This window comes from Pinus tabuliformis, chromosome 9 (genome assembly GCF_031772625.1).
Source record: "Pinus tabuliformis cultivar Carrire ecotype Pingquan chromosome 9, CPIR1, whole genome shotgun sequence".
Classification (NCBI taxonomy): Eukaryota; Viridiplantae; Streptophyta; class Pinopsida; order Pinales; family Pinaceae; genus Pinus; species Pinus tabuliformis.
This window is the reverse complement of record NC_142307.1, coordinates 267968714-268040802: the sequence shown is the minus strand read 5'-3', so window position 1 is coordinate 268040802 and position 72089 is coordinate 267968714.

Below are 72089 nucleotides of genomic sequence, written 5' to 3'. Positions count from 1 at the left end.
TCCATATTGATAAAGAAAATAGAACAAAGCTTGAGGCAAAGTCAAAGAAATGTACCTTTATTGGATATCGTGTTAATGATTTTGGATATCGCTTATATGATTACGAAAATCACAAAATAATTAGGAGTAGAGATGTAATATTCAATGAAAAGGTCTTGTATAAGAATCAGTTGCAGGAAATGGAAAACAAGGAATACGTAGTTCTTGATGAAATCACTGAAAAAGTAACGGTGCGTGAAAATAATAATAATCAACAACCACAACAACAACAACCACCACAACAACAACAGGCACCCCAAACACCTGAAAGTGGTGTTAGAAGATCTACCAGGATAAGTAGACCCCCTGAACGATACTCTCCTTCATTATATTATTTATTGTTGACCGATTCCGGTGAACCCGAATTTTATGAAGAAGTAATGCAGGTTGAAAGCAGGAAGAAGTGGGAGGTAGCCATGGAAGAAGAGATGGACTCCTTAATGCATAACCAGACTTGGGATTTAGTCAGGTTGCCTGTAGGAAAAACTACATTGAAGAATAAATGGGTTTACAGGCTGATGGAAGAAGATGGAGGAAAACAGAGGTATAAAGCTAGACTTGTGGTGAAGGGGTTTGCACAGAGGAAAGGTATTGATTTTGATGAAATATTTTCTCCTGTTGTTAAAATGACTTCAATCAGAACTATTTTAAGTCTTGTAGTAGCTGAAGATTTGCATCTTGAGCAGTTAGATGTAAAGACAACCTTTCTCCATGGGGATTTGGAGGAAGAGATATATATGCAGCAGCCACAAGGATATGAGGTGAAAGGGAAGGAGAAACTAGTGTGCAGGTTGAAGAAGAGCTTGTATGGCTTAAAACAGGATCCAAGGCAGTGGTATCTAAAATTTGACAAGTTTATGTCTGAACAAGGTTATACTAGATGTCACTCTGATCATTGTGTTTATTTGAAAAAGTAAAATGATGGAAGCTATATTATATTGTTATTGTATGTAGATGACATGCGTGTTGCAGGACCTAACATGCAGGAAATAAATGTGCTCAAAAGAAAATTGGCAAATTCATTTGCAATGAAGGATTTGGGAGTTGCAAAACAAATCCTTGGTATGAGAATAACTAGAGACAAGAAAAATCGTAAATTAACATTGTCTCAGAATGAGTACATACAAAAGGTGTTGAAAAGATATAACATGCACAATGCAAAACCGGTTAGTACACCTTTTGCTAGTCATTTCAAACTTAGCAAGGAAATGTGCCCAAAGACCCAAGAAGACATGGATTATATGTCTAAAGTTCCATATGCATCAGTAGTTGGAAGCTTAATGTATGTAATGGTCTGCACAAGGCCTGATATTGCACATGTAGTGGGAGTTGTAAGCAGGTACATGAACAATCCAGGAAAGGAACATTGGATGGCAGTGAAATGGATTCTCAGATATTTGAAAGGTAACACAAATCAAGCATTATGCTTTGGTGGTTCAAACATCTACCTACAAGGATATGTTGATGCAGATATGGCAGGTGATAGAGATAACAGGAGGAGCACTACAGGATATGTATTTACTATTGGAGGAACAACTGTCAGTTGGGTTTCAAAAATCCAAAGTGTTGTTGCACTTTCAACAATAGAAGCAGAGTATGTTGCTGCTACAGAGGCTAGTAAAGAAATGATTTGGTTACAAAGGTTTATGGGTGAATTGGTAAGGAGCATGATATGGGCACGTTATACAGTGATAGCCAAAGTGCTATTCATCTTGCAAAGAACTCAACATTTCATTCTAGGACTAAACACATACAGCTCAAGTACCATTTCATACGATCAGTGTTGGAAGATGGAGAGTTGAAGCTGGAAAAGATACACACTAGCCAAAATCCTGCAGATATGCTAACAAAAGTTGTAACCAGGGAGAAACTGAGAATATGCTCAGTTTCAATTGGTCTTCAAGGATGACGATGAAGATGAGAAACAGCCAGGTCCAAAGAGGAGTCATTGTCTAACAAATAGAGCAGCAGTGGAGTTGCTACAATCAGTCTCCAAGTGGGAGATTGTTGGATGTGGAGCCTGATTATCTTCTATATTTAAAGGTATTGCCACATTGGACCCCAGTTCGAAATCGTTGCTGCCCATAAAATATTCGCTGCAGGGGGGGTCCAGGGGGGGTGGTTGCGACCTTTGGGAGCCCCCCCCCCCCACCCTGGTGGTGGGGTTTTGGGGGCAATGCCCCCGAAGCTAAAAATAGCAGTAAAATTGCCTTGTAAAAGTATAGTAATTTCTAGTCAATTTGGGTCATTCATTAGGTGGATGATTTGACGGTAGAACTTATGTTTAGTTTAGGGTTTTTCCCCTAGAAGGCAACCCCTCTCTTTGTATGAGGGAATTGTATTTCAGGCTGTGTGATAGATGTGTATTCTGTGAGCGGGAAATAGAGAGGTGAGACTGTGAGAGAAAACAGAGGATATTACAGCGGATCTGTTGTAGGTTGCGTCTCTTCATTTTGCTGGATAATAGAAAGGAAGGATTGGCTATTTGGGGTGGATGTAGCCCAAACTGGGTGAACCACGTATATCTGTGTCTCTCTTGTTTTATGCATTTTCTGTGTTTATATTTCTGCAATATTTTATGTGTTTCGTTGCTCCATAATATATAATTTCTAACATTTGAGTGATCTAGAGCCCTAGTCACTCCTGTGAAAAGGAAATCAAGTGAATGTAACCCTCCAATCACTCTAATGACCCTCCCTGCCAGAGACTACTATCTAGATTACATATTTCGAAGCCTACGACCCTGAAATTCGAGCCACCTTTTCGGGGCCTAACTCTCAACCACTTCTGAGAACTTAATGAGACTTTCAGAAATGATAAATGACACTAGGACAAAGCCATTGACAGAAAAATTATAAAAGGACTTGACCTAAATAGATCTAACTATGACATCCATTCCATCGAACATGGTGAACATGAAATTTATAGGTCATGAATGCATATTTGAACATAGAGATCTAAAAATTATCTGAGAATCATCACGAAGGTCTAATTCCCTCCCACAATAGTTGCAATATTAGGTCATGCAGTCAATAACCATTCATTTACCAATCAAAATGAAATAAGATGCATAGCTTTAATCTGTCATAAAACCATGCTTATAACCAACATATGGCCAAAATAATAACAAGGAAAGAACAACCATCAAAGCCACCTCATACCAAGTACCTTTACTCAAAATATAAGAGGAAATTAGTTCTTATTACCATATGAAAAATCCAACCAAGTCAGGGATTTCCACATACCACCCAACCATAGATTCGGTTTAACCAAATATTTCTTTCATCCAATCATCCCCGTGCCATATTCTAAGCATGAATGTGTGATCTCATGTGATAAACCAATCCATAAACATCCAAGGGAATCTAGATGTTAAACCACCTCTACACTCACACTACCATGATCTCACCTAAATTGGTCTCGAGATCACAAAACCAAATCGAGATTGGATACCTCAAAATTCCTTTACCATCCCTAGAGGAATTTTCCTGTCTCCACCCACCTATTGAGGGCTTCGTAGAGAAAACCATCTCCACCCCCAACCATTGGGATTTTCTTGAGACCACCTCACCAAAATCCAAAACCTTTCAAAAATCCAAAGCTCAACCAAGAATGAATCCCATCACACCGTAACTATTTGGACTCAACAAGGTAAGGCTAAAACAACCATAAAACTAGGAAAAACCCATGCCAATGAAAACAAATGAACCAAATACACACATGAATGTACTATTCAGAAAAATACTGGGGGGAAGTGGGGCGCCGAATCAGTATTTAAAAATTTTCTTTTTCAAACTGTATACACTATTTTATAGAAGCCAATTAGCATATACCCGTGACTATAATGAATGAAACCAATGTATAGATAATAAACTTGTAAATATTTAACTGATTGTCTATTGATCTTAAACCAGAGTGTGATGATTTTACTAGGCAGTACATAGATGCAATAAGAACAAAATAAATCAACACACATAAGTAACACCCATTAACACCAAGATTTAAGGTGGAAACCCAATGCAGGAAAAAAACCACCTGTTTTTGTCATCTCTGTCTTCTTTTAATATAAATAAAAATTGTTTACGATCTTGTACTAGTGCGGAATCATACCAGTACGCAAGCACCCACCTACAGAAGGCTACAACCTTCTCTCATTCTCTAGCTTCTACTAGAAGGGAGATACAACCCGCTAACTCTTATGGTTGCTGATATGTTTACCAGTACACAGGCACTGGCCTACCGAAGGCTGCCACCTTCACTCTTCCTCCAGGGAACACATTTCATAAATTTTCAGACTGGATACTCCTGGTACACAACAAGACAATTTGTAGGCCACGTGTCATCAAATTCTCATACTGGACCCATCATTAACATTGAAGCTCAAAATAAATCATCACTACAATACAACAAATCAATGAAACCCATCAACTCTGAAGAAAATCACAATCAATAAATCTAAACAATTAGATCATTGTCACCAGAAAAAAGAGCTGAACCCAGAACTCTGTATCAACAACCAGAACCAAGTGCGACTTCAAAAATCATATGTCAGAATGTATACATGACTTAGAAGTATTGAACAAGCATGTATACACGCCTTCACCAAGGCGAACCAACGTATAGATCTGCAAATAATAACTTATAACTTCGCAACTATTCCAGACTTCAGATATACCTAGATCATAGCATATAAAGGATAAATCATGAATTAGCAATCAAATCTAGACTATCCATTATCATATCATACAATGATAAGTCATTTCAAGTCTCATGATCTTGATCCAATATTGTATCCAAGGTTGCACAAGATATTTTAGATCTATATCATAACCATAGCACATACAACCCAAAATACACTTCAGATACAAGTATTCATCAAAAACCCTTTCACATGCACACTTAGCCCTTTGATCTTCTTCTTCTTATATACTTAGATCCTTTTTCAATACCTCAGACCAAAACAACACTTAGAACCTATGGTATTCTTAGATGGGATCAAGTAACCGTTATTCCACTCAATATTGTGGGCTAATGCCATGGTATTGACCCTTGTAATTCTTTAACCTTAATTTCTCATCCCATACATGCTTTTCCTCTCGTGAAAGTGCGTGTATATGCATACGCTCCTTTTTTCTATGAACCCGCTTGTATACGCTACTTGGACTAGGTGAACTAGCATATACTTCTTAAAAATTTCTCTTTCTTCAGTTTCTAGAGTTTGACTATAATCCTTTATTGTTACCTCTGAATTGACCTATTGCACTGTCATACATCACTGTGAGTTGCCATCAAGGACAACACCTATACCATAATGTGATCTGCATTTAAACATGAATGCAAAAAATTACAGAAATACCCATATACACAGAGATGCAGCGGAAATAATACTTCATTTCATTAATGTAAAATACTGAAATGTGCTTACAAACAGAAATGGAAATAAACCAGCGAGGGCAATGGTAGCTTATCTCTGAGAAGAGATGTGGTGGCTACATGCCTCTGAACTATGTTACAATGAGGCTCAAAGGCCTCTTTATTGTTGAGAAGCAATGGAAAACCTTGAAAATCCAAAAACCTAACCCTAGGAGATGAAATGCCAAAATGTGGGCCCTGTTTGGGTAAATTCGTACATCAAATTCCCGGGGTCGTAACTTTGGCATACGATCTCTGTTTGACGTGAACAATACCTCATTAGAAATATCTATCCAAGGAATACAACTTTGGGATAAGCAACATCAGGCCATGGACCCATGTTTCTCCCAGTTTTCCTAAAAAGAGTTTTTTAGGGCCTTAAAACAACTCCGAAAGTTCAGGACTCAAAAAACTGCCAAAAATATTAAATTGTGCTACAATGAAGGAAATTGAAAAACTAAAAGAGAAAGTTATGGGGGTCCAAGTGGGATAGGAAAGTGGCCACTAACTTCCACCTAGATCATTCCTCCCCCCTTAGGAAGCAATGTTTCCCATTGCGTTGAGTCCCTCCATGAGATGAGGAAACTTCTGCTAAACTTGGTCCCTAGTGAGTTGTTTTACAACCTCTGTTGTGTCCAGTAATGGTGGGATGCATGGTCAAGGGTGGTCCACATTGAACACTCAATGAAAGTGAAGGTATGGGGGAATGTTGTGCTCCAAATCATTATTTCCCACAACCTTGGTAATGGTGTAAGGACCATATCAGAGTGGTCTGAGCTTTTGATGGGCTCTTGTAGGGCGATCTTTTTGCAAATGCAACTAGACTTTGTCACCCACCTGAAACTTATGTGGTACCTGATGCTGATCGTGTCACTGCTTGTACTTGGAATTTTCCAAAATGGAGTGGAGATAGATTGGCCCATTGGGTAGAGGTGCTCCAGAAGTAAAATTGGATGAATGATTGACCTAACAGTGCAACTATACCCCTATGGGTGAGGAGAAGATGTTCCTGTATTCTTTCATGACCGTATCCATCTGTTGATGCTACTATGTGGAGGAACCCTTCACTGGGGTCATGGATGTGGCTACAATCTTCCCCTTAATTTGAGGGAAAACCAGACAAAAAAATAAATTTCCTAGTTTGGGAGATGATCTTACTGCCTTTCTTAGCAGAGATCAAAGAAGTGGCAGTAGGTGGGGCTACTTCTGGTATCCTGTATAATGTATTACACAAAGGAATAATAACAGCATAAGGCCTTGACTCATACACAACATGTTTCCTCCAAAAGTATGGTTGGCCTAATAATACATCACAAACATCAAGCAGTGCAACATCGAACAATACCTCATCTGTGAAAGGCTTGATGCTGTAGGGAAGGTGGAACTACTAGCAGACTCAGAGATCTCGTCCTTGGTGAAGCCACCCGATGTTGGACGGTTGTGGGTGTGGTATGATTGGTAGTCCCAGCTGATTCACGACCTCTCTTGAAATGAGCTTCTTTTGGCTACCATTGTCGACAATGAATTGCAGCGATGAACAGTTCACCCACATTTGTGAGTGGAAAAGACGCTCCCTCTCTTTTGGATATTCAAGCTCAATCTTCTAGACCTTGGCAGTGGCAACAGTGGCGCTGGGCTCTGGATCAATGATTTTCTTCCCTTTGTCATTCCCCTTGTCGGGTTCTGACTACGGGTCAGAACATGCATCTAATTCTGAAGCCTTCAACTCAGCCAACAAGGACTATTGGTCCAGCACTCACTTTTGTTATGGGTGGGGCTCGTATGGAACTCACACCACTTTCCTGTGTCCTTCTTTCAATTCGTGGTGTTGTTATTTTCTTGTGGCTTCAACAAGTTTTCTTGGATCACCCCTTCTTACGCAGTAATTTGTCACTGTCTCCCTGTCAGTCTCCCTACTGTGTCATGAATTCAAAATAACCATGCTCATTCTCTCTAAACTGGCCAAATGACCCACTTTGCCAAAGTTTATTTCATCAGCGCGACTGTTATTAAAATAACCGTGCTGACTGGCAGCTGATAGTGTAACTGATGCGCTGCCAGCGCGGAAGCACACGGGTTTTCCGCGCTGGTCGAATTTCATAAGCCAGTGCATCCTATGCTTGTATTAAGTCGCGCTGACACAGCCTGCTCTGTTATTAAGATGCGATGTCAGCGCTCCAGTCCAGTTATGCACCCGCGCTGATCCTGTTTGGGCGAGTTTGTTCTAACAGCCAGCCTTCCAGATGACTCCAGACCTGGTTGTTGGCCTTGTGAATGTCGCCCTACCTTCTATGGCATGTCTGTTCATCATTTGAGCCACCTTCCTTGGAGATAAGCTCATCCTCCCACCATTCATGGGGACTCCTTATCCTATTTAAGCCTCTACCATTGCCATGAGCAGCTAGTTTTTGGGATAGTTTTTGATAGGGTGGAATTCATAGTGCTTAGAGTGCTGCTGCTAGTAGGTAGTTGGTGTGACAAGTGTGGATTTGCTAGAGAGCTTAAGGAAGGTTGTGAGTATTGCTTGTGTGAGAGAGAGTTTTTGTCTTGGGAGATCTACCTCCAAGGGTGAATGCTTAAGAGACTTGCTGGCTGGACCCTCTTGAGAAGGACTCAACGTCAGAACTTTGGTTGTACCTTTCTCTGTTATTGGTTAATAATAGATGACTACTATTATGGTTCCATTCTCATTTGTCTTTGTAATGGTTAATGTGAATTACATCCTTTCTGACTGATGTATAATTGCATTTATTAGATTTCATGCTTGTGTTTATATTTCTCTTCGTGTGTGCAGGTATCTATCTACGGGGATCGTGGAAGATCGTGACCGGCCAAAGCGAAGGAGCGAGAACGACATCTCTTCATCAAACAACAACGCTGGAATCCAAGTAGGTGTTCATTGCCTATATTTTATTTGCAATTACGAACTTGCATAGTAGCATTGATTGATTGTTGCTAGACCCATTCTGGGCTAGTAGGGATCGCCTCTATCCATAGAGGGGATTTACCTCTCCAACAATTTGGTGACTCCACTGGGGAGCTGGCCTTTGCCTCTTTTTGTTCATTCTTGTTTTTGAGTTTGATTGTTACTCTCTTTTCAAAGATTGGGGATTAGTTCTCTACTTTTAGACTTCCTGGTTCAGTCTGGGAGGTGTCTAAATTGTTTAAAGAGTTATTGCCTTGGTTTGGGAGCTTTTGGCTTGATTCTGCCTGTTTTTTGGCCTCAGCGCGGTTTATATCAAAACAGTCGCGCTGACAGCGCATAGCTGTTTCTTTGACTTCGTGGTCATCACGTAATTACGCCTAACAGTCGTGACGATCCTGGAAATCGGATCAGCGCGGAAAAGACGTGTATAGTCGCGATGTTAGCGCCACTTGGTATGCTTTTAACCTGCGCTGACCTTGGGTTGCTAGCTTAATTCCCGCGACGACTCCTAAAATCGGATCAACGTGGGTGGTCTGTGTAAAATTTGTGCTGACATCTCGGGTGGTCTGTGTAAAAATTGCACTGACATTGTGATCATCTCGGGTTCTCAGTGTGTAACTTGCGCTGATTCCTGAAAAGTTGTTTTTATAACTTTATCTCCTGAATTCATCAATCTTTCTTATCCCCTGTTGTTTCTTGTCCCTCAATTAGCTTGTTTTGATTACTTTTGGTTAGGGGCACTCTCTCTTTGATTTCATTCGAGTGAGTCTTGTGTTTTTTAGACCATGTGACCTAGCCCTTTAGAAGTTTCATCGAGAAACCATTTGCTTAGGTTACTTGTCTATTCAAGGTTCATCCACAACCCTCTTATTGATTTGCTTGAGGCTTTTTCACTGCTTGTTGCTGGTTGATTTTTAGTGTCGATTATTGAACCACTTTTTATGTTGATTCGATTTCTTCACTACCAAGCATAGATCACAATTGTTTGGATCGATCAGTTCACACTTGCTTGGTTGTTTAGGTGATTGTTATTGAACCAGTCTTCGTATTGTTTCGATTACTTCTCACTACCCGGACACGGATTACAGTTGTTTGGGGTCAACCGGTTCTTTTCACATTTGTCTGTTATTATTTCTCGAAAGTTTGTTTAGTGCACTTTGCCATTGAAAAGAAAACGAACAATCTCTTTTGCGTTCAATAGTTAATGGGAAAAAGAGCATTTCATTGATTTGTGTTCTCAAAAGAAAAAGTTTCATTTCTTTGCCATTAGCTGCATTAGATTGTTTGATTGATTGAGTTCATTTTGTTTGATTGAAAACTCTTAACCCTCTCATAGTTAGAATTCATCGAACGAAATGGTATTCTTTGGCATGTAGTTTGCATCTAGGTAATTGTGAGAGATCACACGATAGGGCCTGAAACCGAAACTTAATTCAAGATCAACCATAAAATGAACTGAATAAACCTAAAAACGCATTGGAACTTAATGCAAACATCTAGAGGTCTAGGCTAGAGACGTGTTCCGGCATCTTTAAACATAGTCACTGTTGTTTCACATTACGGTTGGGTGATTCCTCCTTCTGTGACTCGATAGTGGTCTAACACGGATTGTGCTCCCACGTACCGTCGCGTATATAGGGAGACCCCACTAGGCTTTTATCCTTGATCCATAGGAAGCCGAGTCTGCCGCCTTGCGAACCGTAACGCACCGAACACAGCATTCGGGAAGATTGACTGCAGTACGGAAAGTCCTTGGTTCTCATACGATTGCCAAGGTGTATAAGCAGTTTTACGGATTGCCTGGTAAACCCTTTGCCTAGAGTCTCCAGAGTAGTCACTTTTGATCCTTTTCGGACTCCTTAAAAGAAAAGGTGCCAGTGAGCGTCTTGTCACTTCGTGCTCATTAAACATTCGAAGGAGACTAGAGTCATCTTTTCGTCCTTTTCTCGACTCTTGAAACATGAAAAGGTCAAGTTTAGTTCCTGTGTCTTAAAAGTTTATTTGGCCACGATTAACGTTACCTGGTTAGATCTTTTGTGCGTTAGCTTGAGTAGGTTTCTTTTTGTTTTCCATGGAAACTTTTCCGAGGTTCACCAACCCAAGTTCCCCTCCTGACGGGAATCCTGGTCATTTCCCTCCTCTCGGGAATGTTGGTGCTCCTTATATGGCAACGTTATCACTTCCGGGGTTAACTGTCGAGTTGCCTGTTTGGTTGTTTTCAACCTCTTTGGTTCCTACCATATTGGCTGCTAGTCCATTAGTCCCTCCACCTGAACAACATCATGTTGATTCTAAGGTGGACCTCTCCCCTTCTACACCTACTTCTACGTCCTCATCTTCTACTTCGCCTGGTGAAAGTCTCGATTCGAGTAACCTGGTGGCTAAGAAGAAGAAGAAGACAACGAAGAAGAAGAAGGCTCCCAAGGGAGAGGCTAGAAGTATAACTCTTACTCCTTCGAGTTCCCCCAAAGTCGAGCCACCTTCTGCTCCTCCGCGGAAGGTTAAGTTTCCTTGTCGATTATGCAAGGAGGACCATCTTCTTCACGATTGTCCTGGAATTCCCAGGCTACTAGAAGTATGGTATCGTGATCCGGCCCGCCCCTCATCGTCCACTGAGGCTCACGGCGATGTTCTCCTATCGACTCACAAAGGTAAGGAGAAATGGAAGCTTCGAATCCCCTGTAGACTTTGTGAAGGCAATCATCCCCTTCACCTTTGTCCACTCATGGATAAAGCCTCTAGTGTCTTGGAAAGTCTCCCAGCTCCCTCACCCCAACTACCCGTTGGATATCGACGTCTCTCTGCAGCTGCAGGTTGTCCCCCTGCTGACAAAGAGATTGCTTCAGATTCTTCTCTTGTCCAGGTCCCTCTTCCCAAACCCGGCTGTCCCCAGCCTGTTCCAGACCAACCATTGGTCGGAAAGAGTGTCGACTCAAGTTCAGGCGAGCATCACGCCCATGTTCTTCTTGTCTCTTCAGATTCTCCTGAGTCCCGAAATGACTCTCCTAACCCAGCTGCTCCCGAAGGTTCTCCTTCGGTTCCTTTAGCACATGGGGGCAATCATACGATTCCCCCACCAAGTAGTCTGGTCGCTTCCTTTGATTGGAATCGCCTGATCGCCGGTCACCTTCCATCCCATATGCCTTTCCAGATCACAATACATGCCTGTGCTAAGGCAGTACCTGGCACTGTTTTGGATGAAGGGGCATCTGTCAGTCTTATGCCGTACACTACTTGGCAAGCTTTAGGTTCCCCGTAGCTTGGGCCAGTCACTCAGAATCTGTTGGCATTCGACGGAGGAGCCTGTCCATCTCTAGGAGTTCTCCCGAAGTTCCCTATTACTTTGGGAGGAAAAACCATCTATATAGACGTCTTGGTTACCCAAGGTGTTTTAGACTTTAGTCTTCTCCTTGGTCGCGACTATGCTTACGCCATGGGGGCTCTCGTTTCTTCGCTTTTCTGTGTGGTTTGCTTTCCACATGATGGAAGAATTGTGACTATCGATCAATTGTCGTTCGTTAGTCCCCCAATGCCTCCTACGTAGTTTTCGTCCCCTCCTAGTTTTTATCCACCAGTTGTATCTGCCCCACCGCGGATCAACTACGTGGCCACCTACCCCGTGCCTGTATCCAGTGATGACACCGTCGTACATAGTGTCCTGGGGGAATTAGGTCCTGACTTCCAAGATATGGTCCTTTTACCAGGAGTAACACTCTTGGAAGCACTGACTTCCTGTTCATTATGATGCAGTTCGGTCGGAGCATAGTTCACTTTCCTATGTCAAGCTCCCTAAAAAATGAAATTGGGTCTGGTTGGAGCATAGTTCCTTTCCGGTTTCAAGCTCCTTAAAAAATGAAACTAGGTTTGGTTGGAGCATAGTTCTTTTCCTATGTCAAGCTCCTTAAAAAATGAAACTAGGCTTGGTTGGAGCATAGTTCCTTTCTGGTGTTAAGCTCCTTAAAAAATGAAACTAGGTTTGGTGGAGCATAGTTCCTTTCCTATGTCAAGCTCCTTAAAAAATGAAACTAGGCTTGGTTGGAGCATAGTTCCTTTCCGGTGTCAAGATCCTTAAAAAATGAAACAAGGGTTATGAGGATAGTTCTTTTACTGTGTCAACCTCATTAAAAAATGAAACACCTCCCTTTCCAAATCGAGTCTTTTGATTAAGATCTCGTAAAATACAAGTCGAGTCTTTCATCGATCTCGAAAGTGAACCTTGATTCCATCCACTGTGTTGAATGCAATGAAGCTTGGGGGGCATGTACCTCGTTTCGCGTTATTATGCTGGGGGCATGCGAACTTATAACAAGCATAGTTTTTCGTTTCAAGCTTGTGTAAACATGAAACCGAATCCAAGCAGAGTTCTCCATGGTTCAAGCTTGTGTAAAAATGAACCCATACCCGATTTACATCTTGTGATTGCCATTTTTATCCGCTGAATTTTGTTAGATGAGCCTTGGTTGTTTCATTCCATTGCTACCATCTCTTTGTCCGATCATATGCTCTCACTTGGTTGTTTATCCTTTCCTGAGGAACTGCAGCGATGAGTGGTTTTATTAGCCTGCCTCTTGACCATTACATGTTTTGAGCAGTTCCACCATTGCCGAAACCAGTTGCTACCTTTTATACCACTCGTTCCTCTAGGACGAGTCACCTTTAAGCTCTTTTCTGACTCGTAAAATGTGAAAATATTGCCGAGTATTTTTCCCTTTTGACTCGTTAAAAAGAATAAAAATGGAGGTCTGCTTTCAGCTCTTTTCTGACCGTTTAATAGCCGAGTCCCCCTCTCGGCTCGTTAAAAGGAACGAGAGGCAGTCGCCTTTAAAGCTATTTTTTCGACCGTTTAAACTAAAAAGATTGTCAGGTTTTTGTCATTTCATTGGCTCCAAAATGACGTGCTTCTGACCGCTTTTCTACTTTTTCAGGTCGAAGTCACTACTTACGAAAAGTACTCCTTGATCATACTGGTCGGACGGTTCTTTCGAGCATTGTTTTATACTTTTTTGGTCTCGAGAGACACAACTTTATGAAAAAGGACCCCCCTGGAGTTTTCTTTTTCGCTGTCTTTTCAGACTCTCTAAACAGGAAAAGACGCCGAGTACTTCCTTTGTCAGACTCGTTAAAACTTAATGACATCGGACACCGTCGAAATGATGCTTTCCAAGCATATGCTATCCCCGTCAAGCTTGTCACCCAAAAATAATCGTGATACCTGCCAGAAATGGTGGGGAAAATGGAACTGTAATAATGGTCGTGTCGGCAATATGTCGCTCTTGAACATGGCACTAGTCTGCATTCGTGTCTGGGTGGGGATTTCTCATCTTGTTTTACACTAGCCTCTGTGGGTTTGGGTTATCTTATTTTGACCTCTCATCTGCTCATTGCCTTGTCACCATGACCTCTGCTCATTTGATGCCAGATACCGCCAAACCCGCTGTCGTGCCGCTGATATGTTCAAGAGAAGTTGACCTCTGCAAACTTACCACCTCCCTCTGATGTCTCACACAAAATATTCTATCCTTCTTTGCCTCATGTCGATGATGTGGGAAACATTATGGCCCACCTTCGATAAGGTTACTTCCTGTCGACTTCAGCTCATTATCCAGGAAAGTGACCTAGAGACTCCCTTCAGGTGCCTTAGAGCCTGCATGCCTCAATGGCAGGTTCTTCGTGTTCGACGCGAGGTTTTCATCATTGGCCACGGATCGAATGATTCTGCGGGTGTTCGACACCATCTCTTTGATTCACACGCCGCGGATTGTACCTATAAGTACCTTGAGGGCCATTGTCATTATTGGTGGTACCTCTCGCGTCTGTTAATAGTTTTCATTATTGGCTGGTAATCAGACGATGTTCATCCATGTTCGACTTCGGCTCATGTATTCACATGCTTGGACTTGTAATTTGTTCGGGTAGGGATGGAGCGAAGACCCTGGTTTTTGTCTGTTGCACACCAGGTTGCGATTTTGTGGATTATTATTACATGACTCATTGATGGATGGCTGCGCCCATACCTTAGTCTTTTGGATGGCTGCGACCATACCTTATTATCATCATGGTCTCTTCAGCTGGGTGGTTGCGTCCATACCACAGACCTTCTTCGTATGTCTTTTGGATGGCTGCGCCCATGCCTAGACTACATGTAATAGATTCTCAGAGATATCAGTTGTACATACGTGCAGGTTCTTCCTGGTGGTGTTCCAGTTCAGCGAGTATTGTAAAGCATTTCACCCCTCCGACTCTCTCAGGCTTCATGCTTTAGGGGGCATCTGTTACGCAGTAATTTGTCACTGTCTCCCTGTCAGTCTCCCTACTGTGTCATGAATTCAAAATAACCATGCTCATGCTCTCTAAACTGGCCAAATGACCCACTTTGCCAAAGTTTATTTCATCAGCGCGACTGTTATTAAAATAACCGCGCTGACTGGCAGCTGATAGTGTAACTGATGCGCTGCCAGCGCGGAAGCACACGGGTTTTCCGCGCTGGTCGAATTTCATAAGCCAGCGCATCCTATGCTTGTATTAAGTCGCGCTGACACAGCCTGCTTCGTTATTAAGATGCGATGTCAGCGCTCTAGTCCAGTTATGCACCCGCACTAATCCTGTTTGGGCGAGTTTGTTCTAACAGCCAACCTTCCAAATGACTCCAGACCTGGTTGTTGGCCTTGTGAATGTCGCCCTACCTTCTATGGCATGTCTTTTCGTCATTTGAGCCACCTTCCTTGGAGATAAGCTCATCCTCCCACCATTCATGGGGACTCCTTCTCCTATTTAAGCCTCTACCATTGCCATGAGCAACTAGTTTTTGGGATAGTTTTTGATAGGGTGGAATTCATAGTGCTTAGAGTGCTGCTACTAGTAGGTAGTTGGTGTGACAAGTGTGGATTTGCTAGAGAGCTTAAGGAAGGTTGTGAGTATTGCTTGTGTGAGAGAGAGTTTTTGTCTTGGGAGATCTACCTCCAAGGATGAATGCTTAAGAGACTTGCTGGCTGGACCCTCTTGAGAAGGACTCAACGTCAGAACTTTGGTTGTACCTTTCTCTGTTATTGATTAATAATAGATGACTACTATTATGGTTCCATTCTCATTTGTCTTTGTAATGGTTAATGTGAATTACATCCTTTCTGACTGATGTATAATTGCATTTATTAGATTTCACGCTTGTGTTTATATTTCTCTTCGTGTGTGCATGTATCTATCTACGGGGATCGTGGAAGACCGTGACCAGCCAAAGCGAAGGAGCGAGAATGACATCTCTTCATCAAACAACAACGCTGGAATCCAAGTAGGTGTTCATTGCCTATCTTTTATTTGCGATTAGGAACTTGCATAGTAGCATTGATTGATTGTTGCTAGACCCATTCTGGGCTAGTAGGGATCGCCTCTATCCGTAGAGGGGATTTACCTCTCCAACACCCCTCCTTGGCTTTGTCCTTTGTTCTTCGGATTCGTAGATCCAAAGTCTCGCTTCTTTTGTTTAAACTTCTACTCGATCTTGACAGCGTATCGATATGTCATGCCAAGCGAGGAGATGTTCAGGAACTCCATCTAATCCTGGATGTACATGTGTAGGTAGCCAAGGTATTTGAGTGCCAAAGGCAGCTCAGGATCCTTGATACCCAACTTTGTGCAAAAGGTATGAAAAATATTTTTGAACTTGGGCACATCTTGGTCCCTTCCCTGCCCCAGTGTGGTCCACTATATGTATTTGTCCTCATAGCTCTTGACAGGGTATTACTGCTCCTTGATGGCATCTTGGAATGAATTCCAAGTTGGTGTAGTTGAAAATAGTGAGCCCATACTTTCATCCTTCTGCTCGCAATATGTTTCCCACTAGTCTTTGATGTGGGGGGTTGTTTTGAGAAGTACAAAAGTGATATTTTTCCGACTGGAAAAATCATGAACAAAAAAATAACCCTCTAGCAGATTTAACCATTTATCTATGGCATCTACATCTATCTGACCCTCGAATATGGGGATTTCAAAGTTAACTTGTACCTTAAAGTGTGTGGCATTTCCAGAGTAGCTGCTAGAAGTAGTTGTACCGCCCCTAGGTAGCCGCTAAAGGATTTGGGAAAATTTTTCCATCATCTCGTTCCTTTGTGGCTCGAGGGCTTCTTCAAGCAAGATTTTGATATGATCTCTTGCCCCCTCATCTTTATTTTCATCTTCCATGTGAGGCCATCGGAATTTGAGAGGGTGGTCATGCAAAGGTTCGACCAGTTCAAGCCCTAACTCCTTATATCCTAGCCTTCTTGGGGACATGAAAAGAAAAACATAGAAATAGAAAACCGCTCTGATACCACTGATCCAGATTTAAATAGGTATGCAAAAAAATACAGAAATACCCATATACATAGAGATGAAGCGGAAATAATACTTCATTTCATTGATGTAAAATACTGAAATATGCTTACAAACAGAAATGGAAATAAACTAGTTAGGGCGATGGTAGCTTATCTCTGAGAAGAGATGTGGTGGCTACATGCCTTTGAACTATGTTACAATGAGGCTTGAAGGCCTATTTATTGTTGAGAAATAATTGAAAACCATAAGCATCCAAAAACCTAACCCTAGGAGATGAAACACCAAATTATGGGCCCTGTTTGGGTAAATTGGTACATCAATTTCTTGGGGTCGTAACTTTGGCATATGATCTCCATTTGATGCACACAATACCTCGTTAGAAAGATCTATCCAAGGACTACAAATTTGGAATCTGCAGCATTCGTCCATGTACCCATGCTTCTACCAGGTTTCCCAAAAATCATCGCTTAGGGACTCAAAACGACTTTGGAAGTTCAGGACCTGAACAACTGCCAAAAATAGTAAATTGTGCTACAATTAAGGAAACTAAAAAACTAAAAGAGATAGTTGTGGGGGTCCAAGTGGGATAGGTGGGTGGCCACCAACATCCACCTGGATGATAATGCCAACAATCTCCCCCTTTGGACTTGATGGCAACCATATTGGTGTTTATTACATCAAGCAGTTGAACCTTTAGATATATCAAACAACACGAAGATACTCTCCCCCTTTGACATCAAGGGAAAAGGGTGGACCAAGATATTCTTCCCCTTAGAGATGCACTATGCTACCCATGCTACCCGTGAGCACATGCAGAGTCTGTAGAGATATTTTTCAAAAGAATAACATGACTCTATAAGTCAACTATGTGAGTATGACCTTCCTATCACCAATGACTCATACATACATCAATCACCCAACCAAGTGGGGATATACCAAATGTTCATACATGACTGAAAAATTACAATTATTACATCATCCTTCCCATGCATAGTGGGGTTACAAATTCCATCATAGGTCTTTACATGACCTTTACATCAAATGATATTCATGACATCAAAGACCAAGGACTTAGACAAGACCATGATAGTTATCAGCAACTATCATACATCATATATGATTTGCACCATAAGCATTTGTTAGCAACATCAAGAATAACAACCTGTATATGTCCATCATCAAAAGAGTCATCTGAATCAAAACAACTATGTGGCTCAAGAAATATAAGTATCATCTGAGATTTCATCATAGGCCACCTATGTCTACAGCATAGTATCATTTTAGAAACATAAGCATCATTATGTACCAAGGTCTTCTAAAGAAAAACATAATGCCAACAATGCATTATTAGAAGCATAGCATATGCTCCCCCTGAACCTGTGCCAACTGTTCACTGTCATATCTGATCATTGCATATGTCAGTAAGAATCATCAAGGCATCATCATCAACCAGTTATTCATCAAGTCATCAACAACTTATGAGGGCCAAAAGCACTTCTACATATCATCAACAGACTGTAATCATCATCAATCAAAACAGAAAAGATAATTGATAATTGACTGAACCAAATTATTCCTCGTTTCCTAAGTCTGTCCCACTGTTTCTTCATCAAACTAACATATATGCAACTGTGCAGTTTTTAACTCGCATATATACATGACATGTCTTCATAATAACTGCATATTAGAATTGGAATACTGATGTTTCACACTTTCAGCTCCCCCTGAGTCTGTTCTATCTGTATACTGAGCTAGAACATCATTGCCATGATGGTTCTTCATCAAAGACTCTATTTTATTCTTGTCTCCAGTCATGTGTTAAGCACATCCACTATCATATTTTGAATGAGTAAAGAACAAGATCACACCTTATCTGATCTTCCTTTTCTTGATTCTTAGTGGATTCATCTTTTGCTGATTTTCTGATATAAACTGCTTATTTGATTGCTTACCATATTATCAACGGTGATCCATAGAATTATTCCTTCATTCTTTGTTTACATGCCCAAACTTGTTACAATCATAACATCTTATATGTTTCATATTCCTTCTATAGAAATCAATGGCTTTGTGACCAAACATATTGCAAGAAAAACAATATCCCTTAAAGTCCCTGGAAGCTAATGATCTTTCTGTGTGGCAATTATTAGCTTGAAACATTCTACTTCTACACTTGGCTACAACATGTCCAACATTATGAAAGATGTGACACTAAACACTATTTATCAGAGGAAAGAACTGATTATCACTTCCATAGTTAGGAGTAAATGATTTTATTTGATGACTTTCTTTCCTTGGTTGTTGATGGGGTTGATTTCTTATCTCCTTGTTGAGCATTTCAGATTTTGCATTAGAATTCCTTGCCTCAGTTTGTGAGCCAGATTCACCTTTAATAGTTTCATGAAAACCAAGACCAGTCTTTATAAGTGGAGAATGCTAAACTTTGATGATTTCATCTAAGGTTTCCGATCCTTTAGCAAATCTAAGATTCAGAGTTTTTGTCTTCTCAAGTTCTTTTATTAGACTTATTGCTTCACACTCTAATTTTTCATTGTGCTTGTCCTTTTCAGTGAGTTGATGTGTCACTATGTCTATGACTGTATCCTTTTCTTCCAAACAGATTTTGAGTTGAGTGATTTCTTTAAGGAAATCTTCTTCTTCTAAGGTATCATTTTCATATGCCATGAGTAGTTTAAAATCTTGATCATCTTCATCACTATTAGATAGGCCATCACTATCTTCATGAGTATAATAACTTCTTCTATTACCTTCTGTAGAAGTATTTCCTTTGTCATGGTTGTATTTATGAGGACATTTAGCAACATAATGACCAACTCTTCCACAATAAAAACATTTGAAGGGAAGCTTACCTTTGAATATTTTGGAACACCATTGAAGTTTCTTCACAAATTTTACCTCATCTTCTTCTAGTATATATCCTGGTTCTTTGAGATCTTCCTTTTCTTTTGCTTTTGCAAAAGATTTGAAAGTGGCTTCACTTATTTCTGATGGAACTCTCCTCATTTCAAAGGCATTGAAAATTCCATGAAGTTGAAAAATAGTAATAGATTGTAGATCCTGCTTTTCTTCAATGACAGATACTTTTGACTCAAGTTTAGAAGATAGAGATCTCAAAATTTTCTCAACTATAGTAGCCTCCTTTATTTTTTCACCCAGATTCCTCATATGATTGACAATCTCATCTACTCGTAAAAAATAACTAGCAATACTTTAATCATTATGCATCTTGAGAGTTGCATACTAGATTCTGAGAGTTAGGAGTTCAGCACGTTTTACTTAGGATTCTGCTTTGTAGCTCTAAATGATTTTGTCCCATATTTATTTAGCTATGTTGAACTGCATGACTTTGACGAATTTTGATTATAATAGACTTCCCAATAAAGCATTGACAACTTTGGCATTGGTTTCATATGATTTCTTTTCTGCTGGATCTGTGGGGACTGTTGCTGAATATTGGTATCCTGTTTCCACAATTGTCCAAACATCATCTCCAAGTGACTAAATATACGTTCTAGTTCTTGTCTTCCAATATGCTAAGCTATCTCCGTTGAAGATTGGTGGTCTGATCAATCCCATTCCTTCGTGATTTCTTATCTTGAGAGATCTTCCTTCAAGCAATCAAGCTTCTTATAAAGTATATGCTTTGATACCAATTCTTGGGAAAAATATTGAGAGGGTGGGGGGGCGGGGGGTGTGAATCAATATTTTAACTTTTCATTTTTCAAACTATTTTACAGAAGCCAACTAGCGTATATCCATGACTACAATGAAGGAAAATAGCGAATAGATAATAAACTTGTAAAACAGTTAATTCATTGTCTGTTGATCTTAAACCAGAGTGTGATTTTTTTACTAGGCAATAAACAGATGCAGTAAGCAGAATAAATCAACACACAAAAGTAGCACACATGAACACCACTATTTAAGGTGGAAACCCAATGTGGGAGAAAAACTACTTACTTCTATTGTCTCTGTCTTCTTTTAATATAAAGAAAAATTATTTACAGTCTTGTACTGATGCAGACTCACCCCAGTATGCAGGCACCCAACTGCAGAAGGCTACATCCTTCTCTCGTTCTACAACTTCTATTGTAAGGGAGATACAACACCCTAGCTCTTATACTAGCTGATCTATTTACCAGTATGTAGGCGTCGGCCTACAGAAGGCTACCACCTTCACTCTTCCTCTGAGGACCACGTTTCATAAATTTTCAGACTATATACTCCTGGTACACAACAACACAATTTGTAGGCCATGTTTCATTAAATTTTCATACTGGACCCATCAGTAACATTGAAGCTCAAAATCAATCATCACTGCAATACAACCAATCACTGAAACCCATTAAATCTAAAGAAAATCACAATCAATCAATATGAACAATCAGATCACTATCACTAGAACATAGAGCTAAACCCATAACTTAGTATCAACAACCAGAACCAACTGCAACTTCAAAAATCATATGTCACAATGTATACGGTACTTAGAAGTGTCGAAAAAACATGTATACATGCCTTCACCAAGGCGAACCAGCGTATACATCTGCAGATAATAACTTATAACTTTGTAGCTATTCCAGACTTCATATTTACCCAGATCTTAGCATATAAAGGATAAATCATGAATTAGCAATCAAATCTATACTATCCATTATCATATCATACAATGATAAGTCATTTTAGGTCTCATGATCCTGATCCAATATTATATCCAAGGGTGCACAAGATATTTCAGGTCTATATCATAATCATAGCCACTTTAGATAGAAGTATTCATCAAAAAACCTTTCACATGCACACTTAACCCTTTGATCTTCTCCTCCTTATATACTTCTAGCCTTTTTCAATACCTCAGACCAAAATAACATGTAGAACCTGTGGTATTTTTAGACGGGATCAAGTAACCATTACTCCGCTCAATATTGTGGGCTAATACCATGGTATGGACCCTTGGCATTCGTTAATCTTAATTTTTTATCCCAAACGCGTTTTTCCTCTTGTGAAAGTGCGTGCATACTATTGGCCGAATAAATCGATCTTGCGGACAAGGCCAATCTCCCTAGTATCAAAAGATATCTAGCAACAAGCAGGACAAGCAAATCTTCCTTTCTCTAAACATATTGTGATTCATTAATAAAAACTATAGAGGTGTTTAGACCCTACCTTAAGTCCAACTCTAGTTTGTAGCAGCCATCCTTCAACCATCCGAAAGAGTTTCCTTTTGAGAATCTGCAATCACAAACAAGAACACATCAAATAACACCTGCATAGCTAATATAATAAATCATATTCATTATGGTGATCAAGGAATCCATAAAATAAACCATAAAACACAGCTTATTGAGAAAAATAAACTTGTTTGTATTAACTTTGAAATAGAAGAAATTTACAACCTTTGGTGCCTTGATGTTGTACAAGCTCTTCCCATGATCCGAAATAGGAATCTCCTCTATTTTGACAAGCCTCACACTCTTCCAAATGAGATCAAAGAGGTATGTAATATTTCCTCACAAAAGCTAAATTAGGAAGACTAAGTTCCAGCAGCGTTTCACCTCAAAAATATTCAGCTTTCAACCTCCTCAGTAACCAGCCCAATGCTTCATTTTATAGTCCAAAGGAAGGAGGTTACAGGTCCACCTATGGAGGGATAGAGTCCTCCTTCAAAGGGATAAGCTCCTCACATCAAGGGGTTAGCTCCTTAAGGTATGGGATGCATGAACCTTAAAGGAGCGAACTTGCCACCTCAAGATTCCTTCCAGAAGCTTCTAGAAATGACTCAAAGTGAGTTTTTAAGAATATACTTACGCCTTTTTGACTTTTACAGGGGTCCGAACCCATTACACAGAGACAGAGCGGTCAGGTGCACAGGGGACATGACCTTTAGGGCAGGATTGCAGGTAATGCTAAGAGAAAGTGCAGAACTAGAGTTTTATAGACTTTGGAGGGCTTTCTATTATTTTCAAGGCTTGGTATGAAGACCTGAGGCTCAAGACTTGCAAAGGAGGAAATTATGAGTGATAATGGACTCACAAAGATTTCAGAATGTCATGGTGACAATTTTTGTTGAAAATGCAACAAGATGATGGAGCTTAGTGAAAGGAAGTCGCCTTCACTAAGTGGGCCCGCAGGCTATTTTTGGCGCAAAGTCTATTTTTAGACATATGGATCATGGTCTATGAGTTGCAGGATGCTATTTATGGATGATTGGTCATGTTGGTAAAAATAGATGGACTTCTATTTTTAGACATATGGGCGGAGTCTATTTTTAGACCGCCAGTCTAAAAATAGAACAGTCGAATATTATTAGCTCTTAATAATATTTGGACTATAAACATTATCTTATCCTCTTGCAGCACTTCAGTTCGAGCTATATCTATGGCACATGCAACTGCCAGAAGGAAATACACTTTTCCTATGGGTTAATTGAGCTATTGCATGATGGACTTCAGTTAGAACTCAAGTGATTGAGTTTGGTGGAGTTGATTGAGGAGTTGATGGAGTTGTGTTCAGTTTGACTTAGTTGAACTAGTTGTATTTAGTCTAACTGCAAAATACACTAGTGATGAGTGATGTGAATTAATTATTAATTAATTCACTAATTATTAACTCATAAATCAACTAAAGAATACATCAATTAACTTAGTGCATGGACAGTTCAGTGGAGACAAGTGTTAGAGGTGGTTGAAAGAAAGACTACTATCAGTTGTGACTATAGCTGTGCATGAGATTTGCAAAGTCATTGATTGAGATTGCCAATGAGGATTGCGTAGTACAAGCCAAGGGAAAATGAGCTTGGTTCAGATCTATTCTCAACTTGGATTGCGCAGTAGAGGCAGGCAAACAGTGGAGGAGATTTGAACCTGTGACTTGTTCAGATCTGAGCTAGTTTTTGTGTAGTAGGTGGAGATAATACTGAGTACTTATGAGGAGTATTGTACTATGTATTGTTACATTTTCTCTATCATTATAATATACAGATAGTTCGGGGTTTTCAGCTGTATGATTTCCCCATTACATACTGTGTTGATATGTGTGATTGATGTTTCAATGTGCGCATGCGATTGTTTCTTAATTCCGCAAATTGATGATCAATGTAGAGGAGGTTATGTATTATGCATGCATTCCGCAAATAGTGTATAATCGGGATAATCTTTGTGAATAAGTATTATATTATTCAAAATTTCTACATGGTATCAGAGCAAAGTTGATCATCAGATTTATTATTCAGAAAGTGATTACATTTTATTTCTTCAGGCAGAGTCTGTAATCGGGCCAGGTAGCCTCTGGATTCATCCTTCTTTTGGAAGGTGAGATATCTGGTAAATGCCCATACAGTCAATATCTGTACGAGAAATACTTTGTTCTCGCAAATTTTAGATCAGAAGAGGTTGAGTTTTGAGCTGGTGGAATTCGAATTTGCAGCAGTGTTTTCTTGGTGTCGAAGTTGAAATGTCTTTCAACAGATTGCGATTGGAGTATGCCCTTGAAGGTAGCTCAAATTATATTGCATGGAAAGACAGAATGGAGGCATTGTTAGATGACAATGGGTTGAAGGAGTTCATAGAGGTTGAGGGCCCAAAGCCTACTGATGCTGCTCACTTTGAGGCTTGGCAAAAGAAGATAGCAAAGTGTCGAAGGATTTTGTTAGAGGGCGTGAAGGATCACATTGTATCCAACCTGCATGGAAAGGCTTCTCCATACTTGATGTGGAAAGCATTGACATATTTATTCCAAAGAAAGAGCGACCAGAGGAAGTTGGCGCTCAAGGATAAACTCAGAAACATTAAGTGTGAGAAAGGAGACAGTATACCCAAGTATCTCACGAAGTTCACCCAATGCCGGGATGAGATGGGAAGTGTGGGGGTGACTGTCGATGATGAGACTTGGTGAGCTTGGCTCTCCTTGGTCTTCCAAAGAGTTGACATTCCTATCAGGACTTTGTCAATGGTCGGGAGAAATTGCCAGGATGGGAGAGACTTTGGTCTGATCTTGTGCAAGAGGATATCAGGCAGAATACCAAGGACGAATCTTCATCAAAGGCATCTGATGAAGAAAATTGCGTTTTGGCTGCCAAAGAAAAGAAGGGGAAGGAGAAGGTTTCTCTTTCTGAATCCAGTTCTTCCAATTATGGGAAGAAGGTTGGCAAATCAAAAGTGCGATGCTTTCGTTGTCATGAGGTGGGCCATTATGCTACAAATTGTCCACAGAGGAAATCCAAGAAGGGATCCGGGGAAGGATCTGAAGGTGAGGCACTTGCTTCACAGTTTGAGTTGGATTTCACACTCTTTGCATGCATGGTTTCATCCATGGTGGGAAGTGGTTGGTTTCTTGACAGTGGAGCTTCTTTCCACATGACTGGTGACAAGAGTTTGTTCAGTACTTTGGAGGAGAAAGATCTCTAGATACTCATAGTGATGGGTAATGATGAGAAGTATAGTGTCTCAGGTGTAGGCACGGTTATTTTTCAGAGGGAGCATGGAGCTCGCCTTACCTTGACCGATGTCAAGTATATACTAGGACTCAAGAGAAACTTGGTGTCGATCGCGATGCTGGAAGACATAGGCTATGATGTAGTCTTCAGTAAGGGAAAGGTTTTCCTTAGACACATCATCACTAGACAGGTGAAGCAGATTGGTTCATGGGTCAAATACATGTATGCTCTTGAGGTTCAAGATGCATGTAAAGCCTTGAGTAACGAGGTAACTGATGGGGACTTGGTGGTTGAGAGGGAGCGTATATTACCTCTCAACATGTAGAGCCAGAATAAGTCTTAGACGATTGTGTAGGAGCCACGATTTGTGCAGTAGCTTCAGGAGGTTGTGGAGCAGCCACAACAAGGGAAGCTGAGAGGAGATCGAGTAGAGACATCTACTCATGCAGAGACCTCCAGTAGGGGGGAACTTCAAACCAGGTGGGCTGAGGGATCACATGCAGCCATACCTCCAGGTAGGAGGCGGGGCGATGTAGAATGATCATCCCAAGGAGGAGGGGCAGGATCCTTGAGGTACCCAACCTCTTGGATGAGCCCTTGCTACAGGAGCCCTGATGTGGAGTAGCAGGAACTGACTGATTGGGTAGAGACAGATGTGGATGGAGCGATAGAGAGAGCGACAGTGCAGGGAATTCCAGGACATCACATAGCTAGTAGGCTGTAGCAATGTGAGAGGCACAAGTGTTTTTCACAGTGCTAGGTGGCATAGAGAGGTGTGCAATGGTGCGAGATGCATGGAGATGTTGCAGTAGCGCAAATGTCAAAGAGGGAGCACTTTTCAACAGCAGGTAGAGCTTCAGCATCAGAGTATGTTCCTAGCCCAATAGAGTGGTTAGTTGGGAGTGTTTTTGTTCCAAGTGTTGATGGAGCAAGTGGACCGGGCAAATGTGTTGCATGCAGAACATTCCAGAGTTGCAGGATAGGGGTTGTAGATAATCCATATCTTGTTGAGATGGAGTGTTGAAAATGCAACAAGATGATGGAGCCTAGTGAAAAGAAGTCGCCTTCACTAAGTGGGCCCGCAGGCTATTTTTGGCGCAAAGTCTATTTTTAGACTATGTCTATTTTTAGACTATGTCTATTTTTAGACATATGGATCATGGTCTATGAGTTGTAGGATGCTATTTATGGATGATTGGTCATGTTGGTAAAAATAGATGGACTTCTATTTTTAGACATATGGGCAGAGTCTATTTTTAGACTGCCAGTCTAAAAATAGAACAGTCAAATATTATTAGCTCTTAATAATATTTGGACTATAAAAATTATCTTATCCTCTTGCAACACTTCAGTTCGAGCTACAGATGTGGCACATGCAACTCCCAGAAGGAAATATGCTTCTCCTATGGGTTAGTTGAGCTATTGCATGATGGACTTCAGTTAGAACTCAAGTGATTGAGTTTGGTGGAGTTGATTGAGGAGTTGATGGAGTTGTGTTCAGTTTGACTTAGTTGAACTAGTTGTATTTAGTCTAACTACCAAATACACTAGTGATGAGTGATGTGAATTAATTATTAATTAATTCACTAATTATTAACTCATAAATCAACTAAATAACACATTAGTTAACTCAGTGCATGGACAGTTCAGTGGAGACAAGTGTTAGAGGTGGGTGAAAGAGTGAGACTACTATCAATTGTGACTATAACTATGCATGAGATTTGCACAATCATTGATTGAGATTGCCAATGAGGATTGCGCAGTACAAGCCAAGGGAAAATGAGCTTGGATCAGATCTATTCTCAACTTGGATTGTGCAGTAGAGGCAAGCAAACAGTGGAAGAGATTTGAACCTGTGACTTGTTCAGATCTGAGCTAGTTTGTGTGTAGCAGGTGGAGATGGTACTGAGTACTTGTGAGGAGTATTGTACTATGTATTGTTACATTTTCTCTATCACTATAATATACAGATAGTTCAGGGTTTTCAGCTATATGATTTCCCCATTACATACTGTGTTGATATGTGTGATTAATGTTTCAATGTGCGCATGCGATTGTTTCTTAATTCCATAAATTGATGATCAACGTAGAGGAGGTTATGTATTATGCATGCATTCTGAAAATAGTGTATAATCAAGATAATATCTGTGAATAAGTGTTATATTATTCAAAATTTCTACAGTTTTTATGCAACAGATTTCCCCTTAAAGTGCGAAGTCTATAATAGATGAAGATAGAACTTGTCATCTAAGAAGAGTGAAGTACTTTACCATTTCAAAGATCATCCTATGGACACCCCAGTCAGAACCTGTAAAAACATTCAATGCAAAATATATATATGTGAACATATCATTGTTGAGGTAGGCATTCCCATACTTAGATACTGACTAGAAAACTAACTAAACTGTTCTGATAGGGGAATGATTTTGTAATACATCATGAGTGTAGACATATGTAGACACAGTATGGACACAGCCATCTGTTTATGAATAGTCCACTGTATAATGAATAACAAAATTCCTCGCAGCCTAGATGGTGGAAACCAGATCTAGGGTCTTGATTTCTGCTTCGCGAACTAGTACGATTCTATCCATGTGAATGAATGTGTCGAAGTCAAACATGGTAGAAACCACTTGATTACCAGTCAATGATGTGAACTATTAACAAGTGTGAGAGAAACCAACAGTAATGTCAATGGCTCTTGAAGTACTCAGTACAATCCATGAAATGTGAATAAATGAGATGATGTCGAACATGTCATAGAATCATTTGATTGAAGGTCAATGATGCAACCTGTCGTCGAAGGCGAGAAACCTGCCATTAAGGCATGCAAATTCCAAGGTACTGACGATTTCTAGATCATCTTTCTAGATAATGAGCTGAAGTTGATAGAAAGCAATCTGTCATAGGCAAGCCCACAACACGAAATCATAGATCAAGTTTGAAGAAATATAATTGGCAAGGACTAACTCAGGGATGGTCAAAATGGATGACAGATATTTTGCAGATGAATGGTTTATTTGAACTGACCTCTTGAACACATAATGACACTGTAGATGGTTTGGTGACAATTGACCCAAAGCTAATACCCAGAAACTGACTGAAGAATTTCAATATGGTTTGATTAACTGTTAGGCAAAGGATTTCCCAACCCAGGTGAACAAAAAGTGTCGTGTTCAAGAGTGGTTAACTTCTTTTCTAAAACACAAAGTGTAACAAACAGTTTCATTTTCCTCTCTTTTCGCCCATCATTTTTGGCAAGTACCTCTTTATTTTTGACAAGCTTGAGGAGGATAACATTTGCTTGGTTATAAGCTCATCCTTCGGATGAGTCCAACTTAGTGTAAAATTCGAACCCTAAGAAGGAGTGGTTCGTTCCTATTTAAAATTGAACAGGTCCTTTACTGTTAAATTTTAACGAGTCCAATAGAGGAAAAACTCGGTGTTTTTCAATTTTAGGGAGTCATAAGAAAAACTTAAGAAAAATCCATGGATGTCCTTTTTCATAAATTTGTGTCTCCCAAGCCCAAAAATGTATAAAATAATACTTGAGAGAACCGCTTGACCATTACGATCAAGGAGTAATTTTCATAATTAGTGGCCCTGATCTGAAAAAGTAAAAAAGTGATCAAAGACACGTCGTTTTATAACCAATATCGAACTTGAAGCGAGAAAATTATGGCGATCTTTTCATGTTTATACAGTCAGAAAAGAGTTGTAAGTGGACCATCCTTTTAACACCATTTTAACGAGTTTAAAAAAGAAAAAACTCGGCAATCTTTTCATATTTTACGAGTCGGAAAAGAGCTTAAAGAGGACTCCAATGTTTTTTGTTGAAAATGATTAATTTTCCCTGAAAAATCCAATATTCTGCACGAAAACTCAAAACATTAATCATACCTGTTTAAGATAAATAAAAATGCATCAAAGGGTTCCCTTTTTAAAGTAAAAAATAAATAAATTAAAATTTCATTTATTCAAAAAGCTTATAAAAAGGACTTTTGTAAATTCATTTTTACCGTTTGACTTCAGAGTGAGAAGAGAGAACCTTTGGGTAAGAAACTTCCTGTGAAGATTGTGGAAAATCCGTCTATTGGAATCGAAAACTGCCAACTCCAGGTAATCCACATCATCCTTATCTTGCATTTCAACCATTTTCATTTCGTTTTAGGGCTTTAAATTTGATTTTTTAAGGAGAATTTGTTTTAGAAAAACACTCGCGGGGGTCTGCAGGTGCAACATGCGGCCCCTGTAGACCCTGATTTTTTCCTACAAAGGAAAAAGTCATGGGTCCGCACCTATAGCTTACGACAAGTACAGACCTACACATTATCCCTAACCAACAGGTGCGGACCCCGCGAAATAGGTTTTAAAATTTGAAATTTCTCCATTTCAGCCCAAAATTTTTGAACTAAATTGTTCTAATATGTCTTTTGTGCAATGTAGGACATAAAAAATGCTTATTTGGTGGGAACGTGAGCACGAGGATGTGGACCTAGCCGCAATAAATCATCAACCAACATTGGATGCATTGAGAGCATGTATACTATTTAAATTATGGGCCATACCCGGCATGAGGGCCCAAGTAGACTTCTTGCAATGGCTGGTGGACAGGTGGAACATACAGGACCAGTGTTTCATGATTGGTGGCCACCGGCTCGAAATTGAGCTACAGGACATATATTTTTTTACTGGTTTTCCCAAGAGAGGCAAACGATTATCTCTTTTTGGGACTAGGCCAGGTGGTCAGTCTATCGTTAATCTCTGATTGGAGTTTTTCAATGATCAAATAGTGGACAAACGGATCGATATTAAAACTATCACCTCTCCTGAAATTAAGGTTATCACATTCACTATCACTAAACGATGCGGGAGTGCAACATTGCATGTAGCTACCGGATCCCAGATGCAAATAACAGTAGACTGTTATCGAGGTACCATCTTCAATTGGTGCGAAGCTGTGTTGGCAAATGTAAAAGGCCAACTAACTAGAGCAAAGAACGGACAACTAAAAAACTTTGTATATGGTTTCCTGGTTGTGAGCTTTGGTCTAGAGAGGGTCCCGATGTTGGTCCCATAGCAGCTTTCTGTTGAGGCTGGACTTCCTCGAGAGCCTAGGATAATGCGTTGGGTTGCAGTGATGGCTCGTCATCCTAAGGAGGGTTCAGAGGTTGTTCGATTTCCGCCTGAGTATTTTCGTTGGTTGGGGAACCAACTTTTTGTGATTCAGGATTTTCCATATGCTGGGATGGATTATCGTGGTGACCCAGACATGACTCTTCCACCAGGAGAGTAGTGGGATGATTTAGGTAAAATCATTCTCAACATTTTCTAAGTTTTAACTAATAATTTTTGTTTTTGTTTTTAAATCGTCCAAAACTGATAATAAAATTTTCAAATGCAGATGTGGGTCCACGGTGACCAGTCGCTCTCTAGCCCTATGAGAGGAGACACCCAGCTGTAGCAGTACTGGCCCCATAGGACCAATCTACAGAGACCCTGACCGAATTGGAGAATCATCTAGAGCATTTGACAACAGATATTCCAGAGACTGGCATAGATGATATTCCACTTAGGTTACAACCATATGTGATTGGGGTCCCAGGACATTTTAGGAGGTTCCTTTGTAGGGTGGCCCGAGAAGTGGTTTCTTATCGTGATCATTACCAGGGATAGGATGATCTTTTTTTTAGACTCACACGACATTTTATGTCTTTTTGTATTATCATTTTTGACAATCATAGGTTTTTTTCAACCTATGATCAAAGACGATGTATATTTGACACACTTCTATGCTATGATATATCACTATTATTGGTTATCTTGTATAACATGTTATGGAATGTTTTAAATTTACTTTTTTAATTATTGTAAATGTCTATTTAACATCCGAGAAGCAATTGCATCTGCTGATAAATTTAAATATCTTGGAATATGCTGATATTCAATGTAGTTAAATTCACGTTCCAAGAGACGAACTCTCAAAAATTTAATATTAATAATACTGGATTTCTAATGGCATAAACTCTATTAAGCTATAATACAATGAGTTCAGAATCTAACCTAACAATCAAACTCCGAATCCCAAATGAGATGGATTCAGATAATAATTCAATCACTGCACTATACTCTGGAATGTTTTTCGTTGTTTGACCGAGGCCTACCCCATGCATAGATACTAACTCATCAGAGGGGGAATAGATAACCCAAGCTGCGGAAGAAATGTTCCATGTATTATGACAAGCACCATCAGCAAAACCAATTATATTTGAAGAGACGTCGACATCTGCAATATCAAGAGTAAAATCAAGATAAGCAGGAAAAATGATACAAGAACTCTCTAAAATAGGCACACATTTCTAATCTAAAACACACCAACTAGAAATAAACTAATCTAACAAAAATCTCCACACCAAGGTTTAAGCATAAAATCTCTTTAGATAAATCCCATTTCTGGGTTTACCCAAAGAGACACCGTCAAAATCTACCAATTCATAGACCCCTTTTGCCAACTTTCGCTTAACAATATAAGGACCATGCCACATACGTACAAATTTTCCAACCCCTAGCTTATCGTTTGCTTGATCGTATAGTAAGACTAGGTCTCCTTCCGAAAAATTATGAGGTGTAACATTTCGATCGTACTGATCTTTTATTCATTTTGCATGAGTCTTGATTGCTAATGCAACATTGTGTCGATTCTCATCTAGCTTATCTAAATACAACAAACGTTTCTCCTCTTCGGAAGTGGCTAGGAGTAATTCTATGGCTATTTGCAATGACGGGATTTCGCATTCAATGGGTAACACTGCTTCCAAACCGTAGACCAGTTGAAAAGGAGTGAAACTAGTTGATGTTTTTACTGAGGTTCGATATGCCCAAAGTGCTGAAAATAACATGTTATTCCAATTTGACCTATGAATACCAATGATTCATTGGATCATAGTGACTAGAACTTTATTGATAGCTTCAACCAGAGCATTAGCCTGTGGGTAATATGGAGTAGAACTATTGTGATGCAGGCCAAGTTGATCTGTGAGTTCAGTCATCATGATGTTTTGAAAATGACTTCCATGATAAGTAATAATCGCTTGAGGAACACCGAATCTAGTAATTATATGATTGAAAATGAAAATTGCAGCAGTTTTTCCATCTATCGAAAATGTAGGTGCTAGCACTTGAAATTTCACCTCAGGCTGAAAAGGCAAATCTCAAAGCTACATCAAACCATTCAGCCTCGTAGCTAGCCCTACGGGGCAGGAGAAGGCTCTCTCCGGTCAATCTCGGTAGATCTTCAATGGGATGAGATGACCAAACAAGGTAAACACTGATATTAGGCTAGTAAACTGATTTGAAAGGTTGATTTGGGGGTTTTTGGGGTTTTTGGTGGCAAATTGAGGAGCTGCAATTTAGGGTGTGGGGATTGGACACAGTTTCTGCAGGGGGGTCTTTGGGGCAAGGTAGGAGCCTGTATTGATGCCTTTAACTGAAATGAATGGTGAGGAATTGAAAGATGAGGAGCTAAAGAGAGCAAACAATCACTTTGAATTCTCTTTAGACAGAAGAAAACATTGAAATTAAACAAAATTAAAAGCAGAGCATGGCTAGCATGAATTCATACTTTAACACTTCATGTGTTTAATGTGCAGTAGTAAGAAAGGAAATGAATCACATAACAAAGCTTACAAGAACATGAAGAAACACACCATCAACACATGAGTCCACAAGAATCCCAAAGATGACTGCAAAACCCTGGTCTTCCTTAGCCAAAAATTGCAGAGATACAAGTGATAATACAATGATAGCTTCTCCCTCAAGAGTCCAACCATGAAAATGAGCAAGAAATTACATAATATAGATGATCTAACCTATTTCCCTGCCTCCATGGGTCGAGCTCACTATCCTAGGAGCTGTTTGAACCACTTCTAAACTAAGCACTAGAAAATAGGCAGTCAAAACAACTTGCCTCTATAAACTTGGAAACCAGTTCATATAGTCAATTTTTACCCTTTACATGAAAGAAACTTCTAGAAGAGTTAAACAAGAGTAAAAGTATCCAAAAAGTGTCATAATTACATCCAAGAGGACCACCATCCACCTCAAAAAGTCAAACTGGAGCCAAACTGCGTTTTCTGGGCTGAACTAGTCAAATCTGGCACAATTTCCTCAACGGGTCGCGCACATTTCCTCAACGGGTTGCGCACTGTGGAGCTCTGTTTGGAGGCCTTCCCGGTGTCAGAATAAGGTGCAGGATAGCTCGTTGGAAAGGTCTCTGAGTCTACTTTCCAACCCAACTAGAATGTTTGGATTTGGAGGTCATTTGCTTAGTCAAAAGTCAATTCTCCCAAGACTGCTTCTGCAACTCAAAAAAGGGGCAGAAAGTCAAATTTTGCCTGTATTTTGACCTTTTGGAGGCCCAAAACTCCATAAAAAACTCAAGTCCATCCATAGGCATGTGTAACTTTGCATGATAAATCTAGAAATGTTGAGTTTTTGCAAAACGGAGCAACGATGACAAAGGGTCTCACCGGGGGTGAGACCCATTGAGAAGCCAAAACCTGTAAATTTCCCAAAAATACCAAAATTACCCAAAATTCTCAAAAAATTTTGGGATTTGTGCTGTAGATGATGCTAGTGAGTGCCATGATCCTTGAGGGATGCCTCAGCCAAGATACGGAGTGGATTTGGCCTTTTTCTCCGTTTTAGTGCCTCGGTCAACCTCCTTTGAAAAACTTTCATTTTAGCCTTGCAGACATGCATCCTTGCCCAATAGTGATTTTTCATGTTTCTCAGCAGATTCTTCTCTTGGTTGGCCTTAGCCAACAACCTCTCTAAATGTGCATTGACCTGGATAAGCATAGACTCATGGTCAGCAAGCAAAGGATCACCGGGCCTTCTTCGGTTTAGGACTCGGTCACTACGAATCCTCCATAGCTCATCAAGAACTTTCTCCTCCTCTAGCTGTTTGTTCCACTGCTCCAGGTAGGTGATGGTCCATTGGGCACCCTCAAGTCTCCTCTGCAAAACATCATTCTCGGCCCTGAGATGCTGAATGATCTCCTTTGCCTCTTGGCTAGGAGAACTGGCCTCGAGATCAATCACTGGATCCTCATGAATCATGGGCTCTTTGCCCCTCTGCAGTACCTGTGCTGATGAAGAAAATGAGGCCCCTTCCACCTGATGTGGAGATAACACTCGCTGATCTGAAGATGAAGGCGAGACCCCTTCCACCTGCTGTGGAGATAGTACTCGCCTAGCTGCTGTAAATAAGGCCCTTGGGCCTTTCTGATAAGTGACCAGAGGAGTGGAGCTGACATGTTGGGTGATGGGAGCATCAGGCTGCTGAGATGGTCCTCCCTCCTCATGAATGGCCTCCTGATGTGGCTGAGGTGGCACTGTGAAAAACTCACAGGAGATGAACTCCTCCCATGAGATGCCTTGCTGAGTCAACTGATGTGAGACTATGAGCTGAATCAAACCATAATGGCAAAGGCTCCTGTACTGCTGAGCCGGGGTCTTCCTCTGCAACATGGGCACCATCCTCTGAATGTTATGAAACAAGAAGACCAGGAGGTTCATCATCCTTACTCGGGTGAAATGCATCAAAAGGTGAATGTGATATGAATACACCTGTGAAAATCTGCCCTCACAGGTAAAGTAATGCATAATAAGTCTCATGAGGGGAGCATACTCGCTCCAGAGAAATCTGAATGGGAAAACACCCGTCAACAGTCTCACAAATGATGGCTGGACATAGGGCTCAAAGTGAAGAAAATCAAGTAATCTGCCCTTAGGCCACACCTCACCCACATTTGGTATCCCTGTAGCCTGTGAGATCACCTCAGGTGTCAATGTGAAGTTCACCCCTGCAAGAGTGACATGTCCGTCATGGAGGTGTAAGACAAACAAGCGGGCCAACTCTCTATGATGCTGAATATGAGAGATCCTCTCACAAAACTGATAGCAAGACATGTACTGGAAGCAATTCACTGCCAAAGGACATGCCTGTAATTCTGCCAAAGAAGTAGGGTCCTCCCGCTTATGATGTCCTCCCTTACCTCCTCTACGAGGCCTCCTCTGTTCCTCAACCTCTGTAGATGATGAATGGTCATCACTTTGCTCATAAGTTTCGGTTTCTGACATGGTTTTGGAGCAAAGTGGACAAACTGAACTGCTGTCTCTGCCTGCAAAAAGTGCTGAAATCTATGTTGTTTCAAGGGGAACCAAACATGAGGGAAATGTTAGGGGAGGGAATTTTTTAACAAGGAATGGGAATATATAAGATAACAGGGAATTTTTAAGGGAAATTTTGCAAATCATATTCATAAAGGAACACATATTTGTGATAGGGAAATCATTTGCAAAGAGTATTACATATGGGAAAAAACATGCATACAAGTGAACATGAGCACATATGCATACATGTATCAATAGGGAAATAGGGAAACCATATACAAAATTTGCTGATATATTCACCAACATTTGCTACTGTTTTCACATGAATCTTTTCTTTGTTTTTTACATGTATATGGTAGAGGGAAATTAGGGTTTTGTATGCTTTGGGAGAGGGGTAGGGTTTACATTTTAGTGATTTAGGGATGGGAATGGGATTTGTATGTCATTTATAAAATAATCATGGGAAAAGGAAATGTACATATGAATGTGGACAAAAGGAAAGGGAAAGGAAATCAACCGAAGGGAAAAAACAACTTGAAACATCATAAACCCTAACACAATTTGGGCATGAACATTGCAGCCATATACATCCATTCATTCGCAAGTTTTGAGGTTAAAATCATAGCATGAAGACTTGCATCCATCACCAATCTCAAAAACCATGCATAAAGAGCCTACCTCGACCGATTGATATGAGTTGAAGGGAGATGGAGAAATTTGTTTGAAGTTTGGAGGCAAACAGCTCAACGGGTCGCGCAGGCCTCCCAACGGGTTGCACCTGTAGTAATTCTGCACTGTAGAGGGGTCCTGGACGGGTCGCGCACCGCCCAACAGGTCGCGCACCACCTTCAACGGGTCGCGCACCACCTTGATGCCCGAAATCACTGCGATTTTGCTCCTTTCGCCTATCACTCTCTCAAAACTCTCTTCCAAGCATTGGGATGCATAATGAGAGTAAAAGGAGGGAAGTTGAACCTTTTATAAACTTCATTTGAAAAGATTTCATCCATAAACCCACTTTATAAAGTTTATTTTTGACACTTTTTAAAACACTGATTTTTTGGTTTCCTTTATCCTGAATTTGACTTTTTGAGTGCTTTGACTTGATTCTTTTTGCAGGTAGATCATCTGAAGGACTGTGGCAAGGGGACCAGGGTTATTGCTACCTTTTTGAAGACTTTTTGGAATTTCATTCTTTTTACAAAAATTTAACATGACCTTGGCTTTAAAAACAGAGTTTTTAAATCCAAGGTTAGAAATGAACTGTACATGATGAAAATATCAAAGAAACATGTTTACAAACCTCCCTCTGGCTTGCTGGGCACTCAAGGACTTTCAAAGACATGACCTTGCTGAGACAAATGATCAAAACCCTAGACCTAGGACCTTTGACCTTAAGACAAAACAAGACAAGCTTGAAAAGCTCAATGACTGATATGACCTGATCCAGCAAAGCCAAGAGGGGTATAAGTAGACCAGCTCCTCCATCAGGGTTATGGCATGCCTAACGGGATGCAAACTTTGACACTGATGAGACACCTACTAATGCAAATGCAAAGAGCTTTGATCACTGATGGAGGGCTTTCAAGACCGACACTAACATTGGCTCCAATGGGGATGGTAGCTCCTTGGAGGTACCAAGAACCTCAGACCTCTGGGAGAGCAGACCAGTGCTTTTGTCATTGGGCAATGGAGTCAACTTATTCATATGTAACCAAATTGAACACAATTTTATTTGACTCGAACAATTGACTGAAATTCAAGACTATCTTGGACACTAACTCACTAATTCTATACAGAAAATGAACTGACATAACACAACTTGTAAAACTCACACCAACTGATCACCATTTTCAGAATTATAGCCTTCACCACGGGCCCCAAACTGAAGATGGAAATCAGCTTCACACTTGCTGCAGAAAGAAAATGAAATGGTATTTACAATGAGAGTGATTAGAGCAGAAAATGCTCACGCATAATACCTTTTGAGCAGCCGGCCATTCACCGACCCACCAAGGCATTCATCACCATTCATTTCTTTGAGAAGGAAAGCATTTGGACCACGGTATGCTGCAATTTTGTAAGGACCCTTCCATAAGTTGTCGAATTTTCCATGCTTCCCTTTATCTTCATTGCGGGCATCCCACCGTAACACAACATCATCAATCTGAAACTCATCTGCTTTGGCCTTTTTGTCATAGATTTTCTTTATGCGTTCCTGCAACTTAAGGGAATTCTGGTGAACCTCTTCTCGTGTCTGCTGTAAATGAATCATTTGACTGATCCTTCGTTGCATAGGATCCTCCTCACCACTAGCTTCTTGAAACAACTTGGTTACTGGGACACTAAGTGAAGTAGGAAACACTGCATCTACTCCGTAAACAATTTCAAAAGGTGACATACCAATTGACTTATTTTGACTTACCCGATCAGCCCATAGTGCATTTATTAACTTCTTATGCCAGCTCTTCTTGTTTATTTCCAGCAATTTCTTTATAATGTTCACTAGAGATTTGTTCGAAGATTCAGCCAGCCCATTACCTTGCGGATGATAAGCAGTTAAATGCCCCAAGCTGATGTTATATTTATAGCAAAAATCAACCAACTTCTTTGATTTGAATTCAGTTGCATTGTCAGTAATCAACTTTTGTGGACAGCCAAAACGTGACAAGATATTATTTTCAAGAAAAGAAATAATTACCAAATCTGTGGCCTGCCGGGTGGGAATGGCTTCAATCCATTTTGTGAAGTAATCTGTAGCCGTCAAGATCCATCGATCTGCTCGGAATATGCTGGGTGGATTTCGCCAATAAAATCCAAGCCCCACTGCTGGAATGGTGCGGTGATTTCCACCGGCTTGAGAGGCAATGACTGTAATTTCTGTTTTCCTTGAAAAATTTGACACTCATGACAGCTCTTTACCTCTTTATACACATCAGAAAATAAAGAAGTCCAATAGAAACTGGCTCTCAAGATCTTATTAGCCGTGGTCTTCCAAAATAAGTGACCTCCACAGTCACCTTTATGGAAATCATCTACTGTTGTTTTAGCTTCCTCTTCGACTAAACAGTTCAGCAAGATGCCACCAGGATCCTTCCAATAAAGTGCAGATTTGATAATGCAAAATTTGGCAGCCTTTAGCTTCAATGTTCTAGCTTTATTTCTAGGCATTCCAGGAGGTGCAGATAAGTTTTGAAGCACGTACACTATATCAGCATACCAAGGAGAAGACACAAAGATATCGGACACCTGTAGAACTGAATTTTCTTCATCTTCATCGGACAAGGCAGCAATCAGATTTATATCAAGGACATGAAGGTTTGCTTCAGCCATCAACTTAGCTAGACCTTGACCCTTAATCAACTTGGTAGGCTTAATTTCAACATCATATTCCAAGAGTGCAGCGATCCACTTACCCCTTCTTCCTTCCGGTTCCGTTTGTACTAAAACATCCTTCACAGCTACATTGGGAACATATGCTAAAACATGAGAATTCAATATGTAAACTCGAAAATCTTTCAATGCCTTGATCAGGGCCAATGCTTGCTTCTCAATGATATTATAATTCAGCGCTCCGTCCCTTATGATGCGGCTGAAAAAAGCTATGGGCCTCTCAACTCCGTCTCTCTTTTGCATTAACACAGCTGCCAATGTATGCTCGGAAGCAAATGAAAACAAAATGAAATCCTGTGTATAATCTGGGCTGATCAAAGTTGGAGCTGAAGATAAGATTACCTTTATCAAATTAAAAGATTTCACTGCCTCTTCGGTCCATTTGACATCGCTGTCCTTCTTGAGCATATTGGTTATCTCTCTGAGATGTTCAGCAAGATTGGGAATGAAACGACGCAGAAAATTCAACTTACCATTAAAGGACTGAATTTCTTTCTTGCTACGGGGCTGTTCCAATTGCTGAATTGCTTCCACTCGTGCAGGGTCTATACGAATGCCATCTTTAGAAATGATATGGCCCAGCAGCTTGCCTTCACTCATAGCAAAAAGACTCTTCTTCGGATTCAATGAGATACCATATTTTCTGCATTTTTCAAACACCTTAGTCAAATGAAACAAATGCTCTTCATCAGATTTAGAAAACACGGTCAAATCATCAAGATAAACAACTAAAAAGACATCCTTCTCATTTGCAAAGGCCATGTCCATTGCTCGCTGAAATGTGGCACCTGCATTCTTCAACCCAAACGGCATCTTGGCATAATGAAATGTACCCCATGGAGTAGTAAATGCTGTCTTGTCACGGTCATCTTCGTGCACCAAAATCTAATTATATCCGGAGTAACCATCAAGCAATGACATCCTAGATGCCCCCACAACCCGCTGCAATATGTGGTCCATCTTGGGCAGCGGATAATTGTCCTTTAATGACACTTTGTTCAGATTTCTAAAGTCTATACACAAGCGAATCTCACCGGTTTTCTTCCTCATGGGCACCAAGTTTGAGATCCAATCTGAAAACCGGATTGGCACTATGATTCCGGACTTATACAACCTGTTGACTTCCTTCTCAATCAATGGCAGCAATTTAGGATTAATTCTTCTCAACTTTTGCTGGAAAGGCTTTTGATTTGGCTTTATAGGAATGGTATGCTGAATAATGCTTGTATCATAAGTTTTCAAATCTGAATAATCCCATGCAAAAACATTAGAATACAGAGACAATAATCTGATATACTCTTGCTTTACCTTAGGCGGCAATGCCTTTGAAAGTTTCACCATCTTTGGATTTTCAGCTGTCCCAAGATTCACATCTTCAACTCCTTCAGCTGTTGGCCTCAAAGTTGGCTTGCGGGCCACATCATCCTGATCAAACAATTCCTCCAAAGGAATCAATCCTTTTGGAATGTGATTGTCCTTGAGCTGTAATACATCCATCTGATTCACTCCTTCAGCTTCCGTATCTATTGAGATGTCTTCGAACTTACCCTTAACTTGCAGAAAATCTTCAATTTCTTCGTCATCTTGGAACACTTGCCAACACCTTTGGTTATCTGGAACTGTAGGACGATGCTTCACGTATATCTCAAACTTATTGCTGGAATTCATAGGTATTTTCAGATTACTTGCTGCCTTAGCCAATGCATCCGCAACACCATTTTGAATCCAGGGCACACATGTCAAAGTATGTTCAGAAAATCTTTTCAAGATATCTAAAACAACATTTCTATAAGCTCTCATGCGAGGATGTTTGGCCTGAAATTCACCTTTCACTTGCTTGATAACTAATTCGGAGTCGCCATATACCGCTATCTTCTTTTCCTTTAACTTCCGAAGGATTTTCAAACCAGCAATAAGAGCTTCATATTCCGCCTCATTATTCGAACAATCAAATGCCAATTTATAAGAACATACCCTTACCTTGCTTGGAACTTGATCTTGGGCTGAGAATGGGCTTCGGATCCACACACCTATACCAGCACCATCGCTGCCCACTGCACCATCAAAATCCATGGTCCAAAGACCCTCTTCATCATCTTCTAAGTGCTGAAAATCTGATTTTGATTCATGTTCTGCTTGCTGCCCATTTATTTCTGCAATTGGCCTTATGACAGCAGACCTTTCTTCACTTTCCTTTCTCAAAACTTCCCTGAAATTTTCTGAAATGTCTGGTATATCTTCTACTTGAACTAACTGACTATCTACCTCATTGAAATTTTCCGCAAACAAAACAAAAGATTCTAAATCTGTTTGTACATAATTTACAGGATGATTAACGGGCTTTTCCTTACTAGTGATCATGTATTTCATCTTCTGTTCCCGATATAACTTCCTCATTTGACCGAAAACTGGAATTGTAGCATATGAAAAATCAAGCTGAATTGTACCTTTGAGTTTGGCTCCCCATGACCTCGACAACAACATGCCAAACCGCGGAGGAATATCCGCCACCACCACATCCATCAAAACATTCTTCGCTGGAATTTGATCTAGACTCACCACTAAGTCTTTAATCAAACCAATACATCTTACCCGGCTGGAATCAAACGAATACAAATCATGATACTTTCTTGTGATGTCAAGTCCCAGCTTCTCCATGATTGTTTTTGGCATCAAATTATGTGAAGCTCCCGAGTCAAACATGGCATTGTGCAACACAAACTCATGCAAACGCAAACTGATATAAAATGGAGGAATATCACTCTCGGGAGACTCACCATTCAAAGCTGGCCCAAAGATTAACTCCGGCTGATCATCTTGTACATTCACCATGTCTAGCATTGGATCAACATTCAGCAACTTAGAAATTTGTCCTAGATAAGTGGCGTTTTTCATGACCTCCGTTAAAGGAATAGATATCTTCAACTTTGCAATCTCATTCTCCAAACTGAAAACTGGAAACTTCTCACCTTCCTTTGCCGGATTATCTCTTTTCTCAGCTTTATCCTTTGGTGCATTTGATGGCTGATCTATCTTAGCTGCCGGTGATGTTTGAGTTGATGATGGACCGGCTATATCTTTACCCTTTGAGGAAACCGAATCATTCTTTGCTGCAATGTCTTTCTTCTTCTGCACGGGATTTATAGGAATAGCCCGGCTTCTCAATTGCCTTTGCTGTCCTTGCTGAGCTGATAATGCATTCAAGTACCCTCTTTGATATTCTTCAGATTCTTCTTCAAGTATCATATCATTTGACAAAATATAATGCTCATCTTGGGGAAAGACAGAATTACTCACCAACTCATCTTCTTCCGTGATATATGTAGGCATATCATCAGGGGTGAAAAAATGATTTTCCTCACCAACATTATCACCCTCATCTTCAGACTCTTGACTAACAAAATTCTGCTGAAAAGGTGGTTTCATTTGCTGCTGAGGTGTTGTGTCTTGTGCCTTTGTTTCGCGCTGCTTGATCCTGTATTGTTGCTGCTGTTGACCTCTGAAATTAGGATTACGAATCTGAGGCTCCGGCTTATCAAGGGTGATCTTTTCAAGTGTCCTCTTTATCTGTTCAACATCACGATGTAACTGATTTGAAGTGGATGCTTCCTCCTTAATTGTGACTCGCTTTTCTGCCTTCATCCGTGCTCTTTTATCATTTAAATTTGCCTCAACGCTGACAGCAATTTTCTGCATCTCTTCCAATGTAGGTGGATCTCTGTCTCTCAATGAATAAGCCATCTCCGGATCAAAACCATCCGGGAACTTGAGAAGTGCTGATTTTCTAGATGGCCTCAAATCATCGGGAATAGCATTATAAACTGTATTGAATCTGATTATGTAATCTTGAACAGACTCACCCGGATTACGCTTGAGGTTGTTGTATTTGGCATTGATTTGAAGCAGATCCTTTCTGATTTCCCACCGATCTAAGAATTGATTCTGAAGTGCCTCCAAAGTAGTGATGCTATTGGCTGTCAACCCTCTGAACCATTTTCTAACTTCTCCTGCAAATGTTTGCACGAATAACCGCATGGTAACATCTTCTTCATCTAACTCATATAGATCAAAAAATGTGGTCATCTTATCGATATGTTGCTGAGCTGTAATACTTTGTGGAGTACCATCAAACATGGGAATTTTACTTTGGTAATCAGCTGGCATATCATGAAGATTTGCAGGTAAAACCAATGGGGCAAACCGGGCAGCCATTGCTCTAGGTGGGGGAGTAGGATGTGTATGAAGTGGAGGAGCTGTGATAGCAGGGATTATTATAAGAGGAGGTGTAGTTTGTGGAGTTGGAGGAGTGGGAGGTGTGGGAGACGAAGGAGGAGAACCGGCTGCTGATTCAGGATAGGTGATTATAGGTGAAACTGCAACATAAGGAGGGTAAGACTCTTCGTGAGCCGTGATAGTAGATCCAATGTGATCAGAGATACTCTCAACAAAATCAGCAAGGGTAGTAGCTTGAACACTTGACTGAAGATGTCTTAAAATGAAATTTTCAACCAATTTATTATGTCTCTCAAACTCAATAACAGCTGCAAAATCAGGGTCAAGAACTAGAGAATCGAGCGCACTTTCAGACTTAGCTTTAAACAGAGACAACTCAAAGCTTTCGTCAAAATCTAAATCTTCAAGATAATCAAAAATAGCTGGGCATGAATGAGATCTGGAAATGGGTCTAGGATCTGTAGCCAGCTTGTTTTCTCAAAATGACTAGGAAAGAGAAAGCATTCAGCCTGTGAAAACTCTCAACCTATCATCCACAGCTCAGAGTTAACAAATACGCGGGGATAAGATGTCAAAGAAGTGCTATGCTCACAAGCTCACGGAGATTGACTGAAGCAGCGTTTATCTACTTGCGCTGATGTAAAACAAGATCGTTTTCGAAGGCTACCTGGCGTAACTTCAGGCTCCGTCTAAGACTTATGAAATAACACGTCTATGAACAAGAAATTAGATGTTCTCCCCAGTATGGTCGCCAGTATGTTAGCACTTGAAATTTCACCTCAGGCTGAAAAGGTAAATCTCAAAGCTACATCAAACCATTCAGCCTCGTAGCTAGCCCTACGGGGCAGGAGAAGGCTCTCTCCGGTCAATCTCGGTAGATCTTCAATGGGATGAGATGACCAAACAAGGTAAACACTGATATTAGGCTAGTAAACTGATTTGAAAGGTTGATTTGGGGGTTTTTGGGGTTTTTGGTGGCAAATTGAGGAGCTGCAATTTAGGGTGCGGGGATTGGACACAGTTTCTGCAGGGGGGTCTTTGGGGCAAGGTAGGAGCCTGTATTGATGCCTTTAACTGAAATGAATGGTGAGGAATTGAAATATGAGGAGCTAAAGAGAGAAAACAATCACTTTGAATTCTCTTTAGACTGAAGAAAACATTGAAATTAAACAAAATTAAAAGCAGAGCATGGCTAGCATGAATTCATACTTTAACACTTCATTTGTTTAATGTGCAGCAGTAAGAAAGGAAATGAATCACATAACAAAGATTACAAGAACATGAAGAAACACACCATCAACACATGAGTCCACAAGAATCCCAAAGATGACTGCAAAACCCTGGTCTTCCTTAGCCAAAAATTGCAGAGATACAAGTGATAATACAATGATAGCTTCTCCCTCAAGAGTCCAGCCATGAAAATGAGCAAGAAATTACATAATATAGATGATCTAACCTCTTTCCCTGCCTCCATGGGTCGAGCTCACTATCCTAGGAGCTGTTTGAACCACTTCTAAACTAAGCACTAGAAAATAGGCAGTCAAAACAACTTGCCTCTATAAACTTGGAAACCAGTTCATACAGTCAATTTTTACCCTTTACATGAAAGAAACTTCTAGAAGAGTTAAACAAGAGTAAAAGTATCCAAAAAGTGTCATAATTACATCCAAGAGGACCACCATCCACCTCAAAAAGTCAAACTGGAGCCAAACTGCGTTTTCTGGGCTGAACTGGTCAAATCTGGCACAATTTCCTCAACGGGTCGCGCACATTTCCTCAACGGGTCACGCACTTTGGAGCTCTGTTTGGAGGCCTTCCCGGTGTCAGAATGAGGTACAGGATAGCTCGTTGGAAAGGTATCTGAGTCTACTTTCCAACCCAACTAGAAGTTTTGGATTTGGAGGTCATTTGCCTAGTCAAAAGTCAATTCTCCCAAGACTGCTTCTGCAACTCAAAAAAGGGGCAGAAAGTCAAATTTTGCCTGTATTTTGACCTTTTGGAGGCCCAAAACTCCATAAAAACTCAAGTCCATCCATAGGCATGTGTAACTTTGCATGAAAAATCTAGAAATGTTGAGTTTTTGCAAAACGGAGCTACGATGACAAAGGGTCTCACCGGGGGTGAGACCCGTTGAGAAGCCAAAACCTGTAAATTTCCCAAAAATACCAAAATTACCCAAAATTCTCAAAATTTTTTGGGATTTGTGCTGTAGATGATGCTAGTGAGTGCCATGATCCTTGAGGGATGCCTCAGCCAAGATACGGAGTGGATTTGGCCTTTTTCTCCGTTTTAGTGCCTCGGTCAACCTCCTTTGAAAAACTTTCATTTTAGCCTTGCAGACATGCATCCTTGCCCAATAGTGATTTTTCATGTTTCTCAGCAGCTTCTTCTCTTGGTTGGCCTTAGCCAACAGCCTCTCTAAATGTGCATTGACCTGGATAAGCATAGACTCATGGTCAGCAGGCAAAGGATCACCGGGCCTTCTTCGGTTTAGGACTCGGTCACTACGAATCCTCCATAGCTCATCAAGAACTTTCTCCTCCTCTAGCTGTTTGTTCCGCTGCTCCAGGTAGGTGATGGTCCATTGGGCACCCTCAAGTCTCCTCTGCAAAACATCATTCTCGGCCCTAAGATGCTGAATGATCTCCTTTGCCTCTTGGCTAGGAGAACTGGCCTTGAGATCAATCACTGGATCCTCATGAATCATGGGCTCTTTGCCCCTCTGCAGTACCTGTGCTGATGAAGAAAACGAGGCCCCTTCCACCTGATGTGGATATAACACTCGCTGATCTGAAGATGAAGGCGATACCCCTTCCACCTGCTGTGGAGATAGTACTCGCCTAGCTACTGCAAATAAGGCCCTTGGGCCTTTCTGATAAGTGACCAGAGGAGTGGAGCTGACATGTCGGGTGATGGGAGCATCAGGCTGCTGAGATGGTCCTCCCTCGTCATGAATGGCCTCCTGATGTGGCTGAGGTGGCACTGTGAAAAACTCACAGGAGATGAACTCCTCCCATGAGATGCCCTGCTGAGTCAACTGATGTGAGACTATGAGCTGAATCAAACCATAATGGCAAAGGCTCCTGTACTGCTGAGCCAGGGTCTTCCTCTGCAACATGGGCACCATCCTCTGAATGTTATGAAACAAGAAGACCGGGAGGTTCATCATCCTTACTCGGGTGAAATGCATCAAAAGGCGAATGTGATATGAATACACCTGTGAAAATCTGCCCTCACAGGTAAAGTAATGCATAATAAGTCTCATGAGGGGAGCATACTCGCTCCGGAGAAATCTGAATGGGAAAACACCCGTCAACAGTCTCACAAATGATGGCCGGACATAGGGCTCAAAGTGAACAAAATCAAGTAATCTGTGCTTAGGCCACACCTCACCCACATTTGGTATCCCTGTAGCCTGTGAGATCACCTCAGGTGTCAATGTGAAGTTCACCCCTGCAAGAGTGACATGTCCATCATGGAGGTGTAAGACAAACAAGCGGGCCAACTCTCTATGATGCTGAATCTGAGAGATCCTCTCACAAAACTGATAGCAAGACATGTACTGGAAGCAATTCACTGCCAAAGGACATGCCTGTAATTCTGCCAAAGAAGTAGGCTCCTCCCGCTTATGATGTCCTCCCTTACCTCCTCTACGAGGCCTCCTCTGTTCCTCAACCTCTGTAGATGATGAATGGTCATCACTTTGCTCATAAGTTTTGGTTTCTGACATGGTTTTGGAGCAAAGTGGACAAACTGAACTGCTGTCTCTGCCTGCAAAAAGTGCTGAAATCTATGCTGTTTCAAGGGGAACGAACATGAGGGAAATGTTAGGGGAGGGAATTTTTTAACAAGGAATGGGAATATATAAGATAACAGGGAATTTTTAAGGGAAATTTTGCAAATCATATTCATAAAGGAACACATATTTGTGATAGGGAAATCATTTGCAAAGAGTATTACATATGGGAAAAAACATGCATACAAGTGAACATGAGCACATATGCATACATGTATCAATAGGGAAATAGGGAAACCATATACAAAATTTGCTGATATATTCACCAACATTTGCTACTGTTTTCACATGAATCTTTTCTTTGTTTTTTACATGTATATGGTAGAGGGAAATTAGGGTTTTGTATGCTTTGGGAGAGGGGTAGGGTTTACATTTTAGTGATTTAGGGATGGGAAGGGGATTTGTATGTCATTTATAAAATAATCATGGGAAAAGGAAATGTACATATGAGTGTGGGCAAAAGGAAAGGGAAAGGAAATCAACCGAAGGGAAAAAACAACTTGAAACATCATAAACCCTAACACAATTTGGGCATGAACATTGCAGCCATATAAATCCATTCATTTGCAAGTTTTGAGGTTAAAATCATAGCATGAAGACTTGCATCCATCACCAATCTCAAAAACCATGCATAAAGAGCCTACCTCGACCGATTGAGATGAGTTGAAGGGAGATGGAGAAATTTGTTTGAAGTTTGGAGGCAAACAGCTCAACGGGTCGCGCAGGCCTCCCAACGGGTCGCGCCCGTAGTAATTCTGCACTGTAGAGGGGTCCTGGACGGGTCGCGCACCGCCCAACAGGTCGCGCACCACCTTCAACGGGTCGCGCACCACCTTGATGCCCGAAATCACTGCGATTTTGCTCCTTTCACCTATCACTCTCTCAAAACTCTCTTCCAAGCATTGAGATGCATAATGAGAGTAAAAGGAGGGAAGTTGAACCTTTTATAAACTTCATTTGAAAAGATTTCATCCATAAACCCACTTTATAAAGTTTATTTTTGACACTTTTTAAAACACTGATTTTTTGGTTTCCTTTATCCTGAATTTGACTTTTTGAGTGCTTTGACTTGATTCTTTTTGCAGGTAGATCATCTGAAGGACTGTGGCAAGGGGACCAGGGTTATTGCTGCCTTTTTGAAGACTTTTTGGAATTTCATTCTTTTTACAAAAATTTAACATGACCTTGGCTTTAAAAACAGAGTTTTTAAATCCAAGGTTAGAAATGAACTGTACATGATGAAAATATCAAAGAAACATGTTTACAAACCTCCCTCTGGCTTGCTGGGCACTCAAGGACTTTCAAAGACATGACCTTGCTGAGACAAATGACCAAAACCCTAGACCTAGGACCTTTGACCTTAAGACAAAACAAGACAAGCTTGAAAAGCTCAATGACTGATATGACCTGATCCAGCAAAGCCAAGAGGGGTATAAGTAGACCAGCTCCTCCATCATGGTTATGGCATGCCTAACGGGATGCAAACTGTGACACTAATGAGACACCTACTAATGCAAATGCAAAGAGCTTTGATCACTGATGGAGGGCTTTCAAGACCGACACTAACAGTAGGCATCGCCTCAGCCCACTTAGTAAAATAATCTACCACAAGGATGATATACGCATGCCCCCTAGCCGAGTGAGGGTTACATGTAATAAATTCGATACCCCACTTTTCAAAAGGACCGACGAAAATTATAGGGTGGAGAGGAGTGGGTGGAGCACGCATCTTACGATCAAAAATTTGACAATTGTGGCATTTCCGCACTGCATAGATACAATCTTTGAATAAAGATGGCCAGAAATAATGAGCGCGCAATATCTTTTGGGCTGTGGCATACCCAAACATATGACCGCCGCATGCTCCAGAGTGACAGTCATTTAGAACCTTTTCAGCTTCTTCATGAGTTAGACAACGTTGGAAAATAGAATCCGCCCCATGACGATAGAGTGTATCACCAATAATATTGTATTGTTGGGATTGGAAATGTATTTTCCGTCATTGAGATTGTGAGATTTCAGGCCAAAAAGATTGGATTTGGAGATAAACAATGATATCTCCATACCATGGATCAAGAGTATTGATAAGAAACAAGGATTCGTCCGCAATGGGCTCTTCCACCACAGTTTTAGTATCAGTACGTGGGAAATCACACATCAGTTCCACAAAAACCAAAGATTTCTTTGCCTTGGATTTTTCAAATTCCAAGTCAAATTCCTACAGGATAACTATCCATTTGGAATACTTGCCCCCTAGCAATTGTTTGGTCAAAATATACGTCATAGGGTTACAGTCAGAAATTACCATGGTTTTGCGTAATAAGATGTAGTGACGAAATCTTTCGACAGCTTGAACAGCTACCAATGCCAATTTCTCCACATGCGAATATTTAAGCTCAGTCAGATCCAGAGTTCGACTAAGATAGTAAATCACATGTTCAATGTTGAATTCATCTTCCTGAAAACACATATTTCATTAAATTTGGAATTAAATAGTGGATTTAGAATTTTAAAATAACTAAAAAACTCAATTCTAGTGATGTCCTTGTAATAAAATTTTTCTAATTTTAGTGAAATATGTGTTTGAAATAAAACCATCCCAATGGTGGAATGAGAAGTGGCGAGGTACAAAAAGTAATCCTGGTTGTAGTTGGGAGGATGCAATAACGGTGCATGGGTCAACGCGTGTTTAAGTGCATCAAAATATTTGTCAGCTATCTCATCATAAAAGAATGGAGCATTTTGTTTCAACAACTTGGTAAAACCTTTCATTATCTCAGCGTAGTTAGGAATGAAATGATGTAAAAAGTTTGCTTTCCCTTGAAAAATTTAGAGTTGGTGAAGAGTCAAAGGAGGAGGTAATTTAACAATAGCTTCAACCTTCAAAGGATCAACATGAATGCCAGCTTTCGAAATGACAAATCCCAATAAATGACCCATTTCTATACAGAAAACACATTTGTGTGGATTCAGCCTAATTCGATAATGCCTACATCTCATAAAGATTGCTCGTAAATGAGTGAGATGATCGGCTCTACGTAATGAATGGGCAGGTAAATCATTGAGATAAGGCTGCACAATGTGCTTGATGTCATGAAATGCATAAGACATAGATCTTTGAAAAGTTGCTCCAGTGTTCTTCAATCCAAAAGGTAATTTTCAATAAGCAAATGTCCCCCATGGACAAATGAAAGCCAGTTTTGGTTGATCAGCAGGGAGTATGTTGATTTGATTGTAACTGGAAAAACCATCCATAACGGAGAACATTTCACTGCTAGCACAATCATCAATAATTTGATTGACATAGGGGGTTGGATAATTGTCTTTATGACAAGCTCGATTAATATCCCTATAATCGATACATATTCTTATTGTTCCTTGCTTTTTGTTAACAGGAACAATATTCAATACCCAATCCGTTAAGGGAATTAGATAAATGAAACCTGCTCGAAGTAATTTCTCAACTTCAGCTTTAATAGTAGCAGCTTTTCGCGGGTGTATCTGACGCAAACGTTGCTAGACAGGTTTAGCAGCCGGGTAAGTTTTAATTTCATGGACAAAAATTGACGGATTGGTTCCTTGCATTTCTTCATATGACTAGACAAACACGTCACAGAATTCTTGAAATAGAGCTTTATAAGTTTGGATTTCATCGTCTGTACAGGAAGCACCTATATGAATGTTTTCAATAATTCTGGGTTTAACTAAAATGTTAATAGGAACCGTTCGAGAGATATTTCCCAAATTTAACTCAGAATCAGGATGTTGCAATGGATTCTGTGGTTCTTTGACATAATCAATGGTAAAAATAGATGAAAAATCATTTTCAAAATGATCAAGCTCAGGTAAAAACGAAGATTGATGATGAAGATATTCCCATGGTAAATCATCAACAGACAAGTTCATGAATCTGCTCATCAATATGAACAAGATCAGAAAATATTGTTGAAGCTGAGGTTGATATTGAAAGTGATTCCCCATGGACCACATCCATTGGATCAGTTTCAGTTGAACAAGAGTCAGAAAATGACTGTACAGCCTGATATGCAATTTCAAAGGGACTTAAAGGCATCGCGCTACCAAATTAATCCACCTCAGAATCGGAAGGTACGATCCAAGGATCATCAAATGCAATAGTGTTCGATGAAATCATATGAATAGTTGCAATAGAAGGTGATACATTAGGAGGAGGGAAAGAAAAGTTCCTAGTAAACCAGAATCTTTAATCAAACCTACCCCAACATCCTTGTAAGGAATAGTTGTTTTACCAACATGTTGAATACTATCAGAAGAGGTTGGGTTAGACGAAAAATAAGTCAGTTGGTCTATGGTAATGACCTTTCCATTATGAGGAAACTTGATAAGCCAAAAGACCGATGAAACAACAACAGTCATAGCATAAGACCAATTGCGACCTAAGAGAAGGTTGTAATCTAAAGGGCCATCAACCACTTCCACATCTAGATTTACAGTTTTGCATTCAACCCTTATAGGTAAATCCTGCAAAATTCCAAAAGGATGGAACCCTTGGCCATCAAAAGACTTTAGAATCATTGGAGACTGATTGAGTGTCGGAGAACCAAGCGATCTCTAACACTGAATCGGCATAATAGACGTAGAAGCTCCCTCATCAATCACAGTCTGAAAGCAAGGTCTATTTTTGACTAACACTAGAATCTGGAAAGCCATTTGATGAGGTAGGCGAGGTGTATCATTCTCTAAATCGAATATTATAAGGTTCGAATCTTGAATATCAAGAGCTCCTATAGCCGACAATAGTAATTTACGTTGTGCTGGACATGATTGTAGCACCTCCAAAGCCGACATTGCTAAAGGGGAAATAGCTAAGTCTTCAACAATGTTATAATTCTGAGCAGCTCTCGCATGTGGATTAAAAGCTGACTTCCAAAGTATACCTTTAGCAAGCAGTTTGATTACTAATTTAGGGTTCGGTTTCTCGATCTGTAACAGATCAGAACCAGAAGGAGTTGAAGTTGATGGGTTTAAATGAGAAGATTTTGCTTCCTTACCACCAACAGGACTTTTACTACCATAATCTTACGATCTCATCACAATCCTGACATGAGACATCATCATTATGGGTTCTTCTGAGGCATTTGAGGAAGAACCAATCATCTTACTATCTTGGCTAGGAAAAGGATCCTTCAAGACAGCAGGCGTTTGAGAACCTTTGATGATTTTCGCAACCTCAGCGGGATGTGGGCAGTCTCTTGTAAAATGCTCCTCATCATAAATGAGACAAGGATAGCGAGGTTTACGTTTCTCATCAGTAGATTCACTTTTATCTAATTTTTCTTTTGAGTTTTGTTTATTTTTCTTCTTCCCCTTCTTTTTACCACTAGATTTTGATTTGGCCGTAGAAGATTCTAGGACATGGATATCGGCAGGAATTTCAGCGGAAGAGTCTCCTGTCAGGAAATCTTGTAAAGTTATAATAGGAGAAGAATTCTTTGAATATTTCTTATTGCTTTTGGTACTAACTAAACCAATCATACCATTAGCAGCATGAGACCCTAAAGGAGCTGCAATTATTTGATTGTGTTTTAGAAGGTCGGGGATTTTTTCATGTAAAGTACTTGACTGCGTATAAACGAGGTCAAGGTACTGAGCCTAAGCAATTACTTGCTCTTCAGTAACAACTCCTACCTTAGCTACATCGTCAATTATTTTTGGTAATAATGATTTAACGAACCATTCTGCTAAAATTTGATCCGGAATAAAAACTTTCACTAAACATCATCTACGCTGCCATTCATGAATATGATCATAAATATACATTGATGTTGACTATTTTAATGAAGTTAATAATTCTGTGCCATTGTCTTATCTGACAGGCAATTGAAAATGAGTTAAGAAAGAAGTAGCTAACTGACTAAAATTATAAAAAGAGGCTCGTGGTAACTCAATGTACCATTTCGCAGCAATACCAATCAGAGTTCGTTGAAAAAGACGTAAGTGAATTGAATCATCAATAATGGAATTAGATGCACACCAGAGGTGATAAGTCATCACATGATTTGACGGATCTTCTCCTGACTTGCCCTCAAACTTTGGGATATCACTAGGCAGCTTATTATGCATCAACGACCAATATGGAAGATAGTAAATTGGATCGTTTGTAAGGTGTGACAAATCAAGTAAGTCCAAAGTTGCAATAAAAGGTAACTGACGGTTTGGGTCTTGAAAACCTTGGGTAGCAAGACTAGCCCCAGGAGGAGGATATCTAGGATAACTTGGAATTGGATTTGCATTAGGAATATTATAACCTCCCGGAAAACCAGGATTAACCGGACCAAACTGGGGTTGTTGAGGTTGCTGGTAAGTATATCCAGGGTACGGTTGATATTGATAAACTGGGTTTTGTACAGTAGGACCAAATTGATACTATCCCTGGTACAGTTGATAAGTGAATTGCGGTTGACTTGTGACAACTGTACTTGGACCATCTTGTCCTGCAAGCATTTGAACCGAAGTCTGAACTGTAGGTCCTGACTGTGGTAAATAGGCTTGAGGAGTTTGCACTAACACAGGGAATAGTAGAAACCGGAGCTACTGATACTCTAGAAACAGGTGTGGTTGGTTGAACAAAAGCTGCAGTAGTTGCAGTAGCAGTTTGAGGTGGAGTTCGAGGCGAACTAGGCCCAGGCTGCTGAACTGAACTCGGTGCAGAAGTTTGAATAGTAGGCTGGACAGGTTGCTGGGTTGGACCAGAAACCAAAGGTTGTCCAGGTTGACTTGATAACTGCACATTTGGCTGCATTGTCTATTGATTTTGAAATGGATCCCACACCATATTCATTCCGGGGTATGGACCCATAAAAGGTTGAGCATATTGAGGACCATAATTGGGTTGAGCGTAGGGCTGATAATTGAGAGGTACATTTCCATCTCCTTGTACAAATGGTTGACCAGAAGGTGGTTGGAAACCTTGAGTTGGGTACTGACCTTGAGGTTGATAACCTTGAGGCACGTGCTGAAACTGGGGTTGACCTTGAGGTATATATTGATACCGGGGTTGACCTTGAGGTATATACTGAGTCTGGGGTTGACCTTGAGGTATGTACTGTCCTGACGGTATGTACTGTCCTTGAGGTTGCCCCCCATGCGGTAACTGACTACCTTGAGGTTGCCCCCCAGGCGATAATTGACTACCTTAAGGTTGCCCCCTAGGCGGTAACTAACTACCTTGAGGTTGCCCTCTAGGCGGTAACTGACTACCTTGGGGTTGCCCCCCAGGCGATAACTGACTACCTTGAGATTACAGATTTGGAATAGTACCAGACATCATAAGAATTTCTTCTACGCTCAACACTTGAGTTCTGTTATTACCAGTTGATATCTCATGTTCAATTGGTTGAGGAGATTCTCCTGAAAAAGTACTAGTGAGTGACTGATACCTGGAAGGAATAGAAGGACCGCCATATAAAAATGATTTTGGTGATTAGGAAAACATAGATGATTGTCTTGACATATTCAATGGAGGATAATAACCTCTGGGTGTTGGATGAAAAGGAATTTGAGGTGGTGAAAAACTAAGACCCGGGTTTTCTAAAAAGTTTGTCAATGATACGTACCAAGCGTCACTCCTAAAAGGACTGTAGAAAATTGATTCATGCTCCCTAAGTTCTAAAGTTGGTTGATTTTTAGGGAGAGTTCATCCAGACTAACAAGTTCTTCAATAGAAATGAGTCTAGAAGGAAGATTTTGGGTAATGATACTTCCTACCCTGGGTGAACCAGGACCACTAGAAGTTGGAGAAGCAAATCCTAAAGATGGAGTAGCAGCAGGCTCGATTTCAGGTTCAAAAATTTCAGGTTCTTCAGCTAATTCACTGGTAGGAGAAATACTACCAGTAACTTCGGAAAATGAAATTGGTTCAGAAATATACTCTTTTGCTTGAACTTGATAATGAGGATGAACAATTAAAGATGACTCTCCGACTTCTGGTGACCCAACTCTACTTTCACTAGGTGATACAAGAGCTCGCAGCCCTTCAAGTTGGCTTGGTGTATACTCGGGAGGTTGCCCCCGAAGTCTACGGGATTGTCTCTGTAATTCAGCCATGATTAAATATTTAATTACTCACACGCAAACAAAGAAAATTTCAATAAAACCACCTAAAGTCTCTAAAGAACCAAACAATTGAATCACATTCCTAAAAAATCTAAGAGTTCAAACCACACACAAACAATAACTTTCCATACCAAAAACACTAGTTGGTGATGAAATCCAACATCGTAGAATTCAATACAGAAAGGGCAGTTGGAACAGTTACCCCAACAGCCTGCTTAATGAAACAGACTGGCACAAGTTTCTTCACAAAACCGTATCGAGTGAAGAGAACCCCCAGAGAGTCCAAGTGAGTCTAGTCAACGTCTGCTCCAGGTACAGTGAGACCCGTCTTTCACCGTCACCTTAGGAAATAATCTTAAGTTTATGGACACTAAGGTTACCAACAGCAATAAATACAACTGGGGGAACAGTCTACGATCCGATTGACGCGCAAGGGCAGAAATCCCCTTGAAGGCTCCTTGACATGATCAATCCAAGGTTTACCAACAAGTGACCCCAGGCTCCTCGACAATGGTTAATATGAGGTTTACCATTTATAATACACGCAAATCTTCTATCTTTCCCAATGAAACAGACTTGATTGTCACAAAGGTTCAGACATGATCTCGTGATTGAATCCTTTAAGAGGAGCTTCCCAGATTATATCAATTACAATTGGATTTATTTCCTATTGCAAGATATAGCTACTTGTTTGTTTTAACTATCTTGGAAAGTTAATTACTCCCTACTCCAAGATACTAGCCTAAGCTATATTGGTGATAAGAGCCCTAGAAATAAAAAGATTACTAGATCAATTTTAATTAAGCATTAATTTTATGGGTTGTTTCTTAAGTCAATAGGTATGGAAATTGTTGTGGGGAAAAATGCCTATGCAGGACGATCCTATCCACCTAAGGTGTGACAGTGCCTTAGCAACAAACAGAGACAGCTATTCTAGTATTCTTCCTTTATGAATTAAGAATGAAGAGAGATGGATGGACTAACCGGTGTCTTCCGTTTGTCCCTCGATCCAGTTTCTCTTCTCTTTGAGAGTTCCCAGCTACTTGCCTTCTCGCTCGCCCAACTTCAAGAGGTTTCTGCAAGATCACAAGAAGAGAACACTACACAAGACATGGATTCATATTCATAACTAGTTCAGGATTAGAAATAAACTAAACATACTAATGCAATCATACATCAAAGATACATCAGTATATAGGAGAAACCAAGATAGCTTTATTGATGAATAACAAGGTTCAGGAAGAGATACAACCCAGAGGGCTCCAATCCAGCATCTCCTTCCCAGAAAATGGAATTCCTATCTTCACCCTCTTCAAAGAATTTAGCACCCAATGATTCCAATCTCAAACCAACAGCAATTCTTTGTAATAACAAATTTCCAGCCTCTAGATCTCATGGAGGAGAGATCCATATATAGATGTTTGGAGAGAGGATGAGTCAGCTTGAGATCTGACTAGTGTCCTCTCCCTCTGTCAGTTCTTGATTCCACTTGGAGGTTCTTGCTTCCACTTGGAGATTAGGAACCTCTTACTCATCACCAGTCGAATTCACTGAGGCAAGTGTCATTGAGGAAGATTCTGGAAGCTTCCTGGGTCTTGACACCTCTTGGAATGAACTTGCCATTTGGCAATTCTCGCTCAACGCACCCTAGTAGTGCTTCTACCTGCGTTGCAGTGCAGGTAGCCAATGTTGGCTTTGACATTCAGCGCAGACAGCTAGTGGAGCCATTGAATTGATCCTGAATTGACTTGTTTTTTAGCAGTTTCTGGTGGAGAACTTCTGTGAATTGCTGTGGTTTGTTAGCCTTGTTCCTCTAGGGGTAGGAACAACATGTTTAGGGACTTTGGATCCCTTAGATTATGGACATTTCATGCTCAATGCTGTAAGGCACAAAAATGTCTATAACAGTTGCCCCTAAAGTATGAGGCCGTTTATCGGGTGAAATGCTTTATCAGGGGGATCCGAAGTTCATCCAGTGCTGGGAGGAGCCCTGTAATAAGATACAATACAATACATTATTTTTCATACTACTTTCATGATCTAGCTGAGGTGGGCATTCCCATGCTCAGCTTTATAAATTCATTTTTCTGCACATAGAACAGACAATCGTCTAATGGTAGACTAATAATTTTGATGAAATTATCATCCTTTGGGTAGGATGATTATCTGCTGCAATGATGTACATGTCAATGTCTTTATATTTCCTGAATATATATCGCAGCCTGGATGGATGAAACTAGATCTAGGGTCTTCAAACTCGTTCGATCTTCACTCTAAGTACAAGTCGATCCATGTGAGAAATGTTCTGAAGTCGAACATGGAAAGACATCGCTTGATTACCGGTCAATGAGGTAAACCGTTAACAAGCGCGAGAGGAATCACCGATAATGATAATGACCCTCAAGGTACTGCAGTACAATTCACGTGGTGTGAATAAAGGACTTGGCATCGAACACCACGCAAAATATTTCGGTCGAAGGTCATTGATGTATACCTGTCGCCGGAAGTGAGAAACTTGCCATTGAGGCATGCAAGCCTCAAAGTACTGAAGGGGTTGTTCCTAAATCGACTTCTTGGATAATGAGCTGATGTCGACAAGAAGCGATCCATCAAAGGAGGGCCTTAATGAATCCCACATCAGTGACACAGAACGGAGCTAATGATTTTGATGGAGGTGAAAACGATCTGTGACATATGATTCAGGGTGGCGGTCATGAAAGGATGAAGGATAATGTACGGCAGTGGATGGGACACGGTTGACTTTTCTGAACGACTTCTCTTGAACATATGGCGACACTGATGCGATGGATCGGTAGCATTACCCCAAATATGGATGGTATGGCGAGACCATGGATGTGACCGGTGAATGAAACAACCCAACCCGATTGTGGTACGGAGGAAAAGTGTCATGTTCAAGAGCGACTTGCTACCATCAAAGTTTTCTTGAGTTTCTCCCAATTTTTCCCCAGTCATTGCTGACCAGTACCTCTTTATTTTTGTCAAGCTTGAGGAGGATAACATATGCTTGTTCTATAACCTGCCCTTCGGGCAAGCCCATCACTATGTTTTAATGAGCCTAGCGATAGTGAAACTCGTTCTCGTCTAAAGACAAGTTTGTCGCTATTTAATGATTTTAACGAGTCTAACGACAAGGATAACTCGGTTCTTTTCATTTTTAGAGAGTCTGAAAAGATACATAAAGTTAACTCCAAAAGTCCTTTTTCGTCATCTAATCCCTTAGGTCCGAAAAAGTATAAAACAATACAAAAGGGATGAGTTTTCGATAGTTTTAACGAGCCGAATAAAACAAGCGCTCGATCTTTTTGTGCAATAATCCCTCAGGTCCAAAAAGATTAAAATCTAGAGGAGGGATAGCACTTCCTGTCCCTTTAACGAGCTGGAAGGCCAAGGACTTGGTAATCTTTTCATATTTTACGAGTCAGTTGAAAAGAGCTTAAAGAAGACTCGTCTTTTGAGGAACGAGTGATAAAAACGGGTTAGCAACTGATTCCAGGTACAGGTTGGAATTTTCCAATCACGGCAGTGTCACAAGGATGGCTAGTGAAATCAATCTTCACAGCTGTTCCTCAAAATGGGTAAACAATCATATGGAGGTGAATGATCAGCCAATGGAAAAGTGGAGGTGACGGGCAAACACGACCAAGGCTTTAATGGCTGATGATATTACATTCACAGTGGTTATTTACCGGGATAGTTCATTTTTTAACGAGCTTAAACGCGGGTGGAAACATTTTCTCGATCTTATGTTTATTTTTTAACGAGCATGAACTATGTGCTAAAACTGCTTGGATCTTGCATTTATTTTTTAACGAGCATGAACTGTGTGCTAAAACTATTCGAATCTTGCGTTTATTTTTTAACGAGCATGAACTGTGTGCTAAAACTACTCGATCAATCCAGTCATATGATAAGAATGTCTCATGTAAGATTCCATTTTTTATGGAGCTTGCGCCTTACCAAAGCTATGCCCCGCATCCTTTCGTTATGCAAGTTCGGAAACGACTAATCCTACGAGTTTAAAGGGTTAGACCTACAGGTTTAAAGGGAGGACCTAAAAATTTAAAAAATAAATAGCTGCCCCTTGCTTGCACTCAAAAGGTTTGCATGCCCCCAGGTATAAAGTATGATTTCAAAATTACCCCTTAATTTGCAAGTAAAACATTTGTTTTACCAGGAAAGGCCTACCTCTTTCAGGTTACCCAAAGATTGTTCCGTTAATCTTTCAAGCAAAACACTTCTTCGGCGGTGTCTACCGAGATAGACAAAGGTGAATGACCTTAGTGCCAAACACGTAACTTTGACAAAGGAATCTTATTCTAGAATAACCCTCTTCCAGCATGGGCGGGGTACAGACTAGTCATATTCTCCCGCGGAAACCTACTCTATACCCAAAGTTTTCCTGCCGAAGCAGACCAGGACGCATGCCCCCTGGGTTCCAGTCATATCCTCCTGGATTACTCACGCTCATCAGGAGGACGGACCGTGGGTTGAGACATTTCTTGTGTGAAGAGACCATTTAGGGATGGTATATGACTATTTGCGATGCGTGATCCGGGAAATGAAAGCTGGTCCACGAGCTTGACCACTCTTCCTTCGTGCGGAAAACACATTACTCTAAAGAGTGAGGAGACGATGGCTCCCATGCAATATATATAGTCTCGTCCAAGGAGTAGGTTATAATCCAAGGGTCCTTGAACGACCATCACGTTCATTTGAACGGTCTTCCCTTTCAATGTGATCGGCACATTGGGGAGGATCCCTAAAGGTCGACTGGTTCCTTTATCAAAGCCTGATAGATTTCTCATTTCAGGCAAAAGCGCTGGCAAACCAAGCGCTTTCCAAGCAATAGAGGAAAGGATACTCACAGATGCCCCCTCATCAATGATAGTGCCATCCATTACCATTCTGTATATTTGAACGATAATTCTGAATGGTATGCTTGCCGGCAACTGGGATCTGCCTAGTTGGTTCCAGTCGAACGAGACAACTAGGTTGCTTGGTGGTGGGACCGAATAGACGGTCAGGTATGACTCTGACGAAGTTCCTTCCTACGATAAAGGAATGGGCAAATTGCCCCCTGGTTCGTCGGAGTCTGTGTTGATGAAGAGAATTTGGACGGTGCCATCTTTATTCTCCTCTGTGATGGTATCATTCGAAGATAGAGCCTCTGAAGGCAAAACCGAGTCAACTGCCGCCTCAACCTTTTGACTTTCATCAGGTATGGATTCAGACGGTTCATCTTCAATGATAGGTGCTTCGGCTGACCACCTGGGTGGGCCAGCCGGGTTCTCAACTAGTGAAGGACTTGGCAGGAGTTTTTGATATCCAGGAGGAAGTTGCATTGGTAAAACTGGGCGATCTTCCAAAACTCTTTTAGCCTCATCTAAGAAGGGACAACGGTGGATGGCATGGTCGCCTTCACACAGCGTGCAGGGAAATATAGCTTTCCCTCTCTGTCCTGTGGCTTCACTTTCACTAGTTGACGGTGAGCAGTCAACATGGCTATCAGAGGTTGACGCTACCGAATTGTGAAAACGGGGAGACCAGTCCCTTAGTATCCGAGGGATGCAGGGACAATCTCTGTGGAAGTAGTCTCCCTTGCATATGACACATGGCGATTTAGGCCTAGTCAGTGCTGTGTGTGGATTTTTGTCAGACGACACTTGTTTGCCCTCAGTCGCTTTTGGCTCCTTCTTCTTCTTCTCTTTCTTCTTCTTTTCATTCTTCTCCTTAGGAACTTGGTTTTTTGTTTTACCAGTTCCGTCAAGCGAAGAGGAAGGAGGAGAGGAAGAATTAGATGAAGTAGAAGGCTGGTGGGAAACTCTGGTCTGGTCTAACTATTGACTCGACTGTTCAGGAATGGTGGTGTTCTGAACGACATTGGTTGAAAAGAGCCAGACCGGCAGGCCAATTGTCATTCCTGGAAGCGAGAATGTGGCCATATGGGGTGCACCAACATCTCCCCAAGAGGAGAAGGGACTAGGATTTCCACCAAGGGGAATTCCTTGGTTGGTGTGCTCCATTTTTTCAACCTAAAGATCAACACAGGAATAAAGGGTGATTGTTCCGTTTAAAATAAATTTTTAACGACGCTTAGACACAACTTGCCTTTTTAGTTTTAAAGAGTTGAGAAAAAGCTAAAGATGACTCTAGTCTCCTTCGATGTTTTAACGAGCCCGAAGTGACAAATGCTTGGATGGACTTTTTCTGTTATAGAGTCTGAAAAAGGCCAAAAGGAACTGCTCTGGAGTTCTAAGCAGAGGGTGTGCCAAACTTCTCGCAAAACCGCAGAATACTTTTTAGGGTACGGGCGGTCAATCTTCCTGAATGCTGTGTTCAGTGCATTGCGATCAGTAAGGCGGCCGACACGGCTTCCTAAGGATAAAGGTTTTATGCCTATAGGGGTCTCCCAATATATACGCGACGGTACGTGGGAGCACAATCCGTACTGGCGCTATCGTCTCTCAGGAGGAATCACCCACCATCAACGAGATCGACAGTCACCAGGCTTTACGACGCCGAAACACATCTCTAGTCTAGACCTCTATGTTGTGCGTTATGTTGCAAAGCGTTGTTAAGTTCATTCAATTTATTTTAGGTTGATCTTTTTTAAAAGTTTGCCTTTCTGGATCACCACGAGATGTATGATACAATTCCTAAATGCAGTCTAAAGATGATAAGCAAGCTTTATATCTTTTCAACTTTGAAAATCCTAGCTACTAAGGGAAAAGAAAGACACCATCTTTTCTCAAAGAGCAATCAGCACACTCTAATGCACTTTTCCTAAATCAATCATGCAAACTATCAAGATGCAAATGCACATTGCAGGTGTTTGTTTTCCGCTTTCTTAGTATTGATGCCTACACAGAAAGCTTTTTGTACAACTTTGAATTTGCTTTTAAATGACAAATACAAACAAGTTTACTTTTTCGAAATTAGAGAGGGTAGAAGAGATTACAACACTTAACGATTTTTGAAATGAATACTTGTTTTGACACTTAAAAGAGACAAACTCAAACCAATAACCAAGAGTAAATGTATAATCAACTGCAAACAGCCAATGAACTCTCTTCTAAGATCACAATCAACAGATCTGAATCAAGGGCTACAGGATGACTATTTCACTCATGCAAAGGAAAACTGTAAATGACGCCACAAACACATAAAAACACTCACAGTCTTTTTGTACAAAAGGAGGTGGAATTTAAGCAGAGAAAAGGAGTTATCAGACTGGTACCTATGCTAGTTACAGGCTGCAAAAATCAGAGATCAAAACAAGGCAAAATAGAGCAGAGAACCCCAGCTGCACAAGGGCTAACTGGATCAGCGCAACCTCAACACAGGGGTTTTGACATTCAGCGCAGGTAGCCTTCACGGGACCTGCATTGAAATGCAGAATCCCTTCACAGGGTCTGCGCTGAAGGAGAAACTCTCGTTTCTCACTGGGTTCTGGGTCACGGATTGCTATTTAATCTACTGTTTTAGGCAAAATAAAAGCAACAAGCAAGGTGCAATCAAAGGGATGCTTTGAGGGAGTACTAAGAGCTATCACAAAGGATCATCAAATCATTTGTGAGTCCATTGTTCAGATCATAGACAAGTCCAGTGATTGGATCAAAGCAACAACTGTCTACTTTGCATCTGGGAATAGCAGATGCAGTTCGATTGTTGTTGTCGAGTCTATGAAATAAACAATGATAGAAACACAAATAAAATGACTAAACAGATCTCCCCAGCGGAGTCGCCAATTTGTTGTGGGGAAAAATGCCTATGCAGGAAGATCCTATCCACCTAAGGTGTGACAGTGCCTTAGCAACAAACAGAGACATCAATTCTAGTATTCTTCCTTTATGAATTAAGAATGAAGAGAGATGGATGGACTAACCGGTGTCTTCTGTTTGTCCCTCGATCCAGTTTCTCTTCTCTTTGAGAGTTCCCAGCTACTTGCCTTCTCGCTCGCCCAGCTTTAAGAGGTTTCTGCAAGATCACAAGAAGAGAACACTACACAAGACATGGATTCATATTCATAACTAGTTCAGGATTAGAAATAAACTAAACATACTAATGCAATCATACATCAAAGATACATCAGTATATAGGAGAAACCAAGATAGCTTTATTGATGAATAACAAGGTTCAGGAAGAGATACAACCCAGAGGGCTCCAATCCAGCATCTCCTTCCCAGCAAATGGAATTCCTATCTTCACCCCCTTCAAAGCATTTAGCACCCAATGATTCCAATCTCAAACCAACAACAATTCTTTGCAATAACAAAATTCCAGCCTCTAGATCTCATGGAGGAGAGATCCATATATAAATGTTTGGAGAGAGGATGAGTCAGCTTGAGATCTGACTAGTGTCCTCTCCCTCTGTCAGTTCTTGATTCCACTTGGAGGTTCTTGCTTCCACTTGGAGATTAGGAACCTCTTACTCATCACCAGTCGAATTCACTGAGGCAAGTGTCATTGAGGAAGATTCTGGAAGCTTCCTGGGTCTTGACACCTCTTGGAATGAACTTGCCATTTGGCAATTCTCGCTCAATGTACCCTGGTAGTGCTTCTACCTGCGTTGCAGTGCAAGTAGCCAGTGTTGGCTTTGACATTCAGCGCAGACATCTAGTGGAGCCATTGAATTGATCCTGAATTGACTTGTTTTTGAGCAGTTTCTGGTGGAGAACTTCTGTGAATTGCTGTGGTTTGTTAGCCTTGTTCCTCTAGGGGTAGGAACAACATGTTTAGGGACTTTGGATCCCTTAGATTATGGAAATTTCATGCTCAATGCTGTAAGGCACAAAAATGTCTATAACAGAAATGAAACTTTGATGGTGTGAAGACTCGACTCCAAAAATACTAAAAATGCACCTAAAATGATAAACAATTCATTTTTAATGAAATTCTGGCTAAAAGAAAGAGTTGAGAATGCAATTCTTTGAAAAAACAGATCTTTCCTTCAACATGTAAATGAAAAGAAAATATTTTTGTCTTTTTCAACAAGAACTCAAAACGAGACTACTAGTTATGCTCACAAAAAATCCCTTTCTTTTTCAACACCTAAAAAACTACAAAAAAAAAATTTCTTTCAAAAGAGATTCTACAATTTCGAGAAAACACTCAAAACTATAAAAAACTAATCTTGAGATCTAAAAACTTCTAAAAACCTAATTGAAATAAAAGCTTCAAATTATTTTCGAGGACATTTTACTTAGTTATTCAGTAAACTAAGGATCAATTCGTTCAGAATAACAAATCAATCAAAAACATCCAAATGTGTTTTCTTTTATAAAAATGAAATTCAAAACTTATAAGCAAGTTCGTTCAAATATTTGCAAAGAGAAAATGAAATCTATTTCTCACCAAGGGTAGATTTCACAAACCAGTCATACTCATCAAGAATACAAAAGAGACCAGGGTAATCTAAGGTTTCTTAGGCTTCTAATCTCTGAGTCACTACAGAGACCAAGTGAAAACCAATCCAAGCACACAAAACTTCTAGAAAATCATCTAAAACAAAAATGCCAATGGAACTCACTCACAAGAGATTTTTGACAAAACACATGCAGATCTGGGTAGACACTAAAAGTCGTAAATAAAACCTAAACTTAACTGGAGGAAAACATTTTAGGTTTTTCAAAAATTTTAATAGGGTCCGCAGGCTTCTAGTAGAACCAGATGTTGTACCGCTCTGTGTACTAAAGGAAAAGTGCGGAGAGGTCTTCATTGTCTATAAAAGAAAGTGCGGTTCCCTGTAAACTTTGGGAAAAACAAAAAGTATCCAGATCCTAAAAACTACCCAATCCAACACACATCAAGCAAAAACCAGAAACAAGAGCAAATTTCTCAAGTCAAAGAAAAAGGAAAACCAAAAACCAAATTCAATTCCCCAGTGGAGTCACAAATTTGTTGGCCGAATAAATCGATCTTGCGGACAAGGTCAATCTCCTAGTATCAAAAGATATCTAGAAACAAGTAGGACAAGCAAATATACCTTTCTCTAAACATATTGCTATTCATTAATAAAAACTGAAGAGGTGTTTAGACCCTACCTTAAGTCCAACGCTAGTTTGTAGCAGCCATCCTTCAACTGTCCGAAAGAGTTTCCTTTTGAGAACCTACAATAACAAACAAGCACACATCAAATAACACCTGCATGGCTAATATAATAAATCATATTCATTATGGTGATCAAGTAATCGATAAAATAAACCATAAAACACAGCTTATTGAGAAAAATAAACTTGTTTGTATTAAGTTTGAAATAGAAGAAATTTACAACCTTTGGTACCTTGATGTTGTACAAGCTCTTCCCAGGATCCGAAACAAGAATCTCCTCTACTTTGACAAGACTCAAACTCTTCCAAATGAGATCAAAGAGGTATGTAATCTTTCCCCACAAAAGCTCAATTAGGAAGACTAAGTTCCAGCAGCATTTCACCTCAAAAATATTCAGCTTTCAACCTCCTCAGTAACCAGCCCAATGCTTCATTTTATAGTGCAAAGGAAGGAGGTTACAGGTCCACCTATGAAGGGATAGAGTCCTCCTTCAAAGGAATAAGCTCCTCACATCAAGGGGTTAGCTCCTTAAGATATAGGATGCATGAATCTTAAAGGAGCGAACTTGCCACCTCAAGATTCCTTCCAGAAGCTTCTAGAAATGACTCAAAGTGAGTTTTTAAGAATATACTTGCACCTTTTTGACTTTTACAGGGGTCCGCACCCATTACACAGAGACAGAGCGGTCAAGTGTGCAGGGGACATGACCTTTAGGGCGGGACTGTAGGTAATGCTAAGAGAAAGTGCGGAACTAGAGTTTTATAGACTTTTGAAGGATTTCTCTTATTTTCAAGGCTTGATATGAAGAACTAAGGCTTAAGACTTGTAAAGGAGGAGATTATGAGTGATAATGGACTCACACAGATTACAGAATGTCATGGTGACAATTTTTGTGCAACACATATGTATACACTCATTTTGTTCTATGAACCCACTTGTATACACTACTTGAACTAGGTGAACCAGCGTATACTTCTTAAAACATTATCTTTCTTCAATTTCTAGAGTCTGATCTATAATCATTTGTTGTTACCTCTGAATTGATCTATTTCACTATCATAGATCACTATGAGTTGCCATCAAGGACAACACTTGTACCATAATGCCAACAATCTCCCCCTTTGGACTTGATGGAAACCATATTGGTGCTTATTATGTCAAGTTGTAGAACCTGTGGTATTCTTAGATGAGATCAAGTAACAGTTACTCCACTCAATATTGTGGGATAATACCATGCTATGGACCATTTGTATTCTTTAACGTTAATTTTTCATCCCATACACGCTTTTCCTCTCATGAAGGTGTGTGCATACGTATAAGCTCCTTTTGTTCTATGAACTCGCTTGTATACGCTACTTGGACTAAGTGAACCAATGTATACTTCTTAAAACATTCTCTTTCTTCAATTTCTGGAGTCTAATTTGTAATCCTTTGTTGTTACCTCTAAATTGATCTGTTGCACTATCATACATCATTGTGAGTTTCCATCAAGGACAACACTTGTACCATAATGGCAACATGTACCATGCATGCCAAAACCAACTAGAAAATCAAACATGCAACCTGTTACCTACAAGTATTCCCACTGAAGTCGCTTGATCCAAATCTTCCTTTCTTGATCCTTGCTTTCCTTTAGTTTCTTGTCCTTCCCTTGCTTGCTTGTTCTTCCTTTGCTTGCATTCTCATCTTTGTGCTCGTCTCCTCTCTGAAACTAATTCCAAAAATGAACTAGAAAAGGCATGAAAAAAGCTATGAACTAATCTTCATAAGCCCTTTTATTATTGCTACCTCTAATTTCTTCATTTTTACTCTATTTTCTTTCAATTTCGTCCCCACAGGCAACCTGTGACCTCTCACCTTCCTTTTCTTCGTTTTTCCTTTATTTTCATAAATAAAACACCAATAATGCCTTTTTTCCTTTGCCAATTCCTTTTCCAATTTTACTTTGGCCATAATAAATAACAAGTGGTGCCCACTAGGATTATCTTCCCAACATTTAGCTTCGAATACGTGTCCCATGACCTTGGTATTATTTTTTCATTTATTAACTTTATTCAATGAAATTTTAACCCGAGGTTGTTACAAAGCCCTCCCCATTAGGGGAACACCGTCCTTGGTGTTCTATGACACCTACAACCAACAAAACTGTTGAAAACTAAAACATACTGCCCATGGAGCTTTATAACTCAACTTGATGCAATATTTACAATGAATAACCTTCCCAAAAGCAAAGCCATCACGACAAACATGACAACATGACAACCATAACACTTATTAGAGCTTTATAACATAGATCATTAAATTATTTACAATAATAACTATACATCTCATTTTTCTCCACCAGTAAATATTGAAGGATACATAGCTCACATCTAATCATCCATATCCCATGTAGCCTTAATATTGGGCCCAAGTGCATCTACTACACTTTAAACTACTTTATTTCTTTGTTTCGTAGCATGAGTTTTTTTCGCTGCAATATGAACTTAGGTTTCGACTAGAATTCTCCTTATGGATCCAACTGCAATACATACTAATGAATAAAATGATCAACATCTGTCACATATATTTTAAGCAATGAAACATGGAAATCACCATGGAATTTCACTATCAGAGGTAGTGCAAGCCTATAACCCACTCGTCCAATCCTCTCAATGATCTCAAAAGTCATGCAATACCAACGTGCCAACTTGGCACATCATCCAATCCTCAAGGATATATTCTTGGATTTGATGCATAAGTACACATGATCCTCAACCTAAAAATATTTACATGCCATGTGTTGATCTAAATAACTCTTATATCTATCCTATGTTTCCTTTAGATTCTTCTTTATAACCTTCATTTTTTGTTCCATTTTTGCGAACATATCGGGTCCAATAAGTACCCTGTTCATTAGATCACTCCATCTGATGGGAGTATTACAACTCTTCCCATAGAGTGCCTCAAATCGATTCATCCTCAATGATTCCGGATAACCATCATTATAAGAAAACTCTACTAGTGGAAGATAATCCTCCCACCTCCTCTAATGATGCATAACGTACATCCTCAACATGTCCTCTAGAATCATGTTGACACTCTCTGTTTGTCCATCTTTCTGCGGATGATAAGTTTAATTGAAGGGAAAATTTGCACCCAAACCTACAAATAACTCCTTCTAAAACCTATAAGTGAACTTGGCATCTCTATCTGATATGATCTTATTAGGAATACCATGCAATATTGTTATTTCCCTGATGAAGACCTGAGCTACCTTGCTAGATGATTTAGTAGTCTTTACTGGAATGAAGTGAGCTACCTTGCTCAAACTATCAACCCAAATCATGATGGAATCATGATGCTTCGAGGTCCTTGGAAAACCTGTAATTAAATCCATTGAAATGACCTCCCACTTCCAATTTAAAATTGGAATCAACTGTAATAAACCACCTGGATGCTTACATTATGTTTTTACTTATTGACAATCCAAACAACTTGTGATGAACTCAGCTACCCCTTTCTTCAAATTCAAACAATAATATAATGTTTTCACAACATTCAATGTCTTCTAATATCATGGATGACCCAAATATGAATTAACATAAAATTCCCTAAAAATAGGATTCTTAAGCTCACTATTCTTTGACACATAAATCATGTCTTTAAATCTCACCAAGCCATCTACCGTGAGATAATTATCCACATCTTATTCACCTAGACCCTGTTGTAACATATGATTAAGATACTAATACATGTCATCCTATTATCCTTCCTGTAAGATCTAATCCTATAACTTTGTCCCATAAGAACTCACCTCTAGAATGTGGTTTACCTGCACTCTCCTACTGAGAGCATCTCCAACCCTATTTTCCTTTCCTTTAATGTATATGATATCAAATTCAAACTCACTGAGGGTAGCCAACCATATAGCTTTCCTGGAATTCAGATTAGGTTTTACAAATACATACCTCAATCCGCTATGGTCACTAATCAACAGAAGCCTCCTTCCAAGAAGATAGTGCCTCCACATCTTCAATGAATGAATAATAGCTACCAACTTAAGATCATGACTCAAATAGTTCTTCTCAGGGTCATTTAGTTTCCTTGACTCGTATCATACCACCTATCCCTCCTACATTAGGACTCACCAAGGCTTCTCTTTCAATCATCTATACATAGCAAAAATCTTTATCTAGATCTACAATATTTAGAATTCGAGCATTTGTCAACAACTACTTCAATTGCTGAAAACTAGATGCACATTCCTCTATCCATTCAAATTTCTTTCCTTTCCTTTGCAAGTATGAAATATGATAGGAAATCCATGCGAAGTTCCTAATGAACCTCCTATAATAAATTTCTAACCCCATGAATAATCTGACCTCATCCACTTTCCTAGGAGCTGCCCACTCCATGATAGCTCTAATATTTTTTGGGTCCACTACCATGCCTTCCTTGGAAACAACATGTCCCCAGTAACATACCTCTATTTGAAGGAAGTTGCATTTAATTAGCTTGACATATAACTGATGCGCTCTTATAAATCTCAATATTGTTGTTAAGTGTTATGCATGCTCTTCCTTATTCTTAGAATATATCAATACATCATCAATGAATTCAATCACAAACTTGTCCAAGTAAGGATGCAACACACTATTCATCAAATGCATGAAAGTAGCTAGGGAATTATTCAAATTGAAAGGAACTAAAATAAACTGATAATGCCCATACCTATTCCAGAAATAATTCTTATAAATACCCTCTCCCTTGATGTGTACCTAATGATATCCTGATCTCAAATCAATATTTGAGAACACTGTTGCTTCAACTGATCAAACAAGTCATCGATCCTTGGAAATGGATACATGTTCTTGATTTTCACCTTGTTCATCTACCTATAATCAATACATAACCTAAGAGTATCATAATTCTTCTTCAGAAACAACAATGGTGCACCGCAAGGTGACACACTTGGCCTAATGTATCCCTTGTCAAGAATTTTCTTCAACTACAACTTCAATTACACTAATTTTGGAGTGCTTGTCCTGTAAGGTTCCTTCAATGTTGGTGTTTCTCATGCTACCAACTCAATAGAAAATTACACTTCCCTGTGGGGAGGAAACTCTGAAGTATCTGCTGGAAATACATCTTGAAACCGTTGCAAGACAAGGTACCTATTGAGGACTTCCACAACCTCAACATCATTACCCTTGTTACTCGAAATATTATCTACAAAAAATACACACCCCTTCCTGCAATTGTGCTTAGCCTGCATATCTATCACCATCCTCACCAATGTAGGCTTCTTCTTTCACTGCAAGGTTCTATTCCCCCCATTATCATCCAAGCACCCAATAGCCTTGTCATAACAATCTACTTTGGTCCTGTGTAGGTACAACAAATCCATACCTAAAATCATACTATATGATTGTAATGGAAGAAAATTTAGATGTGTTGATGTAGGCATACCATTCAACTAAAATGCACAAGCTCTTACCCAATGTTGAACTCTCTTATAAGTATCTGTAGTTAACTGCACCAACCAAGAATTTTCATGCCCTTCTTTTCTCAAACCACACTTATCCACCAGGTTAGGATTAACATAACTATAATTCAATCCAGGGTTAATCAAAATAGAAACAAATCGATCATAGAGCTAACCTTCCATCTCAATAATGTATGTTTGGTGATCTTCCTACTTGTCCACTGCTGAATAAAGCCAAGGGATGCTATGACCAACATCCCCAACTATCTTCCCCTCCTGAACACTGTAGCTATGATATCTGCCACCCCCGTACAATGGAAAATCCTTCTTGTGATGATCTTTGCCATAGATCCATCACTACAATGGTCCCTTACCATCACCTCTATTCTGCTGCTCTCTAGGTTGCGACCCATGTCCCTTATCAACTGCATTAAACTTATTGTAAGGCGAAACATTTTCTTTGTCACCTACATCCTAAGGCCTTCCCCTCTTTGGTGGAAAATTCAATTTAACTTTCTCATTTCCCTTAAAATCATGCTTAGGATTAGCTTTAAACTTTCACTGCTGATAACAATGATTCAGTTTCTTGATGGCTTCCTCCAGCGACCTTGGCTCATCAGACTCAATCTTGTCTCCATATGTTATTGGAAACCCACTAATGAACCTTTGAATCTTTGCTTTCTCATCCTTGAGGTAAGGAACATACCTTCAAAACTCTAGGAATCTGCTAGTATACTCATGATCTATCATGGAACTCATATACAAATCATAAAAATCCTTATCTCTATCATTGTAATATCTCTCAGATACATCCTCTTGAAGAGTCTATCAAACTCATCCCAAATCAACTCTTTCTATCGAATGGATTTGATATTCTTCACATCTTCCCACCAAATGTTTTCTTTTCCTTTAAGACCGAAGTTATCTATTTTGGCTTTCATGTTATCTGAATAGTTATATGATATGAAGAATTTATTCATCTGAAGCAACCATGCCTTTGCATATTCTAACTTATGCATCTCTCCAACAAATTTAGGAGGCTTGACTTTCTTGAACTCCTCAGGAAAATACTCACTCCTCCTATAAGGATGATGGTGGTGATGATGGTGATGATGTCTCATGGATGCGGAATTAGAATGAAACCCATACATACTAGTCCTCTTATTAGGTATATCTAATGATCTGCCATGTCTGAATGTGTTCCCCCTATTTAACTTATATCCTAACTGAGATCTACCATCATATGCCCCATTAGTTTTCTCTTCATGTTCTTGACTATTCCTCAGTTTTCCCTGTATTTGCAAGTCTAACAAACTCTTCAGGATGACTACACTAACCTCTTCCTACTTTTCCTAAGCCCTTACAAGTCTTTCCTGAGCCTCAACCAACCTGTCATTATCTGCCTTACAAATTCTAATATCATCCCTCAAACAAATCAATGTATCTTATATATCAAGAGCATACTCATCTCCTTGTTGCACAATTGATCTGTAGGGAGAGTCACATGAATGATAGTCCACCATTTTTCTCATCATCTTTGATTCTCTTCTTCCTGCAAGCATGCCATGCCAGATAAAAAAAATAGATACCATAACGAAAATCATACCTCAATGAAATTCATGGGAGACTTATCTCATATATAAAATTAGTATGCATTAGCTCGATGCATGTATAATCATAATCATATCAATACAACAACATCATGCATGACAATACCAAT